We start from the raw sequence: 72,089 nt of genomic DNA, 5'->3' as shown, positions 1-72,089 counted from the left end.
AGTAACCTCCCTAACGTGGGATGGAAACTACTAGATGTGGTCATCACCAACATGGGCAACAGGTGCACCACAGCGGAGGTTAACCGGTCACTGGTTAGATCTAACCATGAACTATTCACTGTTTCCACACCCTAGCATCTCCCCCACCCACGGATACCACAGTGTATACCTTTCCTACAGCTAAATTTACACTACTAGTGAAAGGGGTGGGTGGTTTCACAGCCCCCACGCTAAGGGAAAACACTGCTGAACATACAGAAAGATTTACAAATGTAATCTATAAGCACCTACACAGATGTATGGATCATGCCATCACTGTTAAACAAAGACTCACTCCTCCTAGACAAGGACACTGGTCTGGTGGACCTCTGCAATAAACAGGCTATACTACAGAAGTAGGACAGTGTTCCAGACACACAGCAAATCCCACAAAAGGAAGACATCCACGACCACTATTAGTATGATACGTAGGTCCCTCATGACATCATCCAAAGCTGCTGGTGAAATATACCACAAAATATGCGGACCCAACTGATATCGCCAACATCCTTGCAGATACATTCGGTGCATACATCACCCCCTAAAGAGCACACAACACTACCCGAAAGGTCAAATATCCCAACCATCAGAGACACACAGGTGGAAATGGCCCTCTCTAACAGCAGAACACAGCATCAGTGGAGACAGATGTTGACCCAGACTGCATCTTGCAAACTGTAGAAGACATCCTGCCCCCCACCTAATTAAACATTCCTACCTCAGCCTCTCCACAGGCTACATGCCCATATAATTGCACGTGGCAATGGTTATTCCACTCCATCAAGGTGGAATCACAACTGACCATGGTAACTACCACCCTGTAAGCCTGACTAGCCTGGTCTGCAATGGTATGATTCGCATCTGCATCCCACTCATTAACAATGACTTTGGTAACCTCCGAACACATGACCCAACCCAGGTCAGCTTGGTCGAGTGCAGTTCATGCCTACTGAACCTATATGATGTTTTACTTACAGTCACCAAGATGTTAGATGACGAGGGAGGTGGTTCACACATACTACCTGGACCTCACCAAGGCTTTTGACACCATGCCCCACTCAGGTATTATTGATAAACACACCAGCCTGTACATTCACCTATACATCACATGTTGGGTTGCCAATGGGCTTACACACAGAACCCACATGGTACGACTAGCGGTCTCCAGGTCCAACTCTTGAACAGTCATGACTGGTGTCCCACGGGACTCAGTCTTGGGAGCCCTACTGTTTGGCATATACATCTCAGATGTACAGGGAAACACAGGTGGACTACTGCAGACCATGTTTGGCAATGACTGGAACTGGGAGCCATGATTGATAGTCCAGCTGACATGGACATCCCTCAAGGAGCCTCACAGAGAATGTCACAGGGTGTCAATGACACGACCTCCAGCCAAGTGCCACTAACTACATGGTCATTCCATTGTGGAATTGACACCCACATATTAACACATAAGTGGCAGCCACTTTAATACAGACGAGGTAATGGGGTATCTGGGGACTAAGGTAAATAGTGATATCCCTTTTGACAATCATATCTTCACAGTAGTTAGGACATCCTTCTATGTAGGCCATCTGATTACTAAAGGATTCCCATCTAGACATACTGGGGTTATAGTGTCCCTTTACTCATCACTCATCAGTCCCATCATAGGGTATAATAACCCATGTGGGATGTATCTCAGAGGACACATCCAACAGCTGGGGGGTCCATGAATGTACCTCACCAAGGGAATACTGGCCTCCAACATATGGCCTATTCAGCCAGACTGAATAAACTCCTGATTTACTCAGTGGCATCTCGTTTACCAAGAGATGATGTCCACTGGCCAACACAGCCATGTCAAACTCAGGCTTGATGGATATGCTCCACCTATTGGAATCCATGCCACAGTGAGCCACACACTGTAGTGAGCAGAACCTTGCCACAACAATACCTGCAAGATGCTGGAGAGACAGCTTCCTGTCACAGACACTCCCCATACTCTGGAACAACATCCCTAACTACATTATACAGAGCCCCTCACTAACACTCTGAAAGAGAAACTTGAAGGGTGGATGGAGAATAGTAGATGCACCCCAGGGATCCCGCCATTGGCTCTGCTCCACAGAGGGACAGTTAATGAATAAATGGGGTGGCAAAAGCTGACACATTTTGGCTGGCTTTATGAATGGCCTCTGGCAGTTGGCCAAGTACCTACCTATGAATCTATACATGCAGTATCTGCACATGCTGATAACTTACTTTACTGTTCAGGTGTTGACTTACCTTGTGCCAATAGCTGTTGTGTGTGTAATGGTTGAGGGCTGCCTATATTGGATGCACACAGTAGACTGCCTATACATGACAATTTACAGGTAGTCCTGTGTGTGTACCATCCATTTTTACTGTGTGTGCAGGTGGAGAAAGGTGTCAATCCCTAGGTGCCTACACTCAGTGTGTGTGCTATACATTCCCTCTTTGCCAAGGCATGGGCATACTGGGCACACCTCCATATGCCTATTTGGGCTAGCTCAGGGTGTTCGTGGTCTGAGTACCTCTTTGCCTGTGGGGCCATTGGCAATGGTGGTGGGCTGTTAGGTCCTTCACCATTCTGTCCCTGCTGCAGCTGTTTCCACAAGACCATATTTTGTAGCATGGCACACACTATGAAGATGTGGGCACATGTGCCTGGAGAGTACTGCAAGGCTCCACCAGATATGTCCAAGCAATGGAACCATGATTTCAGCATCCCAAACACACGCTCTATGATGTTTCTGGTTTGTGCATGTGCGTCATTATGGCATTCCTGCATGGGTGTGTGTGCATTTCTGATGGGAATCATCATCCACGGTTCCAGTGCATAACCAGCATCCCCCACCAGGTGGCTATTTGGGATGTCCCCCCTGGCAAATAACCGATACAGCTGTGAGGCATGCCAGATGTGGGAGTCGTGATAGCTTCCAGGGCTGCCAGCACACACATCCATGATAATGCCCTGGGCATTGCACATGACCTGGCAGTTGATGGAGGGGTATCCCTTGCAGTTTATGTAGCGCCTACCCTGCTCACCGGGTGGTGACTTGATGTGTATGTGTGTGCAGTCTATTGCACCCAGTACCTCTGGGTATTCTGCCACATGGTGGAAATGACGCATATTGCTGGCCAACTCCTCCTGCATTCGGGGGAAGTATATGTGCTCATTGGCATGTGGTAACATGGCATCCAGGAACTGGTGTAGTATCCTGGATGCTGATGCCTGTGAGATCCCCATGATATCCCCAGTTGGTCTTTGAAAGGTACCTGTAGCTAGTATTCTCAGGCTTACACATACCTTTGTATCCACTGGGATAGGTTCCCCTCTGTTCGTTCTGGCTCTGAGGCGTGGACGGCACAGCTCCACAAGTTGCTGTAGGGTGTCCCTGTCCACCCTGTAATGATCTACTATCTCCAGATCATGAAGCCCCTGGTAGGTTACCCTGGGTCTGAACACTCTCCTCCTCCTCTGGTGCCAGAGGTGGTCATGTGCATCATCCTTCACACCACCTTCAGTCTCCAACACTTGCTGGTGGATCAAAGCTATGGCAGCCCCTAACATGTACATAATAAAAGCTCCCCGTCTGTATACACCACTGGTGCAGACTGTATGGGAATACACAAATGTGTGTGAGGTGCTTTCACACTTTATAGTATTGTGCTATGGGTGCTGCTGATGTAAGTGGGTGTGTATGAGCTATTCCAACTGCCTTAATTATGGGTTTTGCAATGAGTACTGCAAATGTGGTGCCTTTACTGTGGAGATCTACTTGCCTGCCTTGATTAATCTGTTGCCCTTTAATTCACTTTTAGATCTGGATCCCCTCCCATTATCAGGCAGGCATCCACCTGCCGTCTTTCTTGTTTTGTACTTTCCCTACCCAGTCATGGCAAAATGTGCCTTGTAGCTGATATACTGCATATCGGCTTTGTTCTGCTTTGACACTTTTCTGTTTTTTTTGCAGTACAGCCCCTCCCCTTCCCATTTCTGCAGGTAGCTGCTTGCAACCTTGTTAGCTGTTTTCAATAGCCCACTGTAGGTTCCTAGCTGTTAATTAGTCATTTGTACTCCAATTTCACTGCTGCAGCATTTCCATATTTCTTTCCTATATCCTTCCTGTTTCAGCTGCAGTGCGCGTCACGCATACCCCTTTACCGGGTTTACACATCGTTTTCATCTCTGTTCACATGCATACTCGGTTACCTTGTGTACTCTCAGCTAAGCATAGCTATGGGAAATTTGACACACCCCTATCTTGCAGCTTTGCCTAGCTAGGGGCAGACCAGTTTAGCAATGCTCCAATGTGCTTACAGCAATGGCGACACACCCCTCTCTTGATGTCATCTTTATCTCAAGGGCTCACCTCGGTGTTATAACGCTACGCTGTGAGGTGCATCCTTACACCAGCGGGGAATCTGTGATTCACTATTACTGCTCTCATTTGCATGGCATTGCCTACTAATTCCTAGCTACTGCACATAACACTGTCACTGCCCCTTAGCAACCCTTGTGCCATGAGTATGGTGTAGCATGCCTGCCATTGATTATTATGGGGAAATCGTGATATGTGTTTCATTGCGGTTTTGTTCTATATTTTTATATATTCCTTACAATCCCCTTTGCGCACAGTTGCCCTGCACTTCCACGTCACGATAGTGCGACTATATATATATATATATATATATATATATATATATATATATATATATATATATATTAAAGGTTAATTTTATATTTTGTACATGTTTTTTTATGCCAATGGCTATATATTTAGCCATTGGCATATATTAACAATATAATACATGTGTTTGGTCGACTGTCATGGCTCCGATTTTATGTTTGCAAAAATGTAAACCATTTTCTACGGTTTACATTTCTGCATGCTTACACTACACCTGCACCACTTCCTGAATCGCTACATACCTTCATTTGCATGCTACACTGCTGCACATGGGGTAATTAGCATACAAGGCTCAGGAGTTGTGCAGGCGTAGCGCACACAGGTAGTGCACGTGGGAACATCTCATACCTGAATCGCTCGGTGGCCATCTTTGGTGTTAGAATGCCGATGCTACGCCTGCACCTGGCGCAAGCTTCATGAATCCCGGGGACTATATCATTATATCTTTTATTTAGTTTATCTCTTTTTTTATCATTGGAAAATGTTGTATTCTTTTTGGATTTAATTGTTATTAGTTGCGTTTGTATGTTATGTAATTCAGATTCCCACTCTATTGATTTATTTTTAAACCAAGTGAGGGTTTTACCTTATATATAAGCTTTCAAGGAATCCTATATCATTACTATATTAATCTCTTCAGAATAATTGTTATCCAGAAAAAAATGTAATTCTGATATTAGCCAAGGTTTAAATTCTTTAATTTTTGAGATATATATGCTGGAATTATTGTCACATATGTAAATTTATTGAAATCTATTTATAGTTTAAGAATAAGAGAATTATGGTCAGATAAAGAACAAGGAATTGTTGAAAAGGTAGATATGTTTGTATTTAAATTTTGAGATACATAAATTTTGTCTATTCTAGTTTGAGTACCAACTCTGTGATCTTGATGGGAAAATATTAATGAATTGTTTTCTTTAGCACTAACTGTATCAATTAGGTTAAGGTTTTCTATCCATTTCTTGAAAAAGTTTGCTGTGAGAGTGAGACAAAGAGGTCTCTTACTGGTAGTATCAGAATTATCTAAAATACAGTTAAAGTCCCCACCTAATATCAAATTGCCTTTGTATGTATTACTAATAAAGTCTAAGTGTTTTTTAGCTGTCCCAACCCCCATGCCAGTATAGATTTACAAATTTCCATACTCTATTGTTAAATTTCATTATAACAAGAGCCATAAGACCTTCTTTATCTACATATATAGATTCAATTTACATGCTTGAAATGCTAAAATGTCGAATTTTAGAATTTCAAGCCTGTAAAGTTGAACGGATGGAAACTGCGAACCCAGAAATGTCTAATGGATTATGTCAAACCCACGGTATGGATAGCGCATTAAGTAAGTGTACTGTTTTTGAGGTTTTAGGGAGGGGTTGTGCGTGTTTGAGTGTGTCGGGGTGTTTGAGGTGTGGGTTAGGGTAGGTGTTGTGCAGTGTGAATGTATTAGTGTTGGGAGTGCTGGTGTTTGTGTGTATGCCATGTGTGTTTGTGCGGGGGGGCTGTGGAATGTGTGATGCTGAGTTGAGTGTGGTTTGGAGTGTTGTGCGACCTTGAAGTTAGTATATATAAGTATAGGGGGTGTTGGCGCAAGGGGGCTTGTCCCCTGCATATACTAAGGGTAGGTGTGTGTATGTGTTTGTGTGCATGTGTGTTATGTTTATTGTAGGGAAGTGTTGGGAGGTATGTATGTTGGTTTATGTATGTGTTTTGTTGTGTGTGATGTGTGCTTGATGGGAGTTTGTAGATTTGCGGTTTTGTGTTTCTTGTTTGTGTATGCTCGGTGTTTAGGGGATTTGACTTTATAGTTTTGTGATACTGAATTTCGATAATTCAGTATTTTGATGCTATATAGTGAATCCACATAATTATATATAATTTGGGGATTAGTAATATTTTTCTTCTACAAAATTATTACTCCTCTAGGTTTTGTTTTGTAGATGAGTGAGATAACATTAAGTATTCATTTGGCATCCATGAAGAGTTGTCATTTGTGTTAAAGTGAGTTTCTTGAAGGAAGACCAATTGTACTTTGTTTACTTTTAAATATCTTAACAAGTTTGATCTTTTATTTGGGTTGTTTAAACCATTAGTGTTTAAAGAAAGTAATGTTAAATCCATTTTTTTATTTATTTAGAAATAGAAGTTATTCGTAAGTATTCATTAGTAAAACTCAGAACGTCTCCATAATAGTGATACTGAGTGTGATTTCTATTATTTTTGTATATTCCTATTAAGTTGGATTTCTTTATTAGCATACATATGTTAAATTTTTGTTCAGGCCTATAACAAATAAATAGGTTTATCATAGAAAATATAACGTATAACAAAATAACTCTATAACTTAGCAATGTCCCTATCATACATGGAATGTTAAACATTCCTAATCTGATAGATAATAGAAGATCTATCAGATTGTCCCTCATACCTCAACAAATGGAGTCTCTTTGAGCTCCACATACATTTTAAAGGAGATCATTTGATCATAAATGATGATATATGATATTTATTTATATTTGTTAGACAATTATTTCAATAATTTAAATAAGCTGTATTATGAAAATTTTGTTTATGAAGGGAGGCCACGGTGGTGCAGCGGTTAGCGTTGCCACCTCACAGCAAGAGGTTTCCGGTTCGATTCGCTGCTGGGGTGCTTTATGTGCGGAGTCTGCATGTCATCCCTGTGGTTGCGTGGGTTTCCTCTGGGTGCTCTTCATCCCAAAGACATGCTGTAGGTGGATTGGACACTCTAAATTGGCCCTAGAAATGAGTCTGCATGTGCCTTCTGTGAAAGGTTGGGCGGCGGGCTGGCAACTCAACACCGTAAAACTCCACTGCCAATCATGAGCGGACAGGTGATCTGCTGTGGCGACCCCTAACCGGGAAAATCTGAAAGAAAAAGAAGAATGAAAATTTTGTTTATATATTTTTCTTTATATATCATCATGTCTCATGCAAATGAAAGCAAAAGTAAAAAAATTAAAACAAGAGATTTGTCTTATAAGATTAAAAGGAATACAGATGTAGCTTGACTGGAAAATTATAAGATGTTCTTCAATCATAGCAATATAAATGCTACTTATACTAATCACTGCTGTATAACTCAGTGTTATAATTATCATACACTGTTTATATCAGTTAGATAAAATGAAATTACTTATTAAAATATAATTAGTATGTCAATGTGTTTAAGAAAATGTCATTTTTCTTTAATATATTTAATCTGGTATCATACGAATGATTTTATATTAAAACATTTAAACTCTAATTGATCATTCAAATATATTACCAATATATCACATTCCTTGAGAAAATCACTTGGAACAAAAAAGTAAAATACAGATCTTATTAGTCGTGTCATGTAAAGTGTTTTTTTTTTTTTATTTCTAAGCGTTAATATAATCAGAAAAAAGAAAAAGCATTAGGCTTTAATTTTCATTTCCGGTTATACAATAGCAGATATACATAGTCTTTTAAAACATACTTATGTAACAGAAGATTTGTAGATATCTCCATGTATAATCATTAATCAGAACAAGTATACTGAAGTAGAATGTCACTTAACATATTATTATGAAAAGAGAATTGTTATTATAAAATATAAAATAAAAACAAGTGGAATTACCATAACTCACAACCACATAATAAAAGAGATCTGAACCAATTCAATAAAATAGGAAAATGAGAGTATAAAACATTGATATATTCTAAACACTGTTTTTACAAGCCTAGAAGTCTGCTAGAACCACAATATCAATGTTGACATGCATTTCTCTAAAAACCCAAAGACCAAACTTCATACATGTGTCATCTTTTAGTGACTTTAAATATCAAACCATACAGCAAAATTACCAGGACTCACAAGTCTTCTAATGAATGAATCAAATATGAGTCACAATCTAGACAGCTGAGAAGCATGAGAGAGGCCAACAGTTAGTAGATAAAATATTTTTTTTCTTTCTATGATATGTCTTTGCCATACCTAAAGGACTGCTATACCATATATGAAATATACCATGCTGTAAAATTCTCAAGACAGATTTTATAATGAATGTCTAATAATAAATTTGTTTGTGTATTTCGGCTTTTCCTGGTTAGGGGTTGCCACAGCAGAACTCCGGTCCGCTAATGATTGGCAGTAGATTTTTTATGTGCCGAGTTGCCAGCCTTGATGCACAACCTTCAACAAAGGTACACCCATTCGCGCATGTCTCCACACAGAAGACGCTCTACCTGAGAATCGAACAGGACAGCATCTTACTGTGAGGCAACAACGCTACCGCAGCACCACCACCACAGTCAAATGAATGTCTAATAATAAATATTAGACTGAATTCCTTATTCCTGCTATATAAATATTTTAGAGTTATTCAATTAGTTGGTCTCTCTCTCAACTTATTCATCTTAGTAAAGGTTTTCTTTCCTCTTTTATTATTCTCTCCCCTTCTCATTCCCCAATTTCCACCTCTCCTCCATCCTTTCTCCTTCCTCTTCCTTAATGTCATTTTAATATGAGACTATAAAATAAGTTATTTTAAGATCAGTAAGAGTTTTCTCAATGCATATATTACTCAAAAAAAATAACTAGACTTAAATTTGATCAATCTTTTAATGTATCCTTGGATCTCTAAGTTTATTTATTTATGTTTGTTATCTGGGGTTGTGCAACAGTGTCTATAAACTTTTATCATTATAGTCACTATGTCTAGATAATGGGGATGTGGAAATCAAACCTTACATTTCTGGATCACAATTCATTTACACATCTTTAAAGTTCTGATTTAATTACCATACAGATCTAATATCTCATCACAACTAAATTGATCCATTTCACTCTTGTATATGCTTGGTGTTATATTTAGTAAAAGTATGTACACTGTATACATATACCTTTAAACAACTATTGAGTTAAACACTAAAGTGATGACATTGTGATATGTCTAGTGATCCATGACTTTATTTCTGCAACTACTTTTGAACTAAAAAGTATGTTTGATTATATGATCAAATAGTTACTTTTTCTTCCTTTGCCTTCTCTGTCTCTCCCCCTCTCCCTCCCCTTTCATCATTCATCATTTATCTCCCCCAGTGAATCATTTTTGTAAATATATTTTTACAATTTCCTCTTACATTATAGTGAAGTGTAGTATATCTATAAGTCAGCTGTATGACATTCACAATAGCTTTGATATCATTAATATAAATATATTTTCCAGCATTTATTCTTTATGAATCATTATTTACCATTTATATTTAAGGAACATAGTCCCTGCCCATACAAGGATGTAGAAGTATGATTAACATTAATTTACTTTGATGTGGTTTGAATCAATTTTATTAGAGACTATTTACTTTGTAGCCTATGGAATATATGCTATAGTAACTGTGTGTATCGATAAGCAGTGTTTATTAATCAAACGTCGCCTTTATAATATTGTATATTATACAGTTTCTCTAGGAAGTATGTAAGTGCTATATCATCCTGCTTCCTTTTGCTATTACATTTGTAAACATGCTCCATATCATCAGCTCAGGTGTGTTTCTAAGGAGTGAGTCTCCCCAATCATGTAATGCCACTACTTCGCTTCAATATTGCAAAACAAAAGGTAATTAGAACATCAAAGATATTTCTAAGTTACCTTCTCTGAACATAATAAAACGGTAATGTGTCTATTCATTTTTTTCTTTATCTATCTTGTCCTTTCGGATCCTTTCTAACACCAATGTAATGTATAGAATTTCACTGCCTATATCTTTCTTAGTGGATGTGTATATACATAATGGATGTGTATATACATAATAAGTAATCAGTCAAGAACCTAGAAGCTCAGTTACAGAGCTGCGAGGTGAGTGAAAATTTCTCTAAAGCTCGTGAATCATCTCGCGTATGTAATGTCTTCACCTTGCAGCTCCTTGAAGGTTGTTCCCCCCCTTTTTTTTAACTTGCTGTATACAATGGCAAATTAAATGATGTGAGTATTTCAGTCATCTACATTTGATGCAGAGTCACCAAGATTTCTCTTTCCCAAAGTAACTTGTAGTTAACTGTATAATGACCGAACCTAACAAACTACAGATTTCCTCAATCATTAAAAGAAACGTTCATTACTCTACAGTACAAGCATTTTATCTTTCTCTTTTAGTATGTATACATTGCTTCTCGACACACCAAACTTAACAAAAGAGAGGCAGCATCTGTGCATTTCATAAGCAACTCGCAATTGCAATCATCGCTTCCACATATGTCCAGACTAAAACATTCAACTTCAGTCCCATCAGAGCGTTAGTTTCACTAATAGATTTTAAGCTTTCAAACACGAGAAGGGGAAAACAGAAAGAAAGCATAGAGAAAGAGGGGATTGAAGCATAGTGGCTGCAATTTGAGTATAATGCTTATTCAATAAATTAAAAGCTTCATTAATAAATAGTTTATATGTAGAAAGAAAGAATAATAATAGTTAAATAATAAATGAAACCTACATACATTTAAAGGTTAAGTGACACCTGAATTATATTTTAGTAAATGCTTTGAGAGGTTCGGTAGTTGCTGGAGTTTTAGTTTCTGTGTTTTGTTTCTTATTTTGGCCGGGCATTCTTTTCCGATGATCTCTTCAGAGAGGGTGATGACTAATCCATTTCTTCCGGAATTGTTATTATGTTACTGTTTTTGATAAAAATATATGCTTCTTCTGTGTTGTTGAATGTCCTCATTTCATTTGAATAGAAGATTTTGATTTTTGCAGGATAAATAAGTTGTGCTTTAATATTGTTTTGTTTAAGTAGTTTCACCAATGGCCAGGATTTTTTTCTCAGTTCCAGTACTCTAGTAGAATAGTCATTATCAAATCTGATTTGATTTTGTTTAAATTTTAAAGGACTTTTTCTCCAAGCTGTTTTGAGCACAAGCTCTTTGTCCAGATAAGATAAAAATGTTTTTACAATTGGTCTTGTTGGAGCAGTAGATGAAGAAGAAATTCCCCCATATTCCCCCAGATTTACTAATCTTCCATGCAGGACTAATCTTGTCCTGCATGGAAGTGGCAGTTTAAGAGGAGGACGGCAATGCGCCATGTATATTAATGAAGGTGCACTGCCTGAACTCCTAATGCTACAAGGAGCGTGGAAGAGTGCAGGGGGCGTGTCTGAAAGCAGAGCTCTCAGAATAAACACGCCCCTGCAAAGTAGAACAGAAGAATGTGTAAATAAATGAGCGAGACCGCGCATAGGTGTCCGCATATTCCCACCAACATTCCCCATGTGTGTAACAGCAACAGTACATTTAAAGAAAATGAAGAGACCTTTTATTTAATTTTTTTAAAACCCCGAGTATAGCTAACCGTAGGTGCGTGGGTGTGCCCATCGCTTAGCTGCAGTTAAAGCAGCTGAAAAGGCTGAAGAGGATAACAAGGAATATATATGCAAAGGAAGCAACATAGCAGCAGTGTAGTGATTAGAGCACCCGCCTAACGAACCAACATTACCGGTTCGAGTCCCACTGCAGCACATATCATTTTCTATGTGAAATCTGTATATGAACATATTTTTACATCTTTTTGCCGTATAACCTACATAATAACATTTAAATGTGAACTGGATTACGGCATTAAATGCACACGTGAAGTGTCAGTGTCATAATGAATAAGGCACTAGTAAGCAGGTTTAAGCACAAATAAGCAGTAGTAAGAGTGTTTAACTGCATTTGCATGGGGGTAAGCATTGCCTACACAGATTAAGCAAAGTAGAAGCTAACTGAGTGTAAGAAACTGTAATCAGAGGTTAGTAGTGCTTACCGTAACGCAAACCCGTGCAAACCCTCTTACAACCGCTTTAAAGTGCCTTAACCACTCTGTATCCAACGGCCCATGGTCTGCCCAGCAACAAAATAAACTTCCTCTGCAAAGCTTAAACTCAGGACTCTGTACACTATAGTCACAGTAGTTAACCACTAAGCCATCATAGCAATAGATATGACTGAGTTATCAGCAAACTAATCCTCACCACAGGAAAATCAAACCAAACATGTGAACTGAATCTATGTACAGTGTGAAGTGGTATAACCTGCTACATAACAAATATGTGAACTGGAGTACTGCAGTGAGCATAGATTTGAGGTGTCATTGTAATAAAGTCTAGAAGTCCCGAGGGCCGCATACAGTGTATGTACACATGAATCACGGATACCAGACACATATATAATCTGTAATGAAGAATAAATCATTGCCAAATGGCAAATATAGTGATAATCAACTATGAAGCAAATTATCCACAACACAGCTCATGTTAGTAAGTGTAAGCAATGTGTAGGGGAGCCAATTCAATCTCCCTAGTGGTATACCTCTTTAAGCAGTGCCAACCTTATGTAAGCAGGTGTGCCCCTAGCTTAGCCTTTTCAAAACTGGCCAATCACAGGAAAGTGCGTGAAAATGGCCGTATTTAAACCCCATAGGCGGGAATACGTCTCATAACTGGTTGTAGCTTCCTACTGCAGGCAGAAGGGCTGGTGTGGGTGAAGGTACATGATTCAAAGGGCAGTGCTGGGGCACCCAGGAGTCAAAAATCATGGTATGGCTCCTGGTAAAACACCATGATCAGAGACTACTGCAGGGCCAGTACCAGGGCTTGCAGTACAAAATGGAGGCCTGGGACAGTCTCGTCCGTGATCTCACCAGTGCCACAGGTATCCCCCGGACTGATCAGTAGGTCAGGCACCACCATGCTGACCTGAAGTGGCAGAGGGGGGATGTACTGGAACAGTGGATCCAGGAGTCTTGGCAGATGGCCAATGCCCCAATACTAAGTACACATTCTACTAAGTAGTAAATAATTGCCTAGCTTGTGTATACTATGGATAGGTACGGCTAAATATCAATGCATTTCTCTGACAGCTGCAGATGAGTGGGCTGTGGACCAGCAAGCCCATGATGCTAGGCTGCAAAGGCTGTGTCACGAGGCAGGTTAGTAATCAGTCTGCATGTACTGTCATAACAAAGAATATAAGAGCCTTAGAAAGTGTTGTACCAGTAGAAATAAATGTATTAATAGTCTGTGAATAAAGGTATAACCCCTGGAGTGCTTCTGTTTACTCTTCTCTCATATGTTTGCAATCTGTTCCATACTATAAATAGTACTGTTGTATCTTAAGCAGTGTCACCCACACCGTGGTATGCAGATAAAATGTGTATGAAGTCCTGCATAACAATGTTGGAAGTGCTAAGAGATCAGTCATATCGTACAGGTTAGGGAGACTTAGAAAATGGTTGAAAGTATTACATCAATTCCCTGATAATACAGTGTACTGTGATGTTAGCAATAATATTTTGTCACACACAACAGGGGTTCGACTCCTGGGAGTGCTACTAAGTTGTATGCATAATCATAACCCACAACTGTACAGACTGTGATACAATGTTCAGATAGCAAGCTGTATGCATAATTGCACCCAACAACTGTACAGAATTTGCTTGAATGTTCATATTGTAAGTTGTATGCATATTTATACCCCAGAACTGTTCCAATCTGTCCAGCATGTCCAGATAAATGGCCCATATCACCAGCTTGGTACCCTGTTCCCCTAAAAATTCAGTGTGATGATCCAAGAAATGTAGGCAGCTGTCAATGACATATAACCGATAGTCAAACGTGTACATAGTCAGAGAATGTATATGAAAACAAACCTGTCATTCTAGCACCTCACCCAAAGTGTATGACAGCAATTCTCAACATATGTTGCATTAACACTTTCAGCCTGTCACGCCTGTATGTAAGACACAGGTCATGTATATAATAATCTATAAACATACCAGTGTACAATATAAGGCCATTGTGTAGTGTAATAATACATGTCAGGAAAAGATCACTGCAGTGACTAAGAATGTTGTGAAAACTGCAAGGATATATTAGTTGTTAATTGAACCCTCTCTCACCCCTACCACATCTACATAATAACCCAATGACATTTCTCAACTGGTATGTGTACACTTCAAACTTTTTTGGGACATATGTTCTAATGGCTTATAAATATTCACATTTGTTTCTATGCATGTGCCATGTTAAAATACACCCATATTGGTGGCCTGTTGCCATCAATGAAACCCACATACTCCTGTAATGGCCACTGTTGTTCCATATATGCATGTGTTCTGCTTGCTCTGCAGCTGTGTTAAATCTGGTGTGTCAGGTTAATGGGAATACCTATGCATGCTGTTATAACTAATCCTGAATGCTGTTGACTGTTACTAATCCATATCTGCCATAAACCTGCGACAACACAGCTCATATGGGAAGGCCGGTCCCAGCATCCCACTTGTCCCCACCTCAGCTGGCCATGGCACTGGACACCAGTGCATCTAGGGCCCAGACTGGGACCTCCTCCTCCATGGGCCCTGCACCACCTTTGGGAAGAACTGCTGCAGGGGAAGGGGCTCACCCCCCCCTTGGAGCGGGCACAGAGGGGGACCTGTCACCCATCAACAGGTCCAGGCTGTGGTGCAATAGGGAGCTCGATCTGGAGTATCAAGAGTGGCTATGCTAGCTTGAGGGCTGAGTGGCACTATTAGAGGGTGAGCCTGCCCCTCCTACACAGCCCCCAGCACAGCCACCTTTGGGGCCATGAAGGTGCAGTGGTGACTGCACATGGGTGGGGACCTCAGTCCCACTGTTTCCAGTTGGGGGCTCATGGGCTTGCCACTTCCAAACACCCCTCCACATCCAAGGTGTTTACCCCCTACATGTGTCATATACCGGCCCTGTATGCATCTTGTGTGTCTTGTCTGTTATACTACCCAACCTACCTCCCCAAATATACCTATTACCCCTCCGCAACATCCCACTTCCACCTATATAAATAAAAAAAGGCCAATCTGTTCCCACAAAAAAATCACTCCCCATACATAGCTGTCCATTTTGCACACATGTCCACTGGACACATGTAATCCAGTCTAATTGGCATCACAATGAATTATTGTTGTCCTCACCCCTCTCCCAGGGGTTCAAGTGTCCAAATCCACCTCCAAATACAGTGCATATGCACACCTGTTGCTGTAGAAGAAATGGGCAGCTATGGACCTTCCCTACACCCTTCCTGCACATCCCTAGCTAATTTCCATACTGTCTTTCCGTCTTTGTGCCCTTTTCTTCACCACTTTCCTATCAACCCCTTTTTCTTTTCTTTTAAAGGAATTAGTGCGGGGGTAAGCGGGAGTAAGCACTTTTAAGCAGCAGTAGGCAGGATTAAGCCTGTTTGCGCGAGTGTAAGCAATGCCTACATAGGTTAAGCAATTCAGGAGCTAAATGAGTAAAAGAAACAGTAACCGTAACTTAGCGGCCCTTGTTCTGCCTAGCAACAAAATAAGCAACTTCTGCTAGGATCAAACCCAGGACCCTACACACCATAGCCAAAGGGATTTACCACTAGGCCATCTCACATACACGTATCCTTACTGTATTCACAAACATATCATCCAGCCCAGTCATTCACCAGAACAGAGAATGTATTCCAACATGTAGATGTATGTGTGTGAGTAAACGTATTAATGTCTAAATGGTTACAATATATTGATATATGTATATATATATATATATATATATATATATATATATATATATATATATATTTATGAACATATAAACATGCAAATGCCTACATCTATAGATATATATGTCCACATCAACATGTTTAAATATATACAGCAGGTTATATATTTATGTCAGAATATATATATATATATATATATATATATATATATATATATATATATATATATATATATATAGGTATATATGGACATACATCTGTAGATAATGGGGAAATAACAAAACGTATATGCCCTCATGCAACGTTAATAGGGTTGAGAGGCCCTACACAATATATGTCTGGTACGGATAGGTATACCTCCACCAATCAAACATGACCCCTCTGTAATACAGTACCCAGTTACCCAGTGTTACAGATCCCATAACCAGGACCAGACACGACATGGCCATTAGGATACATATACACCGACACATATATGCATATGCATATATATATATATATATATATATATATATATATATATATATATATATATATATATATATATATATATATATATATATATATATATATATATATATATATATATATATATATATATATATATATATATATATATATATATATATATATATATATATATATATATATTTATTTATATATGTAAATATATATGTATCTACACATACACTCACAGAGATTTGTACAGTAATATACATATGTAGTACGTGCACACAATATGGAGTAGCCAATATTCCTACAGTCACCACCTTACCAACTGGAAACTGCATAAGCCACCCATACGAATGACATTCATAGCCTGCAACATATACCCACAGAGATATCAAAGGGTATAACACCACACACAGGTGTGCATAAATGAATGTGAAAGCTTTATTTGTGTACTATGACAGTTGTATATGCCATGTCATATAACTGTTTAGACACTGACATCCATATGAACAGTGTAATGCAACTTTGAAACAGTTATACTAAGACAGTAGTCTGGAAAGGTTGACATATGTTGCTAACCAGGCCGAGGCCTTCAAGTAGTACATTAGTAATGACAGACTGGCCCACAGCATACCATACAATCAACAGCACGTAATGCAGATGTATAGGTCAGCAGCCTCTATCTACACTCTGTACATAATCCTTAGGGAGTACAGACCCCAGTTGACACAATGCAAAGTATCTGTTACATAACAAGGCATACCTGACACCATCAAATCACACTGACAAACAAAACATCCTGTATGGTAGGAGGCAGTAGGCCTGCATTTACCCAAGGTGGATTGTATGGTAAAGTACATCCAGATACCTTAAAGCAGCTTATCCCAGATACCCACACATGTTGTAACAGCCTAGGTTAGTCATGGTGCACCCCCTACACTCACTAATACTGGGGCGTATACCACTGTTACATACACTGGCCTCTAGAGTGCATTAAGGCACACATGTATTGTGTCGGTGAAACCCACACATATATGGCCCCAACCCCCCAATATGTGTGGGGGACACAACAGCAGTGGAGTGATGGCAGGAATGACAGCATGACATACACACAGCTCACTACATAACAACCCCTGACAGCATGTCATATGTGCAAAGCCTGTTATGCAGGTGGAGTACAGAGGCTGGAACACAGGTACCTATGTGTAAAACTGTTGTCATACAGTAAGCAAGATATGTATATGTGTACATATCTATATGGATATATGTATACTTATTTATAAATATAAGTTCACCATATGTCCTGCACATGGAGTGGAGCCCTACCTCAGCCCCAGTAGTCCCAACCTCTCAGTGCAAAGGGATGTCACGTATGTAGTGCATGTATATTTGTAGACTATTGCTACTGTAATAGGGATTGTCTTCACAGAAATGGTGTGTGTGGGAGGCCACATCTTCTGTTAACATGTGCGCCATTGGTTACTTACAGACATCCTAAGCTCATCATAGTACAGTACTACTGCTAGCACAGTAATGCCCCTGTGGACTACAGCTGTGATATGGCCAATATATGTGGACAGTCTGACACACTCGGGTCAGTCCAGGGGTATACACAGAACCCCTTTATGCAAGACATGTGGACCAGGCCTGTCAATGTGGATGTTAACAGCCATGTAGATGGGTATAACATATACATACTGGTATACATTTGCCCCCATAGGTTATGCATTCATACACCCCTGTCTGTCCTGACACATAATAACCGCTGGTACAGAGGTGCCATGGCCACATACTATCCACTAGTTACTGACATACATCTGAACAGCATCCTGCTGCTTTGTCTGACATACTTGACTGTTATGGTGGCCAGGCAGCAGTACATCTGGCAAGTATCTGGACATGACATCTCACTGGATAAGTACAGTAAGCTGCTAGGCATGTAACAAAGCACAGTGCAGGCTACAGGCAGACTCACTCAACACTGGGCTACATCTCCTATGTGGGAATACACATGTACCTGCACAGATAGCAGGCTCTACAGGCATGTTGCATCACAGAGTAACAGACACCTGTGAGAAAGTGCATAACCACAACCAATGTGAACACAACCACATATGGTAAGCTAGCGTACTATTACAGTATATGGACTATCTGATGTACACTGTCCTCATATGAGACACTCACAACAACCCTACATATACTGGGTCGCTGCACAGTGTGGTCCGATGCCTGTCTGTGGTATGGGACATGTGTGTGTTTGCACCTACAAACATGTAAGCTGATAGGGTGACATACAGTGGAGCAGCATGTAACATCAGAACAGGACCAAGAACAATGACATCTACCACAGTCTCTACACAGGCCAAGGTACATATTCACTATACCCACACTGTCGACAATTACCACACTTACACATACCTCAGTACTGTACACAGAACCACAGAATGTCCAGGCTATGTCCTCAAATATAACACCTACTATACATAATGTGTAGCAGTCTGATATCTCACAGGCTTGTTATCAGATATGCTGTCAATGAATATGGTGTACAGAACATATGCACCCCCTACTGCATGACATATGTACAAAGGTTGACAGGGTTGTGGCTGGAGGCACAAACACAGAGCCAATATTGACATGTCACTGTGAAGACATCATACATTTCCTGTCGTAACAGGGTTTGATGCAACATATGTCCTATGAGGGATATGATGTCAGTAACTCTCCCGGCTGTCACCATCTACTGACTGCAATCCTCACACTACCCTCTGCAGTTGAGAGATAGGTGCTCTGTGGGTAACACAAGGAACACAAGGCACCACACACTGAACAGTCTGCAGCTGACCCTACTGATGGGGATTCCTCATAAACATAGCACTGACATGACAAGTATTAAAACATGTAGGACAGCCATATCCACACACACCCTATTAAACCAATATTACCCCAACTGCAGTATAGCAGCACTTACAGTCTGTAATCAGGACAAGCACATCCCCCTCTTGTGTGTTGGCCTATTTCCACAGTGTATGTTGTCAGAGGTAAGTCCCGAAACCATCTTTGATGTTGTTTGCCAAACAACAGATCTAGTTCCTGCTCACAGTGAACAAAAAGGTCCAACACCCACATGATGTTCCTAGATATTGGAGTGTGTTTCCATGCAATTGGCTATGGGAATGCTACCACAGCTGTTCCACATGCGATCAGCAAGAGGAGGGCTATAATCCATGCAGAGGCTATCAGCTGATCATGAGCATCACTGACAATACACATTCCACTGCCTAAGCAAAGCAGGTGTAAGTCTCCACATCCACCAGAGAGTGAGTGAGAGAGGCAGACAGAGGCAAAGATAAGTCAGGGTGGGTTGGGAGAGTAAAAGGTAAGCATGTTTGGGTCACATCTACTAGCCCAGGTTATTGAACCCCTGACTGACTATGTACTGATATCACATCTGTTTTCACTGCACGGTGGATATTGTGATTTATGCTAGGGGCACCATATAAGAAATTTTAAAAACACACTCAACATTGGGTCTAGTTGTTACACACTCACAACCACCTCCACACAGGACACAAATGACAAACATCAACACATTAAGACACACACACCTATCACATCTGGGATTAGAACCCCTATCAAACTAGTTATTACACTACAGCACTATGCCATTATAGAACACACCACAGATAAAAGGAGTACTCTCACCCCAGAGGTTTATTTCATAGTGATTGACATCAGCAGGAATGCCAAAGTAGGGTGAATGAATTGTAGTGAGTGTGAGTAGCCAAACATGTATTGCTCTCTATACAGGCATAGGAACAGACACAAAAGCATCCACAACTACCATGTGTAAGAACAGAACCCCTACCAATATTCTATGTCGCACTACAGCATTATGCTGTTATAGCACACACCACAGAGATTGCTGGAGTACTCTTTCCCCAAAGGTGTACTTCACAATGATTGACATCAGCAGGATTGCCAAATTAGGGTATTTGAATTGTATTGAGTGTGACTAACCTAAATTGTCCTAATTAGTCTGTATGCATTAACCGCTGTTCTGACCAGAACAAAATTAACCTGCCTTTGTAGGTCATGAACCCAGGACCCTGTACACTATAGTCACAGTAACTAACCACTAAGCCATCACAATAGTACCTGGGACTCAGGTTCCATCAAAGTTATCCCACTATAGGCTAATCAAACTGAACATGTGAAAGGAATGTATCTACAGTTGTCCGTAAAAGACTTCTACAAGGCCAACTTCATGCTACTCAAGGCAGAAGTGACAACGTTTGTGACACCCATGGAGACAGGACCTGACAGTTCAAATGATGACTCCTGCACTAAGGCACTGTATGAGCACAGCCACTTGTGCATGATTCCTGACATCCCACATAGAACCACAATGCTCACCTGCCAAATAATCAAGCCAGTCTGGTGGTCTCCTGCCTTTAACAGAGTATACAACAGACGGTAGACACTGTTGAAGAAAAAAGGATATCCCAAGGATGCAAACAAATTCCTTACCAACCCCAGTAAAACTTTGAGATCCCTCATGGAATCCTCCAAAGCTGATTGTGTAACTAAAATCACTACAGATTCCACAGACAACCACACAGCATTCTATAATTAAGTCCAAATTCTAACTGTCAATGCTCAGAAGTGCTCTGAGCTGCAACAGAATGGCATGGCATGGCCAATCATGTCTTTGCACACAGTGCAGGCTGGAGAAGTTGTTTGACCGCAACTGAGCTACAAAATATAAGTATCTTTTGATTATTTTTACAGATTACTGTTTTTATAATTTAATATATATAAAGCACTTTGTCTATTCAGAATCTTCACAAATCCTTATCTGTTTAAAAACTTTCATTTGACTCTGTAGTGCTTTGCTGTCTTAGGCTATTGTATAAACTGAAACATTTACTCTGTGTAATTATCTCTTGGCTAGTGGGGGCTGGTTCTTTTGTGTTCTTGTAAAAAAAAAGTTGTTGTTCTGGTCTTGCCCTAACTTTGGTAGGCTGTCTTTGCACACAGTACAGGCTGGAGAAGTTGTTTGACCGCAACTGAGCTACAAAATATAAGTATCTTTTGATTATTTTTACAGATTACTGTTTTAATAATTTAATATATATAAAGCACTTTGTCTATTCAGAATCTTCACAAATCCTTATCTGTTTAAAAACTTTCATTTGACTCTGTAGTGCTTTCTTAGGCTATTTTGTCCCTCCCTCCCTGTTGGTGTCTTGCTCTTATACTTGGTGGCTTTGCAGTTGCCCGCCCCTACTGTGACACACCTCCCAGTCTAGTGTCATTAGCTCATTCTTCTTAATACAGAGAACATTTGATAAGGCCTTCTGTTCCTCCTTTTTCCTTTCAAAAGTAAAACAAAACTTTTTTTTTTCGCCTTTTCTTTGAACCTTCTTGTGTTCTGACTGTCCTTCTCAAACATATTGGAAATATACAGTATATTTCAGAGCATTTGTTATAACTGTATTTGCTATAACTGATTTAAGTATTTTTTTTCTGGCTTTTTGAATATTTACTGCTTAGCGACTGCATCTTAGCCTGTTTATACAGCTCTGCATTCTATTTAAACTGTTTTGTGTTGATTAACTGTTTTGCACTCTTAAAAGTTATTTGTTGCTTAATTTTACCTGTAGGCTAACACACTCAAGTGTGCTAGCCGCTTAAAATTTATAGCATTTACTGTCTGTTTTTTTTGTCTCTGTAAAAAAAAAAAAAAAATCTCTTGTTTTCCCACCTTACTGAACTAGAGTAGTCCAGTTTCAGAGTTGCTGATCCCTGGGCTTTGTTTTTAGTTCCTGTTACTGATCCATTGCCTTATTAGGAAGGAGGGAAGTTTCTTTGCTTACCAGTGGGAGTGGGAAGCACTGAGCAGCCTTTTGTCCGAATTGGTGAAGTTTTAGCCAGAAACTAGTAGTCCATTGGTTTTTGGGCCAATTCCTAGCTCCTTCAGCCCCTGCTATAAAATTAAGCTAAAGCGTTAGCATGCTGAGTTGCCACTGTTGCACACAAGAGCAGCGGCGGTTAAACAAGGTTAAACTATTCGGCCATCTAAATTCCACTCTTCAAATTTTCCTTAGAACTACCTTCCTCGAGCTGTACTGCTGATCTAACCAGCATATCCTATAACTGAAAAGTTCATCTCTACTTGATTCCCAAGTAGACTATTCTCTATCTGTAAAGCCTAGCACTTACTCCTACAGTACTTGCACCTTGATAAAGCACTCTTATTATAGATAGTACCCCACCAGCCTAAAACCCACTTCCCGAGTCCTTTGAAAGTCTCTTTATCTACTACTTCTAGTATGTCGAGGGATCAGTTGCTAGTGTCCTCTCCAGCTCAACTGGTGAACCTGGGAATATTGAGGCAATGTTACAATTGCCTCATGTACCTGAACAATCCTCTCCTTCTTCCAGAAAACACAAATACATGCGAGATGCAACTATACGGCCAAACTGGAGGCTGAGCTCTCTCAACATAGGACTGGCAAGACCAGACAGGAGGAGAAGGTAACCACACACAATACATACCCAGTCACACATGGTACCATCACAACTTCAAATCATACACATACTCACACAAAGACATACTGGAGGCTCTGATCAAAAATTTACCAAAACAGCAGAGGCCACCAAAGCAGACACCCAAACAACTACCACCTCACGACCCAATACATGCAACACATAGACCACACAGTCAGAGTGTCAAACAGTCACAGCCCTTAAGGCCAAACAAAATGCCAGACACACTTGTCATTGGTGATTCCATAGTCAGACACACTGGCGCCCCGGCCACCAGACTGAGTAAGGAGAAGGTCACAGTAAGCTGCCTGTCGGCTAGAATCCGCCACATAACGCAAGCACTCAGGTCTCTCAACAGCAGGTACAAGTACGACTCAGTCATTGTCCACGCTGGTGTTAGACCTGAGACGTACTACTCCTTGGACTACATGAAAGGGACATCGAGGAGCTCTCTGATTATGTAGCCCAGGCAGGTATGACCTTGACCTTGAGCGGTATCCTACCTTCACCTAGAATGATGCCACAATACAGTGATAAGATGATCAGCTTTAATAATTGGCTTAAATTCTGGTGTCATTCAAAGGGATCCAATGTCTGTCTGCCTGGGATGACATGCTGGACAAGCCACGCTCGCTCGAAGGGGCGGCTTGCACCTGTCACCCTGGGCTTCGGATATTGGCAAAGGCTCTTGCCACCCCCATAGTGCCTTTTTAGGCAAGGCTCAAATTCTAAACCTACCACCCTAGAACACCAAAAGGAAAAAAAAGGGTAATGCTGCTCAATGCCAGAAGTCTCAATCTCAAGATGCACACACTCGAGGCCCTTCTCAATATGGAGAACATCGATGTCTGTGCTGTGACAGAAACCTGGTTCAAGGCTCCTGAGAGCACCCCAGCACTAACAGGTTTCACCTCATATCATGCGTTCCGGCCCCAAAATCCGGACAACACCAAGAAAGGAGGGGGGTGTCCATATTCATAAAGGACACCCACACCTCAAGGTTGGTGGCAATGCACAATGCATCGGAAACCATCCAGGTGCAATTTACCATAGGCAAGACTGCTCTGCAATTTGTAGCATGTTACAGTCCACCCTCTCAAACTCAGGAACCTCACATGGCCTTCCTGAAAACATTGGAGGGGATAAATGTATCTCCAAACACCATCATACTAGGTGACTTCAACTACCCTAATATAGACTGGGAACACTACTCAAGCCCGAACACTCTAACCCAAAGATTCCTGGAGTTCATAAACTCAAATGCCATGGAACAACTAGTCACCATCCCCACAAGAGGAGAAAACATACTTGATCTCATCATCACGAACATGGGATCAAAATGTTCAACACTGGAAGTATACCCTCACTGGTGAGATCAGATCATAAACTAATCTCGCTGGAGGTCCTCATCCCGCCCCACCTGAAACAAAAGACCACAGTGAAAAACTTCTCAAAAGCCGATTTCACACTTCTAAAACTAGTGTGGTCTCCTTTAAGGCCCCTGAGCCAGTGGTTAACATTACTCAAACCGCTGAATCACTTACAAATGCCTTCTACCAGCACCTACAGGACTGCATGGATCAGGCAATCCCAAACAAAACTAAGACACTCTGTACCAAAGGCAAGGTCCAGTCTGGTGGACCCCAGCCATAAACAAGCTCTACAACAAAGGAGGAAGCTACTACAAGATAGAGCAAAATCCTTGAAAGGTAAGACACCTTTGATCATTATAAGTAAAAACTAAGAGCTCTCATAAAATCATCCAAGGCAAATTTTGAGAGAAAAGCCAAGGACTCTAAAGACAATCATAAGGCCTTCTTTAGCTATGTTAGAAACCTAGGAGGAAATTCCCAGATATGCTCAGAATTAGTTCAAAATGATGTGAAAATTACTGAACCTACACACATTGCTAACATACTGGCTGACAGGTTCAGTGCAAACTTCTCCCCCCTCCCCAAAGGAGAGATATCTATTCCAGAGGATTGTAGCCCCCAAACATCTCCAACGCCCAGGTGAGAACTGCCCTCACTAAGGCAAAAACACAGCATCCATGGGACGGATGGTGTCCCGTGCTTCATGAACTCAACGAGGAATTAAACCCACAGTTAGGACAGCTGTTTAATCTTAGCCTCACCTCAGGACATTACCGCCAAGGAGTGGCGCACGGCGACTGTTGTCCCACTTCATAAGGGTGGTGCCTCCACAGACCCTGGAAATTACCGCCCCATTAGCTTGACAAGCCTTATCTGCAAAGCCATGGAGAGGATCATAATGGAACTCATAAATAAAGACATAGGGAACTTGCAGACTTTGGAAACAAACCCAGTTTGGCTTTGTCAAAGGCAGATCCTGCCTCTTAAACTTGGTTGACTTTTTCGAGACAGTCACCAAGGCCATTGATGAAGGAAAAATAAGTTGACAGAACAGGGTATATCCACGTCACTCGGAGCCAGTTAAAACAGATAATCTTTATTGTAATCCACACGGGTTAAGCGCTTTCATCTGCCTGAAACGCAGATTTCATCAGAACCATTAGTGAGCACAGACAGCAGACTAAGGGAAACTCATTCAGGTTGGGACTATACTACATTTTAAAGATGTAAAATGTATAGTCCCAAAAGTATAGTCTAACTAGTAAAGATTTATCGTTTTTTTTAACTGGCTCCGAGTGACGTGGATATACCCTGTTCTGTCAACTTATTTTACCAGTTGGAGTATTTCACCATTTGTTCTACATTGATGAAGGAAAGGCAGTCCATACAGCCTACCTCGACCTGGCAAAGGCCTTTGACACAATACCCCACTCAGGTATCATCGAAAAACTCATCAGCTTGAATGTAAACCCATACATCACAAGATGGGTTGCAAACTGGCTAAGTGACAGAACCCACAGGGTCAGAGTTGCTGGAGCCATGTCAGACTCAAAGCCTGTCACAAGTGGTGTCCCACAGGGCTCAGTCCTGGGTCCACTCTTGTTCAGCATCTACTTTTCTGAAGTACAAGCAAACACAGGAGGGTTATGGCTGACAAAGTTTGCAGATGACTGCAACTGGGGGCCATAGTTGAAAACACATCTGACACAGATATCCTCCAGAAGGGCCTCACAGCAATGGATAACTGGTGCCAGAGCCATGGCCTGAAGTTAAACGCCAAAAATGCATAATCATACTCTCGGGAAAAACAAGGTTACCCCTAGCTACCATATAGGTGGCAATCCACTGAGCACAGAAAAGTCATCAGGGATCTGGGGACCCAAGTTGACAGTAGCCTTCGTTTGACACTCATGTTGCTAAAATAGTTAGGAAAACCTTCTATATCGCCCACCTGATCATGAAGGAATTCACATCTAGATCAAGGGAGGTCATCGTCCCCCTGTACTCATCACTCATTAGACCTATGATTGAGTACAACGCCCCGTTCGAATGTATCTGACCAGACACCTGCTGCAGCTTGAAAGGCCCCAAAAGTTCCTCACCAAAAGGATAAAGGGTCTCAAAATATGTCTTATGCTGCCCGACTGAAAGAACTCCAGCTCTATTCAGTCTCATACCGCTTGCTCAGAGGTGACCTGTGCCTGACATATAAGGCCATGTCAAACCCAGATTTGATGAATATGCTTCACCTCAAAAATCTAGATCCCTCAAAACCACAAGGGGGAGACTTAAACCTTGACACGGTTATAAATAGAACGTGCTGGAGGGACAGATTCATCACCCAGAGACTCCCTATGCTGTGGAACAAAATCCCGGTACATGTGAGGCAGAGCACTGCTGGCCTTGTTCAAGAGGAATCTTGACCAATGGATGGGAGATCGCAGATATACCCCAGGGATTACTTCAGTGTCACTGCTTGACAGAGGCACAGAAAAATGATAGGCATAGTTTTTATTCAAACTAAAGGGGTGGCGAAAGCCACATAACTATGGGCTAGGCTTATAAATGCCCTTGGGCAGATAGCCTAGTATGAACCTATGAACCTATGAACCTATTACATAGACTGCTCCCATGGACTGTGCCATTATCCTGGCAAATTGATTTAGTGTCACATTCACCCCTCTCACCCCCAAAAGGGCCCATGACAATACAAAAAGGGGTCCATTGCCCAATAATAATGGCCACACAGGCAGAAAACATACTGCCCACAGCTAAGAATACAGCATCCATGGGACCAGATGACATCCTGGGCTGTGTACTACATGAACTACAAAATGGAATGGCAACTCACCTTACTGTCATGTGCAATCATAACCTCACATCAGGCTTGGTGCCCACTGAGTGGTGCACAGCCACAGTTATCCCACTCCACAAGGGGGGCTCCACCTGTGATCCCTGGAACTACCATCACATCAGTCTGGTGAGCCTAATCTGCATGGCCATGGAATGCATTATCAGGGATGCTTTGAATGCAGAAATTGGCAACTCTCAAACACTGGACCCCACACAGATTGGACTCATGGAGAGCCAATCATGTCTCCTGAAACTGATTTACTGCTTTGACTCAGTCTGCATAGCTGTTGAAGAGGATAAAGCAGTCCACAAAGCCTATGTGGACCTTGCCAAGCCCTTCAACACCATCCCCAGTCTGGAAACATAGATTAACATACTAATCCGGCCATACATCCCTATGCCACTCAATGGTTTGCCACATGGCTTAATGACAGATACCAAACTGTAAGCGTAACTGACTACAAATCCATCCCCAGACAAGTGACAAGTGGAGTACCTCAGGGTTCAGTCTTGGGACCACTGTTGTTTGGCATCTACATCTCCGAAGTACAGGCCAACAGTACAGGACTCTGACTAACAAAGGTAACAGATGACTGCAAAATAGGAGTCATTATGTGCCTGACTGTTCTGCATGATATGTTACTGATACCAGTCTGACATCATACAGGTAGGATGGAGTACTGTTAACATCTTGTGCCCTTGCTGTGTAATGTCCTGGTTATGGGATCTGCAACAGTTGGTAGTGTATTGCAGGGCAGACATGTTTGGCTGTGAGGGGTAATACCTATTCATGCATGACGTATGTTTGTGCCTGTCAACCCCATTAATGGTGCATGTGGACATATATGTGTCTGCTATGTTCCCATTTTTTCTACAGATGTATGTCCGTATATACCTATATAGATATAAATATCTGCTTACATATATGTGTGTGTGTGTGTGTGTGTGTGTGTGTGTGTGTGTGTGTACACACACACATATATATATATATATATATATATATATATATATATATATGTATATATACACACATTTATCAATATGTTGTATCTGTTTAGACATTAATATATTTTCACACACACATACATCTACATGTTGGAATACATTCTCTGTACTGTTGAATGACTGGGTTGGATAATATGTTTGTGAATACAGCAGGGTAATGTATATCTGAGATGGCTTAGAAGTAAATCACTTTGGCTATGATGTGCATTGTCCTGGGTTTGAGCCTAGCAGATGTTGTTTATTTTCTTGCTAGGCAGAACAAGGGCTGATTGATACAGAGTGATTAAGGCACTTTAAAGCAGTTGTATGCAGGTTTGCATGGCTTTGCACGGAGGTAAGCACTGCTAAAGTCTGGTTACAGTTTCCTATACTCAGCTGCTGAATTGCTTAACCTGTTTAGGCATTGCTTAGCTCTGAGCAAAATCCATGCAAACCTGCTTACAACTGCTTTAAAGTGCCTTAATCACTGCGTATCCAACAGGCCGTGGTCTGCCCAGCAACAAAATAAACAGCTCTTGCAAGGCTCAAACCAAGAACCCTGCACAGCATAGACAAAGTGATTTACTACTAAGCTATAGCAGATCTAAAGAGATTTGGTATTTTCAGAAACATATCATCCAGTCCAGTCATGCAACATTGCAGAGAATGTATACCAACATCTAGATGTATGTTTGTGTACCTATATTAGTATCTAAACAGATACAACATATCTAGATATGTATATATATATATATATATATATATATATATATATATATATATATATATATATATATATATATATATATATATATATATATATATATATATATATATATATATATATATATATATATATATATAGATTAATTTCTAAAACTATATGCATATATATCAATATATATGCACATATATACATGCATATGCCTAAATTGACACATATATGTCTCTATACCTCTATGTCTGCATATACACAGCATGTTGCATATGTGTGCGCAGATATATATCCATGTAGGTGTATATGGACATAGTTTTATATATATATATATATATATATATATATATATATATATATATATATATGTATTAGCAGATATATAAATCTATATAGGTATATATGGCCATACATCTGTAGATAGCAATGGCAGATTAACAAGTGCACATATGTCCACATGCACCATTAATGGAGTTGAAAGGCCCCACACACTATATGACTTGTAGGAATAGGCATTCCCCCACAGCCAAACATGAGGCTGGCCTTGATTTCACATGTATGGGTATGGCTTTGCACCACAGCCTTTCAGCTAATTTACATCTGTTATCCCTGTATGGTTGACATGGTGATATATAGTAGGGCCACCATAAAAGAAATAAGCAAAACCCCACCCACATTTCCCACAATCACCTCTACACAGGATACAAGTTACAAACATACACCTGTTATGTCTGGGAGTTGAACCCTTACCTAACTAGTTTATTACACTACAGCACTGCACAGTTATAGTACGTGCCCCAGACATTATTGAAGCATTTCTTTCCCAAAGGTGTATTTCACATTGAATGACATCAGCAGGATTACCAAAGAAGGCCATTTCAACTGCACTGCAAGTGACTAGCCTAAAATGCATTGCTCCCTACACAGACATTGAGACACACACAAAACATCCACAACTGACATGTGTGGGTATGGCACCCCTGACTGTGGTCTATATCACACTACAGCATGGAGCTGTTATAGGCTGCACCAATGGGATTACTAGAGACTTTTTTCCAAAAAGCTGTATTTCACAATGAATGACATCAGCAAGATTGCCAAAGTAGGGAATTTGAAATGTACTGTGAGTGAGTAGCCTATAATGTATTCCACTATACACAGACATTGGAACACACACAAAACATCCAGAACTGCCATGGGTGGAGATGGAACTCTACCACAGTTCTAGATCTCACTACAGCAGTACACAGTTACAGGATGCCCTACAGAGATTGCTGAGCTACAACCTTCCCAGAGGTGTATTTCTAGGTGGGTGACATCAGCAGCCTTGCCAAAGTTGAGTATATGAGTTGTACGGAGTGTGAGTAGACTAAAAAACATTGCTGTCTACTTATGCCGATACACACACACAGTTGCAAAGCCTGGGGTTAGAACACCTACATAACCACACTGCAGCAGTACTAGTATTAGGCTATGATTTTCCCAGAGGTGTATTTCTAAGTGGGTGACATCAGCAGCCTTGCCAAAGTTGAGTATATGAATTGTACAGAGTGTGAGTAGCCTAAAAAGGCATTGTTCTCTACACAGTCTGACACATACAGATTCACACACAAACACAGTTGTCAGGTTTGGGATTAGAACTACCTTATCACACTACAGCAGTACATAGCTACAAGACACGCTATGGAGATTACTGGGTTATGACTTTCCCAGAGGTGTATTTCTAGATGAGTGACATCAGCAGCCTTGCCAAAGTTGAGTATATGAATTGTACGAAGTGTGAGTAGCCTAAGAATCATTTCTGTCTACACAGTCAGAGAGAGACAGGCATGCACACAAACACACACTCACACAGTTGCCAAGTCTGGTGTTAGAACTACTACCTAGTTTTAACTACTTTAGCACACACTACAGCTTGGGATGCATCATGGGCATCAGATTACTGACTACAGAGCTCCCAAAGAGTTGTAGTTCACATTGGATGACCTCAGCAGGCTTGTCATAATACTGCTATGTGGAGGGCAGTGTGTGCATGGGCCATAACCTATTCATATAGGGGTTGACATGTTACATGGGGGCAGACATGGGGTCATATGTCAAAGGTACGTGTATATAGCTACTAGATGACTACTTCCTTGTTCAGTCATGTTGCACAGCTGGCACGTGCACCACATAGTCTGTCATGCTGACAGATACTGGTGGCTAGTATCTGCAGTGAGTGATATCTGCTCCTCATGTGCTTGGGGCCCTTTGGCTGTGTGATGGGTGGGACAGGCCCAGATGGCTTCTTGTCACGCCCACCCTCTTCCACACAACTATGTCTGTCTACCTTTGGCTTATTATAGTGTGTTGTCCTTACATATATGTCTGTATTCCTATCCACTGTGTGTGCAAGGCAGGAGTGGTGCATACTGACATGTGTCTGCAATGAGAACTGCAACTGCCAGATATGTCTGGTCCACTGGTGTTTGCAGACATGGCCTTCATGTGTTTAAGTGTGTGAGCATGCCTAGTATGGCCATCTGGATTGCATGTGTGGATCAAGTCCAGGTAGTTTGTACTGTGGTGCTGACCTTTGTGTTGTACACCGACAGGTAGCATGCTGTGTCTGCAGGGTATCCATCAGTCATTTGGCATTGACCGTTGCTACATTTCTGCATAGCGGGGGGGGGAGCACCTGACTGTTTCTATATTTCTACACAGGAGTGGGGGGGCACACCTGACTGTTACTATAAGTGTACGTAGGATGGGGGGCACACCTGACACTTTTACACATTTGCTAGGACTGTACTGATATGTCGGGTACTCCATTTCAGTCTGTAGCCTTACCTATTGTGCTGGCTAGAGCATACCAGTGTACTACAGATCTTAGCTTTAACAACCTACATATTAGTTTCTGCCTTCCTAGCCTTCGCAACTTACATCCAAATGACTGGCCTGCTGTAGTTTGTCTGTGTAGGCCTGGGGGAGGGGTTACCCATAGGGCTCATTCAGAGGCAATAGTACAGCATTTGTTTGTATTTGTCTACACCTGTCTTGCTGGCTGAGACTGTTATTGGGTATGTCAACCTTCCTGACTGGCATGTGTGGGTCTCATGGGCACACATGTCGGTCAGCCCATTTCCTGCAGTAGGTTTTGTCACCGTGTGTAGTACTGGCTACTATGGTGACTCCAGTATGTGTTACAGATGTCATGGTGCCACTATGGGTGTCTACATTCTGCTGCCATAACATTCAGCCATCCAATTCCCTTACATGCTTACATCCATACTATAGCTACAGGTAACAACACATTCTACTCCATTTAGCAAATGGTAGGTTGATTGACTTACCTTGAGGGTGTGCTAGACTTGAGGATGGTGCTGGAGGGCTGCTTATGTCAGATGCACATAGTACACTCCCTATACATGGTTCAGCACAGGTAGTGTCATGTTTGGCATCTCATTTGCTGTCTGTGCGAGTCAGAGAGAGGTGTCATTCCCTGGGTCCTTACTGTGTCAATGCATATGCTATGCATTGCCTCTTTGCCAAGGCCAGGGCATACTGGGCACACCTCTTTCTGCCTACTGGGGCAGGCTTGGGATGTTCCTCCTCCAAGTCACTGTGTGCCTGTACAGGCCTTGACATTGGTGGAGGGCTGTGTGGCCCTGCCCCATGCTGTTCCTGCTGCAGCTGTTTCCACAGGATCATATTATGTAGTATAGCACATACCATAACAATTTGGGTACATGTAGCTGGTGAATACTGCAAGGTTCCACCGGATGTGTCCTGACACAGGAACAGTGACCTGAGTATCCCAAACACACACTCTATTATATGTCTTGCCTGTGCGTGTGCCTCATTATGGCATTGTTTTTCAGGTGTGTATGCATTTCTGAAGGGTGACATCAGCCATGACTCCAGTGGTACCTAGCATCCCCCACTAGATGACCGTAGGGGATGTCCACACTGGCAAATCTGTGGTACAGCAGCGTCAGATGCCATATGTGTGAATTGTCATAGCTTCCAGGGCAGCCAGCACACACATTCATTATAATGCCTTCGGCATCACATACGACCTGGCAGTTGATGGAGGAGATGCCCCTGCGGTTGCTGTAGGCCCTACCCTGCTCACCGGGTGGTGCTTTGATGCATATGTGCATGCAGTCTTTAGCACCCACTATTCCACAGTATTCTGCTATTTGGTGGGAGAGACGCATATTGCTGGTCAACACCTCACATGTGTTGAGGGAATGTACGTGCTCACTGGCATGTGCTGCCATGGCGTCCAGGAACTGGTGGAATACTCTTGATACTGATGCCTGTGAGATCCCCATGATATCCCCAGTTGTGTTTTGGGAGGGACCTGTGGCTAGTATACTTAGGCCTACACATAACTTGGTATCCACTGGGTTGGGTTCCCCTCTGCCAGTTTGGTGTGTCAGGTGTGGCCGGCACAGCTCAACAATTTGCTGTAGGAGGCCTCTGTCCACCCTATAGCGCTCCATTATCTTCAACTCATGTAGCCCTTAGTAGGTTACCCTGGGTCTGTACAATCTTCTCCGTCTCCTCACTGTGGGTTGTTTGGCAGCAGTCACATCCTCACCACCCTCAACCTCTTGCACATGTTGTTCTATATTGCCTGCTGCAGTCCTTCTCATTTTGTAGGTATGTTTGTTAAAATGTCCCTGCTTGTATACACCGGTGGTATAGAGTGTGGGAAGAACCAGAGGGGAAGGTGTTTGCTTAGTTTATAGTCGTGTTCTGGGTGGTGCTGGTCTGCTGTCTGTTTAATTGGCTGATTCTGATACATTTTACCAGCCAGCTAAGCTAGTTCTCCTTGATTGCCTTCCTACTGCTGTTTTCCCTTGCCATTGCCTTCCTGTTTAAGCCCGTGTGTGCACCGGGCAAACAGAGTGCTCAAATGTGCCCACTACTGCTATTTCCTGGTTTAACGTCTTATTTCTTCCTGTAAAACCCGGTACACCCACTTACACTTTGTAAAGAGTGCTAGGCAGGTTTAGACATACCTCCTAGCTTAGCTGTGCTAAGCTAGGAGCAAACCAGAGCCACAGGGCTCCAATTTGCTTACAGTATGCCTGACACCCCCCCCCCCCCCATGATGTCACCTACCTCCTAGTCTTGCACCCAGCTATTCATACTCTTACACTGTTAGGATCTGCCTCACATGTTGGGGAAAACTGGGATTCATTATCCTTGCCCTCATTTGCATAAGATTGCCTGCTAATGCATAGTTACATTTCTCACACTGGGCCTCCCCCCCCTTATCAACCACTACTCACTGGCCAGGTTGTTTTCTGCCTGCCATTGACTTGCATGGCAGAATACTGATTTTAGTTAGAATGCTCATTTTAGGTTTATTTTATTATTTTCCCCGAATCCCGTTTGCACGCAGTTGCCCTATGCGTAGACAGCCAAGATCGGAGAAAAAAAAATAAAAGTTGTTTTTTTCATTTTTTTTATTGTTTGCAATGCCAGTGGCCTTATACTTGGTCATTGGCATGCTTACTCAGTGATATGCAGCCTTTATTTGGAGCTGTCATAGCTCCGTTTCTGAATTTGCAGAAATGTACTCGGTTACTAACCGAGTACATTTCTGCAGATAGCATTAGTCTTGCACGGACTATTGCAAGCTTCCTGGATTGCAAAATCACCTCATTTGCATGGATTTCTCCTGCAAATGAGGTGATTTGCATACCAGGGCTTAGTCCGTGCAAGATTAGTGCTGGAGCTCTCGTGCACAGCCCTGTCGGCTGTTCCTGGATCGCACGGCAGACATATTGCCTGCGTGAGCTCTTTCACTCATCTTGCACTCCGTGCAAGCTTTTGAGAATCTGGGGGATTGTCTTTCCTATGGCTCTATGTGCTCTTTCTATTCCATAGCAGAGACCTTCCTTTAGATCTAGAAATTCAAGTAGCCATGTGTTTAAAAACTGAATAATATCCTCACCTTCAGTCCTCTCATGTAGATCAGAGATTATTATATTAGTTTTTTCTTTCTCTATTTTCCAAATCATCTATTTTGTCAGCCAGATGTTTTGTTGTAGAAGTTCATCTTTATTTTACTCATCTCTGAGTCTCCCCTCTATATCATTCAGAGAAGTTTCAATGTCAGTTATCTTAGTGTGATGTTATTGAAAGCTCTTTGAAGTTATCAGTTTGTTTTTGTTTTTTTTTCCTTAAGGTTTTCTAGATTTTCTTTGAACCCAGCTATTTTCAAGGAAAGTTCTTGTAATGTATTAGGTTTCAACTGTATTTCTTTCTTCAAGGCAGTATCAGTGTGTGATTTCCTTTAATTTCTGGTGTGTTTTTTTTATGTTGTTGTGGATATGGAGGTCAAATGTTAGATTTTCGTCAATGGTGACTCCTAGCAGTTTAGTACTTGGAACAACTTCTATGATAGTATTACTTTGGGATTGGATAGAGAATTCATTCTTGTTGAGAGGGGTGTTTTTTGGGGATGAATATTAATAGTTTAGTTTTAATGGGGTTAGAGTGAGATGGCTGTTTGACATTCAAGTTTCGGTTGCTGTAAAGGCATCCTGGGTAAGACATTGCAGCTAAGAAATGGAATTGGCAGTGCAGATGTATGTGGAATCATCAGCATATTGGATAACAGTGCTATGGGTAAGAGTGGTATGGAAGTTATTAATGAATATACTAAATAGGAGGGGACCTAGTATTGATCCCTGGGGTACACCTGTAGCTGTGTTGAGAAACGGTGAGAAGGATTGTTGCCATTTCATGGATTGTTGCCTGCCCATGAAATAGTCAGAGAACTAGTTTAGGATAGGGGGTGAGATACCTAAGCTGGAGAGTTTGGTAAGTAGAAGGGGATGGGAAACTGTATTGAAGGCCTTTGAGAGATCTAGGAAGAGTGAGAAAACTAATGTATTACTGCTTGCTCAGCCCCTACTACCTCTGATCCTGATATTGTCCTGATCCATGCTGAGCTGTCTGACTTGGGCTTCTTATATCTAGTGCATAGTAGTAAGCAGGCCAAGTATGTTTTTGGCCAGTACCTTTTTTCTTTCCACTGTTGGACCACAACTCCTAATTTTTGTTTTACTTGCTTATCTTTTCATTTGTATTTATACGATTCTGTAAGTATGCTTAATCACCTATCCATGCAGAGGATGCTGTCATTGTCCTACCCCTTCTGGATTTGCTTGACATGGGGCTGCTTTGGCTTGATGCACAGGAAAAATAATACATATGTAAAAAAATGTGATAATTTTGCTCCATTTAGAAGTTTCGTATTTGCTTTCTTCTGTATATGTTGCATGTTATAGTTATTTATATATATATGTATATATATATATATATATATATATATATATATCTACACACACACACACACACTCACACACACACTCTCACACACACACACACACACACACATATATATATTTATATACACATATATATATATATATATATATATATATATATATATATATATATATATATATATATATATATATATATATATATATATATATATTACTTTTGACATTCCTGTATAGTTGATCAATAGTTAGATTTTACTGAAGTACAGTACATAAACATAGGTAGGCATTATCTGTTCATTACATGTTCGTCACTAATCTTTGACAATGTTGCAGTCTGGCATTGTTTATGTCTGAAGCTCCCATTATCTAGCCAGAACATGGGTAAGTAAATCCTTTTCTTTTTTAATTAAGCTATGAGTATGTGTGCTATTCACTGCCTTTTTGCCAGTGCCATGGCATATTGTGCAGGTTTCTTTCTGCCACATTCATTCCCAACTGCAGGCTCATCATATAACCCCTCATCTGTGTCAGCTGGCTCTGCCTGTGTTCCTGTAAACTGTGGCCCCTGTTGTAGGGTACTCTATTGCAACTATTTTCTGAGCATGATGTTATGTAAGATAGCATAGACAGTCAATATTTTGGCAGTGTTCGAGGTCATATTGCATGGCACCGCCAGATAATTCTAGACATTGGAAACCTGACTTAATCAAGCCAAATATATGATCTATGATATTTTTAGCTGTTCAAGTGCATTGTTGCAGCTTTGTTCAGTATGGCTGTGTGGGATTCTCATTGGGAGTCATGAGCTAAGGTCCCAGTGCATATCTTGCATCCCCCACTCTATCTCCTTGTGGAAAGTCACCCCTTGAAAACTTTTGGTATGAGTCTCACATGTGCCATATGTGGAAGTGACTGAAACTGCCACGGTTCCTTGTACATACATTATACGTGATACCTTGTGCATTACAGACTACTTGACAGTTGCTGTATGATATCCTTTTTTGTTTATGGACCTCATTCCCAGTTCACCAGGTAGAGTTTTTATTTAAATATGGATGCAGTCCGTGGCTCAGAATACCTTAGGGAAATGGGATACAGCACAGAAATTTTGCATGGGGATAGCTCGCTCCTCTGGAGTACATAGGAACCAGATATGCTTTGCCACATTCTGCAGCATTACATTGACAAGTAGGTAGAGTATTCTTGAAGTCATAGGATTCTGATGCCCCCACTATGACCACTCTGTGAGTCACAGAAAAGCCCCTGTAACTACTATATGTAATTCTACATATACCTTAGTTTCTACTGAGATGGAATCTCTGTGATTCCTGTGGGGGCCTCAGGTGAGGATGGCAGATGTTCATTATTTGATCTATAATATCCCTGTCCACTCAGTAGCATTCTGTTATTTCTATTTCAAGTAGTTCACGATAGGGCAAACGTGGTCCCTAAATTTTTTCTAAGTTTCCCAGTAGCTGTATTCCAACATGCCTTGGAATTCCAAGCTCTAGAGAGAGTGACATCTCAATGCTCATTTTAAACATTTCTGAATCACTCCACCATGATTATTTGCTTCACTTGGGTTTTTCATAATGGTTAGGGTGCTTACCTTACAGACACAAGGTGCAAGATTTGATTTTTACTGCTGAGTGAAGCTGGCTAAGATTGAAGTCGACCTAAAAGGCAGCTAGCTTAGTACTTAACTCTGAATATGTATTAACATTTACTTCAGCTATTTATTCACTCACTAGCATATTCATCTGCTAATGCTTGCTTTGCAGCAATGTACCATGTATACTGCTGTTTGTTGAGTTGCAAACAGTTTACTCATTGCTGCTTGCATGCAAATGAGCTAAGCGCAACATTAAGATGCAAATGAATCGTGGCCACTTCACATCTGATAACTGAACCCACTAATGGTAACATTATCTTGGACCTAACCAGAACAGATACTTATATAATTTCCATTATCATTATTAAATCACCTGTGGTGGGTTTTTCAATCAATATTCTGTCATATTTTATTTACCATCTTTCTGGACATTAGTTATCACTACTAAACATTATAATCATGAATCTATTAATTATCAAAACTTACTGAAATTTTATAATCAATTGACTGGGAATTCCTTTTTAAACAAGTAAATGGAGGCTATAATACTTTACAAGATGCATTGTATGATAGTATTTAAAGGACTTCAATGTACAGAATAATTAATTCTAGAAATAAATTGCCTTTTGGATGGAACTTTAAAGTAATTCAATTGCATAAAAGAAAGTAGAGATCTTTACAAATGTATAGAGATACCCAAGTCAGTATTACAAAGATAAACCAAACTTAGTTTCACAGAAGATTAAAAGTGAGAAAACTAAATATGAAAATAAACTGATTAGCAACTTTTAAATAGGAATTATCCCTACATCAATGATAAAATGACTTCTACTTAAACTCAAACCCTGCTCCACTGTAGCTGGTAACATCCCACATTAATACATAAAAATAGCTGCCAGTACCATAGCATAGCCAGTCTCCATCCTTATTAATAGATAAATAGTTGAATCCTATGTACTCTCACTATGGAAAAATCCTGAATTATTCATCTACATAAAGGTGGCATCTCTGCTGATATTTCTAACAACAAGCCTATAGCAATATTATCACATATCTCAAAAATTGTTAAAAGATGTATTCATAAACAACTTCCTCACCATCTCCTACAAAAACACATCTTAACATCCACCCAGCATGGTTTTACCCAAATCACAGTACAACTACTGCTCTCCTATCATTCACTGACATCACAGATAAATACGGGGACTTGGACAAATATGCCTCCTCATGTATTTTGACCTGTCTGAAGCTGTTGACATAGTTTCGCCCCCTAAACTCATCTACAGATTATTTCAACTTGGAATATCTCCTTCACCATTACTGTGGTTTAATTTGTTATTAAACTGAAAAGTTCCAGTCTGTAAAATTGCAGAGCACTTTCCATACCTGCACATCTCCACTGGTGTACCCAAGGGTCTTTTCTTGGTCACCTCTTCATCAACATCTGTATTAATGACCACTATACTTCCATAGATCCAGCCTCTCTCATACAAGATGCTGATGATTCTATGCTTGTATATTTAAGAACATGCCTCAACTTCTCCATAATACATAAGAAGCTTCTTCCTTAGTTGAGGAAGTTGAGTTGATGGCTCCATAATCCACAGTGACTACTCAACCCTAAAAAAAACAAAGTTACTGCTATTTTTCCTCAAATCACACATGACTAACACAGTGAATTTTAAAATGTTTCCACTAAATAAAATTGAAATTGAAGTAGTCTTCCATACAAATGTCTTGGAGTGATTATAGATGATAATTTTAAATTTGACCTGCATGATCAAATAACATAAAAATAACTTACAAAAAATTAGGAATGTTCTACAAGCAGAAATAAATAATCTTGCCACTATATACCTTCTCCCATCCCTCTTATATGGTACATCCACCTCAACCAACCTTCAAGCTGCAGTTAAAAATAAGCTGGGGATATGTATTAATAAGTTTACAAAATTTGCCAGTAAAAAGACAATACCACACCTTCCAGTGTATTGTCCTTAAGGCACTGAATTGTTCACCACTTAGATTACATGCAGCTTATCTCCACACATAAGATTATTCACAAAGCAGGTTATTGCCTTGCTTTTCTCCTATTCTCCATTCCTTCCACCCTAATAGACTACTTTGATCTAATAAACAACATTTTCCCAGCATATATAAACCCCACAAATCCTCTCACCCGAATATGTACTCATTCTGTCACTAAGAAATGGAATTCTGTCTCACTGAAAAACAGATCTACCTCTAACCTCTCCAACTTCAAGCATCTACTAAAAGACTACATAAATAAGACTTAGCTCTGCTCCTGCACTATCCCTGGCTGAACTAGCTCCTACCTCCTTCCCCGACGCCCCCAGTATACTTCTTACTAATTCCTTCTCTTCAAACATAGTTCAGTCTATTTCTTATATAAGGAAAACATAATTTTGCCTAGGCTACGTTATCTAGTCATCTCTGTTCCAAAGAGTGTACTCAGTGTGTTTAATGTCATCTCTATGGACTGCAACTTCCGAATTCCTACTACTCAGATTACCACATATTAGCAGATGTTAGCTGTATTGAAAATCTTCTTTTTTCAATTTTTTTATACCTGTCCAAATATGTACACTGTATGCATACCTCTCAGCTGTCCAGATTTTCACAGAATGCCCAGAATTTTGTCTCACATTTTTTGTCTGTTTCTCATAAAATTTGTGATTTGCTGGCATATCACTGAAGATTAAAGTCACTAAATAATGACATACATTTGAGTTTCAGAATTCATATCCTTCAGAAAATGCATGATGACACAAATCTAGTTATTCTAGCAACTAAGTTTATAAGAGCAATATTTAAAATGCGTCCCTATTTTTGGACATTTGTCCCCCCATTATTTTAGACTTTGTCCACATTTCTTGCATTGAGAGGTATGCATATATGTATACATTCACACTTATGATAATAGAAAAATATACCAGCATTCCTGATAGTCCTTACTATATTGAGTGTTTTAGTGCATTTTGCACACATGGTGTGAGAGAACTTCATAGTTTAGAATCAGTGCAAATATGTTTCATCAAGAGAATGTTTTTAATTAAGGATTTGAAATACAAACATGTGCTCACAACTCTACAGATACACTCAGAGCATACTTATATTATCATATAAAGTATTTAATGACAACTATTCCGGTCATATTTGGGATTAGATGTGCTTAATAGTTTGAGAACATATAAACACCATCATTTAAGAATTTCTACTGAGCTAAGTTAAGTATTAGCTATGTCTATGTTTCTCACAGATTGGCACAGCTATGGAATAATTTACATATGTATCCCTGAAGTGCTTACACTTTACAACATTTTCAGAAATGTCTTTATAAATGGGAAGGAAATATATATTTGATCCATATATTACAGATACCATGTTATTCAATGGCCATCAGCCCTCAACACTTCATACTTATGAACTTACTAATATCTGTTAACCAGTAGCAACTCTGTGTTACACATTGGTATACACTGCTCAATAGTGTACACACATATAGTCATACAACTCAGACTACCACATGTTGGCATATATTAGCTGTATATATATCCAGGTATACCTATACTATGATATACTCCAACTGTTTGCAATATTCAATACATATCTGAAAAGATCAGACATTTCCTTAACTCTGCTCATTTGTAATATTGCCTGCATCATACACATGTTCATCTGCAGGGCATTTATTTTGTAAATCTGGGGGTTCTACAGGATGTGGTGATGTTGTGCAGGATGCGGTGACATCTGAGGAACTGTGTCTCTCTTGAGTCCTTTTCTTCATGTTACCACAGTTACACAGTTTTACCCAAGTATTTACCCTCCCCCCACCAGCCAGGGAACAGTGGCTGGTATGGACTGATGAAGACTGAGATTGGAAGGCAACATTGTTGCTCACAAGCGATGGCATAACACAGTACTTGCAGACTTGAGCCCTTCATGCAAAAGACCACTGTGAGCTGTTATGCATGAGCATCTCTTTAGGTGAGTCCACACCCCACCTAAAGTTGTGACTGCACATGTCATATACTCTGGCCACTGTTCATCACTCTGGGATATACTGAGGCTTCAAAAAGGGCAAGTTTCAGGCCAGCATGTCATCTTTATGCCTCATGTGATGAGGGATGAGTGGGCATAGCCTCATTATTCCTCCTTTTCCCTCACCTGTTCTTACAGACCAGGCTGACTGAGCCATAGCAAAGGCACTTTCCCTCTACGCTAAGAGAGCTGTTTTCCTCTGCAAGACTTTGGATTTTGACACATACTTTTGTACAAAGCAAGGCTTGGCAGACATGGGGACTGTGTGCTTTCAGTCCCCAAAATTCTGAAACAGTGCATGTAATGAGGTCTTTTATTGATAAGTGGAGATAAATAGCAAACTAATAGCAGCCAGTATGTCATATAAATTTGTAGTATTCTGAAATGGTCAGATAGATGGGATCAGTAGTCTTGGGAGCTCAACATGTAGCTCATTTGCCTTTATAGGTTTATAGGTTGATAGGTAAGTACTGGGCCTGCTGCCCTTGCATCCTATTTCAAGCCTAGCCAATTTCCCCTTTTTAGGTTCATAGGTTCATAGGTGTTTACTGGGCTAATAATCACAAGAGACTTTTTAAGCCTAGCCATGCATCCCAAATCTCTAACAAGTTCTAGTACTCTTGATAAGTGTAAGAAAGGGCTTTGGAGGTGAAACATTTATAAGCAGGGGCCTGGGAGATGAACCATTTACAGGCTGCCTAATTTTTGCTGTAATAACCTATCCCATTTGGTTATAGATTGGCCTTACCCATCCCATGGTCAATAATTAAATATTACCCTTAATAAGAATAACTGGAATTAAACCATAGACAGTTTAAAGGGGTCCATGCATGAGATAAAGTATTTAGGAGCTGCCTCTATCCATTAGTAGTATAGTGGGTAGTCCTGGAATGCCATTTGGAATGCCTCTTTTCTTTTAGAAAAGGGAAAACAATGGCTGGCTGGTTTATTCATTATAAAATGATTTACAACATGGGTAAGGAGAAATACCAGTCTAGCTTGGCTGGACAAAGAGTAGTGGGCTGTTATCCTTGTGGACACTGTAATTTTTGTAGATTTGTTAATAAGGATAAATGTTTCACTTTGAAAACTAGTACTACGGTATTTGACATTTTAATATATGGGAATTGCAACACTGATTGGGTGGTATATCTCGCAACTTGTTCTTTCTCAACATTCTATGTGGGACAAACCTCACGTCCTTTTAAATTAAGAATGTCTGAACATCTGAGTGAAATCCAGTGTGCACAATCCATGAATGCTTTATATAGACATACTTTGAAACATGCTTCAGCATGATTTATGTTTACTATTGTTGACAGAGTTTGTTTCAAAACTAGTAATAAAGTGGGATGGCATTCATTGTTAAATCGTAAGGACCAGATGTGGATCATAAAGCTATGGGTTTTATTTGGACCAGGTCTTAATGAGCAGTTGTGATAGCCATTAAGTGTTTAGGGAACTGTACTTAAGTTTTGTTGAGTAGCAGTGTTATATTGCACTACTGAAGGCTTCTAGCTGAAATCAGTATGCTTAACACTAATTCCAGTTTTTGGATGTATTTATCATAATATCATGTATATGTGATATTAAGGCTTTTTGTTGGATAGCTGACATTGGGTTCTGGCCTTTTTTTTTGTTTGTATTATTCAGTTTATTTGGCCTGTGCACCATTCTGTACATGCATAGGATTGTGTAAGCATTTAGGCATCTCATGGCCCCTGTGATCATTTGCCCAGCATTGCCCCTATATTCTTATCTTCCTTGAGAATCCTTCAACTACTAAAGCAGTAACTTCTTTACTTTGTAAATTAGCAGTCAGACATTCTATTTATAATTCCAAAAACAGCATTTCTTGGGCATTCTTTATGATTTTTAGATGTTCTTTCATTTTCATAGTTACTTATGTATGTGGAAGTGAGATTCTCAACACGCTACTGTCCAAGTATGGCATCATCAACATGTGACATTGCCAGAATGTCCAAGCAGCAGATGTTGCAAGAGGAACAAGTTTGCACTGTCAGAAGCAAGACTTAGTTTCTCTTTTAAACTGTGGTATATTTTTACAGTTCAACATGCAATGTTATTCTATTTTACAAATGTTTCTATTTCATACTACAGTTCAGTAAAATGGCAAGTATAATGCAGCATGTTTTGTCATTTGTGAGCATTTACAATTTTTAAATCTGATACATCTTCAACATAGCTAGTACTCTTTTTATGTGTTCCTTTTGAAAAACAAAAAACAGTAACATTTTACCAGCTTATTTTACTTCTCCTTACAGAGCACTGTCATTTCTAGACTCATCCAAGTTTTGCTGACAAATGCCGAAGAGTGAGTGTGAGATAAAAGATGCATCTGATGTTATAATCTCTCATTTTCTTGCTTTGAAAGATCTTCAGTTTTTTGGTGACAAAATAGAGCACTTGCTATTTTTACTTGGCATCCCTGTGCCCTCAAAGATATGTTTGCTTTTCCTGTTCTAACTTACAGCTTTGATGTGTTTGACTGTTCCCACAAATCACTGAAACAGTTAAGCAACAAAACAATAAACATTTGTTCTGATTATCAAATGATATATAAAAACAATGGGTTCCATACACTAGATTGAATTTTCACTAATTAGAAATAGTGCATGGAATGCTCACTGCAGCGAAAGTGCACTTAATCGAAAGTGCACTTATGCGAAGTTCAGTACAATGAACGGGTGTTGTACTGAACTTCCGTGCAGTATTCACGGACCTTAGGGTTAGGGCACAGGTCATGGTAAGGGGATAGCCCATAGGGCTATCCCCTTACCATGACCCATGCCCTAACACTAAGGTCCGTGACGACTGCAGCGCAGTGAAGGACATAGCAATGTCCTCCACTATGGTGCGATAGTCACGAACCTTAGGGTTAGGACATGAGTTAGTGTAAGGGGATAGCTTTACTAACTATCCACTTACCCTAACCCGTGCCCTAACCCTAAATTCCGTGACTATTGCACCATAGTGGAGGACATAGCTTGTTTTTTATGTCCTCCACTGTGCTGCGGTGTTTTCGGTGAAGTGCACTTATGCAAAAGTTCACTTTCCTTAAAGTGAACTTTCGCAGAAGTGAGGCTTCCTATTACAAGTTTGAAGTCGTGAACTTCTGTTCTTGTAATAGGAATCCAAAAACAATGCATACCAAAATGATATATCCCTCATTCTGAAGGAGGTTTGGACCTCCTCAAAAGTGACTACACATTAATTTTCAGTTGTGGGATTGGATATATATTTATTGATTTCATCAGATCCAAACATAGCAAAAGTTCTAAAACATGAAGAGAAGAAGTATAACATGACATCTTTGATTAATTTAGCAGAAATATTTTGGGAAGGATTGAGAATGGAAATCAAACCAGAAGTAGGGCAAAATCAGTCAGAAATTGAGAGTACCAAAAATAAAAAGAAATAATATAAAGGAAAAGACCAGAAGAAAAGGAAAGAAAGTTGACTATGTTTGCAGATGACTGCAAGCTAGGAGCAGTAACTGAATTCCAAAATAACTTAGCCATCCTGCAAGAAATCTTGTGCCAAATAAATAACTTTTGCCAAAATCATGGACTGAAACAAACTGACAAAAATTGTATTATTGCATCTTTTCAGAGGTCGTTTTCCCCAGTGGACTATAGCTTTGATAATATTCCCATACGAATTGATCCATTTGTTCAGGATTTGGACATTTATTAGACAGCGACCTAACTTTCCACCAACATGTCCATCGTCATAAGAATTTTCTTCTGTATTGCACAGATTATAAACAAAGGGAATGTGTGTAGATCTAGGGATGTCATTTTCCCCCTTTACTCAGCCCTCATTAGGCCAATTATTGCATATAATGCCCCTTTTTTGCAAGACAACTAGATATAACAGTCCAAGACAAAAGTAGCATTGATCCTTAAATTTGACAGTCCTACTTATTTGCCACCAATATATATAATACCATAGAACTGGAGAATAAAGTAATTCTCAGTACATTGAATGTGCAGAGAAGAGAATTCTTAGATAACATCAAAAAATGAAGCAATAGTAGTTTTGTGATCTCTAACTGTACCCTGAATTAGAAAAGAAGTCCATTCCTGTCATTCTTATAGAAACCCAAAAACATTTGGAAAAGTTAAAAAAAGAGAATAACCTTGCCATTTGAATTGTTTGTTAGGTCCTTGTGACTGATTTTGAGATTGAGATCCTGACTCACACTGTCTCCTCTTGAATGATCACTTTAAAGTCTAAATTACTAGATTCCTCTTGCTTTCTTTCTCTCTCTTAAGAACTCTTCTTAACAAATTTGTTAGTCCTGGCAACAAATCACTACCTTTGCTATGTTATGTTTTATGACTGTACTTGAAAATAATCTGTTCTTAAGTATATTTTAAATGTAATTTGAGTTTTATTAGTCTAAGAGTCACTAAAATTTGTTTAGACAATTGCTTAATATTGTATGTTCATAGGTTCATAGGTTCATAGGTTCATTCTAGGCTATCTGCCCTAGGGCATTTATAAGCCTAGCCAGAGTGTGTTTGGCTTTTGCCACCCATTTTAAATTAATTTTGCTATGCCCTTTTTTGAGGTTAGTATACTGTGCCTCTGTCTAACGGTGACACAGAAGTGATACCCGGGGTAAACCTATGATCTCCCATCCACTCATCAAGATTCCTCTTGAAGAGAGTCAATGAGGGACTCTGCCTAACCTGGACTGGGATTTTATTCCAGAGTGAAGGGAGCCTCTGGGTTATGAATCTGTCCCTCCAGCATGTCCTATTTATTTCAGTGCTGAGGTTCAAGTCTCTCGAGCGTGTAGCTCGATGGGATATGGATTTTCTGAGGTGCAGCATGTCCATTAATTCCGGGTTGGACATGGCTTTATACGTCAGGCACAGATCGCCTCTGAGCAGGCGGTATGCCACTGAGTAGAGCTGGGGTTTCTTTAACTGGGCAGCATATGGCATCTGTTTGAGCCCTTTGATCCTCTTGGTGAGGTACTTTTGGGGTCTTTCCAGTTGCTGCAGGTGTCTGGCAAGGTACATCCCAAAAGGGGCATTGTACTCAATTATGGGCCTGATGAGGGATGAGTAAAGAGGCACGATGACCTTCCCTGATCTAGATGTGAATCCCTTCATGATTAGGTGGGCTATATAAAATGTTTTTCTAACCACTTTGGCCATGCTGTTGTCAAATGAGAGATTGCTATCAACTTGGGTCCCCAGGTCCCTAATTACTTCTTCTGTACTTAACGGATTACCACCTATGTGGTAATTTGGGAGCACTTTGTTTTTGCCAAAGGGGATGACTATACACTTTTTGGCATTTAGCTTGAGGCCATGGCTCTGGCACCAGTTGACTGTTTCATGTAGAGCTTTTCTCCCCGGGCCTCCGCTGAAAATGGACATATATCCAGTTGGACTTTCCCGGTCAACAAATGGAAAATAAATAAATAAAATAAAATAAATTGTGTCTTGAAATTGTTCTCTCAGCTGGGTACACTCTAGCTTTATTTCCTGTCTCAACAATTGTTTGGCACTGTTCACAAGCTTTGTAGTATCCATTCATAAATTCCTGGCTAATAAAAAGTTTGCATAAGCCCCCTTTTGTACTCTTTATGCTTATATGCCCTGTAAAAAGAATATTATTAATTATGAATAAAAGTGCCTGGTGATAAGTCATTGTGAGTAAAAAACTGCACTATCAGTGCCACTCCATCATCTCTTTAGGTGTCATTTTTTGTGCATCCGCCAAGTTAATACCAAAACAGAGACTCCTTTTGACCTTGATGGTTGAGTTCCATTGATTATTTCCCTCACCTTTTGTAAACTGAGGACTGCAAACTGCACCTGTCTCTCTCATTGCCATCATCCCCAATTCTCATGGTTTATCTTCATAAGTCTGACAGCCACATCCTCGAAACTGCTACCATGAACTGCAAACTGTAAATTCACAAAACCGTGAAAATGAAGTTCCGAATAACAAACTACTGCCCCCTTTTTAACCCATGGTAGCACTTGTTTCAGCTGTGGAGTGATCGGAAATGTTGACTTTCACATTTTTTTCGACCTTTAGGGAAATCGGTGGGACGGAATTCGTGGAAACGGTTTGCATATCTGCGCATTTGAAGAATGTGCTTTCAACTATATGAAGGTAAACCATTCTCATTCTAGTGAATGCCCAGTAATTTTTGATAATAGTATCTCAGATTTAAACTTACTGCTAGCAACCATTTGTTCCCCTGAAGTAACTCCTTCCAGAAGACATTTAGTACATCTGGCAGCTGCTGGTTTAGTTAAGGTTCCTTTTTACTATCTGCTGACGCTTCTTCTCAAGTGGCCACATTATTAGTTTCTATTGGAGGTGTGAACCCTAACTGAGTCTCATCCCTACTACCATTCCCAGGTAATTGTCTCCATACTCATTTCCACGCTACTGCATGTGCTCAGGATATTGGGTTATCAGTCATTACTTAATACAGTAGGTGTTGGGACATCGTCAAGCACTGTTACCTATTTGTCTTTCTGACAGTTTTCTCATTTTAAATGAACTCTGAACAATAACACCTGAAAAGGTGTCCCATTGATGGTTCTAAATGAAAGAGACTACTCAGGCAGGTAATATTTCTCTCTAACAACCTAAATGCTTAACAATAATAAATCTGATGCAGTATCCCTATATCAATGGTTTCTCTACCCTTTGTTGGGATAAGATTTAAGTTCTTGTGATAATCTATAGGAGTTGCACATTTAAGACAGCCTACCTCAACCAAGATGCAACATTTGTTCCCAATTTGTCACTGAGGATATTTGGACCATACATGCTCATTTGGTAACACTGATATTAACATTTTACTCCAGGACATTTTCCTACAGTTAAGCCATTGTTTTCCTCTTTTGTTTATGCACCCTGCTGTGACAGGTTAGACCTCCCCATGCATCACTGTATACACAACTGAAGTGCTGGATAACCCCTTCATATGCGATTGCACTCTGTTAGCTTGAAAGATGTTATCCTTTTTTTCTACTCCCTCAGCAACTTTGCGTTCCTAATCTGCTAACCAGATTCTCATATCCTGAGACAAAATACTTGCTGCCTTATCATAAGGTCTTTTAGTATTTCAACAGATATCCACTGACCTACCTATAAAAAAGTATTTATTTCTCCAATATAGGTACTCACTCTGTCACTGGACTTTCTTCTATGCTGTCTGATTTTTATTCTATAGGCTTCTGTTGTCAGTTTAAAACACTTATATATGCAGTGTAGAACTTTATCATAATTCAGACAGTCACATCTGGCATTTTACACAATGCATCAGTAAAATACATAAACCATTATGATAATAAGCAAGTCATCAGCCATAAGCATTCAACGTTAGATAATAATTTTTGGCATGAAATAAATAAACCACTGTACTTTTAACATAAATTTGCAAAAAGTAAAGAATTTGTAAAAGGGAATGAAAACAGACAGAACATTTTCAGAACAAATCTATCATCTAACCTAGAAACTATCTGCCTCTGGCTAAAATATATTCTTTGTCCTTACTCTTTCTATTTTAAGTCCAAAATATAATTTTCACATTCCTACAAGCAGTATAATGCAGTTTTAACATTGTATCCAAGGGTATCTTGCAACAACCAAATTAGTATGTCATGTAACATCTGAAGAATTTTAAACAATATTGTTCATGTTTCCATGCTTACATACTTTAGTGGGGTGGGATAGATAGTCACAACAAGCTACTGTCAAATTAAGGCATCATCATCATCATCATGTGAACTGCACAGAATCTATAAGCAACAGTCTCTGCAATAGTCAAACATGTGTGCAGTCAAGAAGAAAAGCTTTGTTTGACTTTCAAAATGTAGTATATGTTGCAGTGGCAAATGCATATTACATTTCACTGAAACGGCAATTTCAACTTAACTTAATTTGTCTTTTAAACATTTATTTGTATGCATTGTTTTTTTTTTATTTCATACTGCTCCTACATAGCTCATACCCTTTTCATATATATTTTCTTCTGAAAAGGAAAAAAAAGGCAGTAACATTTTTAAGTTTATTACATTTTCTCACATGCAATCATCCCTATATCCTTGATGGTACAGATTGCACTAACATCTGTATTGTTATAGTCAGAAATAAATAACATTAAGAATCTGCCTTATATGCCTTCAGTCAGGAACAACACTTCGGGATGTAAAAAAAGAAATTTTATTCTTACAGCGCTGGGAGACAATCTTCATAGCAGTTGTTGAATCAGTCTCTCTGATGAAGAGAGACAAACTACATATTTTATATATTTTTTCTTATCAAAACTGGTCATGCAATTTTATTACGTTACAATGATTCTGACTAATAGAAAACTTTGCAAATGTCCTCATCCATCATGATTTTCGCCTCAGCCTACATGTGAACACCTTCCTCTACATGACCCTCCTGCTTTCAAGGGGTCTTGTTTCTGACCTTGGATGTTTCAAACTTTCTTTAGCAACAATGGACTCCTAGCCTGGAGGAGTCAGACTAACAAATTTCCTATTGTAGTAAGAAACATGCCTCAACTTCATGCAACACTTACTTTTAGCTTATTACATATTAAAAGAATGCAGTTGAGACACAGCAATAATTCTAGCTCATGAAGCTGTATTTTTCAATAACTCTGCATACAAATTATATTTGCTTTTTAACAATCATATTATAGCATCATTAATGAAACTGAAATTAATGTACATTTTAATAAGCTGATCTTATGCCATAACAGTATCCAGACCCTTCGATGTGATTACAATTGCAAGGGTTGGATATTGCTTATCAAGATGTGTGCTCAACACAATGGGTTGATAGGTAAACACTAGATTAGCTGCCTTTGTGAATCATTTTAAGCCTAGCCAATTTCCTTCAAAGGTAAGAATCTAACCCATGCATCTTGGGTCTGTTAGGTAAACACTTTAACCATTATGCTAACCCTCCCAACCCTAAAAAACTCATCTTCTTATTTTTTCACAACATATCCTGGTAGTATAGTCAATGCACGTATATGGAAAGCTGTCAGATTGTGGTGCAAGTTTTTAGACTCAGAAACACCTAAGGTACCTGCATACACATATAGTAGTGAATATGAATGTCTAAGTATAATATCTTGCCTAAATAATATATCATTAATTCTATTTCCAAGGCAGGTTAAAGTAGTTATCCTTTGGAGCCATTGTTAGTGATGTGCATCCATCATATTTCAACACCAGCATAGTAAGATTATAATAAGGTGCACAACTTGATAAAGAGCATTATAATGCATGTTTTGTGTGCTGAAAGCTCAAATCAGTTGTCAGAACATATTAGCTGGTGGGGCAGACCTCTAATTTATACAGTCAAGAAATTATCAGAAATAATAATCATGTAGTTTGGCATAACATTATCAGAGAAGAAGATTGTGGCTTGTCAGTCTAGGGTATAGTTTTGTAACTGCAACTCTAGACTATCACAAAGACTCATAACGTATTATGGAAGAGATTAGAGGAACTATTACTAAGATGAATACTACATTGGGTGTAATTATTGTTAAGTCTGCACTTGCTAGACTGGGGCATTACTTGCTTGAGCAGTCCACTCCACAGATGGCCATGGGAGGGACATCTTTTCAGGTGCCATTCCCTTGTTCTTTTGAAATGGAAGGGAAGGCAATTAGACAAGCATGTGTCAGGTCATATTGATATTCCAGCAATTATCCTGATAGGAGATAACTTTCCTTGTACAGTACCTTGTTGTCATGTAGCTACACCTGGTTAACCATGGAGGCAAGCTCACGATGAAGTAAGGTGAGAGAATCAGCTAGTGCTCAAACCTGCAACAGAGGCCAGTGACATGGTTTGTTTAGTATAGGGGCTGGCTAATAGCAGGAATCTTGAATTGGAGCCACATATGCCAAAAGTACTTTACTTTTTCTGGACTGGGCAACTTAGGGGAAGAGATAGTACACCTAAATCTGAGCCAAAGTTGACAAAGTATACTATATTTCTTATGGAAGGGGAATATGGGGAAAGAGAGATTTGAAACAGACCTAGTTTTCTCATCCTGTCTTATAAACATTGAGGGAGGTAGAAAATCAGGATTCAGGTTTTCAAAAGTAGACAGAATCTATCTACTGGACAAGTTTTTTTTTAATTTTTTTGTACAAGATATGGAAATCTGAGTGAATATTGGCTGGTTGTGCAAAGGGTAGAGAATAAGGCAGCTCTGGACATAGTCCATGGTATTCTTATTTTCAAACAATCTAGAGAAAAAGAGTAGAAAGAGGATACTTATGCAGAAATTCTATTTGTCAAATATGAAAGACATGGCAGGGTACTGTAAGACATGGGTAATGAAAAATGATTGGCAAAGCAGAATAAAAAACAATGGCTGATTTAGTGCTTTTACTTGTTGCCAAAGAACCATTTCTGACAGTATCCATGGATCTTAGTATCCCAAGCATCATAGGCAAGAGTTATACCTTGGTGATATTGGATTATACTGTGAGGTACCTTTAGGAAGTGGTTACAGACACAGAAAAAGTGGCAAATGCTATGTTACAAATTTAGAGCACAACAGGTTTTCTCCACAAAATGCAAACGGAAGTAGGATATAAATTTATGTTAGATATGCTGACGTCTTTGCAGGACTGTAGTAAAGTAAAGCAGGTAAAATTAACCCCAGTTATCCACAACCAAATGGCTGGGTGCAGATATTTAACTCTAAACATATGATTATGCAGAGACTATTCACAGTTAACCCCAGTTATCCACAACCAAATGGCTGGGTGCAGATATTTAACTCTAAACATATGATTATGCAGAGAGTATTCACAGTTTACTTTCAGCTAGAGGGGGACAAATATTTAAGTAGCATCTACAGCCACATTTTTTTACCATTTGAGTTAATTTATTGTCATAGGTTGTTGAGGCCATTAGACTTAATTCTAAGGATTGGCAGGAAGAAGGTGATCCCCACAGGGTCTGTTGTGGAATATGCACAAAATTTCAGGAATAAACTTAAGCAGACCATGATGTTGGCACAGAGTTACCTAATTCAGGCATAACAGCAACAAACTGGACAAAAGCACAAGACTATACTGCTGAACAGACAGTAACAATGTTTATTCCTGTTCACCAAAATAAGCTTATTGAATTTGGAAGGGTCTTCTTTCACTATTGTAAGTAAGGAAGGCAATGCTGCATATGTGGTGTTGCTATCAATCTCGAGACAGAAACACAAACTTTACTAGGTAAATATGATGAAACCCTGCTATGAGAGAGAGAGAGTTGTAGAGACATCTAACCCCCAGCAGCAAATCAACTAAAAAACTTCTCCAAAGTAGATTATAACCTCTTATAGGATGGTATAAATAGCGTCACTGCACCTCCTCCTTCAAATGGACCTGGCAGCTATGCCAAGCTCTATACCAATGCTTTATACAAACATCTGTGTAACTGCAGTGACTCGGCCTTACCTGAAAGGACCAAAACAAGCTCCACAAAGAAAAGCAAACCTGCCTGGTGGACAACTGCCATTAACAGACTTTAAAATAATAAGAAGAAATTGCTCTCTAAGAGTAAGAGGGAGTGAGGCCTCCTAAACTGGAAACACTCCCTCCTCAGCTTAAACATGCAAATAAGACTTCTTGTGAAATCCTCCCAAGCAAACTACTAGTCCATATTAGCTTCCTCAACAATGGAAAACAACAAGGCATTCTATAGTTACATCTGTAACCTAAAAAGAAAGGCCCAGATTTGTGCAGAACTGGTAGTTAATGGTACCACATATACTGAGCCTGCGGACATTGCTAACCTGTTGGCCCACAGTTTCTGTGAAAATGTCACACCCCTATTGCCACTACACGTACCCCATGACATCCCTACCACCTGTCCCTACCTTGTATCTCTAAAGAGCAGGTCATAAATGCCCTCTCTAAGGCCAAAAACACAGCATCTATGGGACCTGATAACATCCCAGGCTGCGTCCTACATCCAACATGAATAAGTAACACTATTGGGTACTCTTTTCAATCATAGTCTAAGCACCGGCTTTGTATCAGCTGAATGGAAACAGCCACTGTTATTCCCTTGAACAAAGGTGGTGTTTTCACTGATTTCAGGAACTATAGACCTATTAGCCTGACTAGCCTTATCTGCAAGCCATGGGGAGAATCATCATGGACTTTATCAACAAAGATATAGGTAATCTCCAAACACTTGACCCTACTCAGTTTGGATTTGTCACATGGATGGTGATTCATTATTGGGGCCAAGCAGAAATTCCTTAAGATTCCAAGAGCAGAATAAGTTATTTCTTACACTTATTTCATTGAATTGCACTTCTGTATCACTTATAATTGTGCTATACAGTTAATCTACTACATATTGCACTGTTATAAAGCTTTTTTACTCTTTTACTGCATTTATGTACTGTTTTATAATGTTTTAACTGCATTTCGCATTGCTTGATACTGTTTCATTACTCTAATTGCATGTTTACTGAATTAATTAACTGTAAACTGCTTTTCATACTGAGAGCTGTATTTTCTGTTTGTGAGTGCTCTATCTGTGCCTTTCTGTACATTTTTCTTTGAAGTTTCAGTGTTCTGGTCAGGTATCATATAACTGATTTGTTTGCAGTTAAAAACATTCTCTAGAATTTAAGTAAAAAACGACTATCATGAACAGTCCAAGAAAAGGCAGGCTATGACTTCTCTTATAATAAGACTGCAACAGAATTATGGCAGAATTCGAGCTAGCAAAAAGTTATTTTATTACAGATAGGTAAGCACTTTCACTTAGAGCTTCATCAGACCACTGACAAAATAATGGTCATGAAATCATTTAAATAACATTCACTATCCAATCAAATACAACCAATTAACTCATGACTAACATTTTTAAAAAGATACTCATCAAATGTATTGTCGACATAGAAATAAACTAAATAAAATAGGCATATACATAATCTACTGTTTCAGGCATATAACTGAGAATCTTGTATGCTCATACAACAATATATACCTCATCTATAAAAGTGTGCACTACATCTATATATATTACATAGAAATATCTCATAAAAATACATACAAGAACACAAAACCTAAATCCTGCATGTCAGAATAAAACATATTTAAAAATCATTATAACAAGCAGAAGAGTAGGACAAATCACCCAAAAACCTCACATAAGTTGTAAAAACATGTATACTCATAAACGGAACTTTCACCATACCTATGAGCAATGTATACTGCACATACAAAATCCATGAAAAATGTATACAAATGCACAAATTAAGACCCTACTTCTGAAAAGAAAAGCAAATACAAATTATATACCTTGGCAGCCTTATGTTATTGTTAATAAAGGGAGGGCACACATAACAATATATATATATATATATATATATATATATATATATATATATATATATATATATATATATATATATAGATGTTAGAGGTAATATAAGTGATATAGTAGTTATTCAAAGACCTCCTATAGATAGGCGTACCTAAATTATATTATAATCTACCTCACTTTAAGTCACCTAGATTTCAAGGCAGGTCTTATTGAAGCCCTTTCATTAAGGCCTTTCCATTTATCCTCTCTCATTCTTAATATCCATTTAACTTCCCTGCTTTCAGTAAAGTTCCTTATATCCCCCTCATGCACTGTAGGTTCAACCTTATCATTCACCATAAATTTAAATGTATGGTCTTGTCCTGATGATATAACATGTTTAGCTAAAGCATTATTCATTGACTTGATTCGAATATTATATATATGTTCTCTTATCCTATCTTTAAACATGCGGTCTGTTTTACCTATATAATAAGAGTGACAGACAGAACAATAGGCCAGGTAAACTACATGCATATCCTTACAATTAGCATGGACAAGGAAGGTGAAACTATGACCAGTATCAGGATGGATAAATGTATTAGTAATGTCAATATATTTACAATAGTTACAGTCACCACAAGGAAATGTACCTAAATTAAATACTTCTTGTTGGTTAATAACCCTTGGATAACATAGCATTCTTTTTAAATTGCGTTTATTCTTATGTAGGTATCTAGGATGATCACCTACCACATCCCTCACTCCAGGATCTGTAGTAGGAATCTACCAATGTTTCTCTATAATACAAACTCAAGAAAGAACGTTAAACTTCTGTAAACTCACACACATGGAATCCGCTCCGGCAAGCCGACCAGTAGTACACCAACACCATACACAAGTCGAATAAATCCAAAGTACATTTAATATACTATAACACAGAATTTAAGCACATAAAAAATCTTTTCATTGAATTGAATAAATCAACTTACTCAGAAAAAAAGCCTACACAGGAAACAGGGGTTTAAATTTCCCTCCACCTAGTCACATGATTGCTAGACAAACATGACACATTAAAAATTGGTAAACCCATAAGAGTCATGTGTATGTATATGTTTAAACAATATTACATAGTCCAATTTTTAATGTGTCATTTGATTTTTTAGTTTTGTGATAAATTTTGCTATGTCCACAAAGCAACGGGTTAAGTAAATTAGGCACATCGCTTTGTTTATTTATTTACTTATTCATTTTTTTGATGCTTAAATGTTTTTAAAGTAGGATATATTTACTGAGTGGTTTGCTGTTGATATCTGGCACTATGAAATTGTAACATAAAGAATGCATCACTTTAAAAGTTTGTAAAGCTGGGGAGTGGCTTGCGAGTGTTCCACTATGCAGGCAACCTTTCAATGTTTGTCTAGCAATCATGTGACTAGGTGGAGGGAAATTTAAACCCCTGTTAACTGTGTAGACTTTCTTTCTGAGGAAGTTGATTTATTCAATTCAATGAAAAGCTTTTTTATGTGCTTAAATTCTATGTTATAGTATATTAAATGCACTTTGGATTTATTCGACTTGTGTATGGCGTTGGTGTACAACTGGTCGGCTTGCCTGAGCGGATTCCAAATGTTTCTCTATAATGTCAGTAATAAATTTGACATCTGCAGTATAAAATAATGGCACCTTTAGAGAGTGGGTAGGAGTATCTGCAACAGAGTTATTCTCATCAGTACCTCTTAAAGAATAATAGGGTTTGGCTCTATTCTGTCTAAGTAAATCAATATCAATTAGGTCCCTTTCGACCTCATGCTCACTATAACCTCTGGTCAACAATCTACCTTTTAAGTCATCCATCTCTCTATAGAAACCCATATCTGAAGGATTGTCTAGACGCTCTCATTCCCTGTCCCCTGGTTACGTTCTTAAAAATATGCTGAGGGTGCATGCTAGTACGGTGTAATAGGGTATTCCTATAACAGGGCTTGCGATACACACCTGTATTAAAATATCTACACTCTAACCTTTCAACATATATATCCAAGTATTCTAGTTTAGTTCTGGAATAATTTGTGGTAAATTTTAAGTACTCAAACCTCCTATTTAAAATAGAAAGGAAACTCATCAATTCCTCTAAGTTACCTGCCCACATCATAAAAAGGTCGTCCACGAAACGTCTATAAAAAGTAATATATTTAATATACAAATCCATCTGGAATTAAGTTTCTGGTTCCCAAAGTGCTATAATGCAGCAACTGCCTCATGTACACTGACTACCTTCTCCCTCTTCCCTCCAACTTCACGGCACCAATGCACTGTACGAACATGTACACAAATGCATGGATCTTGCCATACCCAATAAAATGAAGACACTCTCCTCCAAAAAAGGAAGCCAATCTGGTGGTCCCCTGTCATAAAGAAACTCTACAACAGAAGGAGGAAACTGATGCAGAATAAGATGAAGTCCCAAGACTGGAAAACCTCCCTTATCAACCTCAACAAAAAATTGAGATATCTCATCAAATCCTCTAAAGCTAGCTATGAAAACAGAATTGCAGCAGATAGTTAAGACAACCACAAGGCCTTCTATAGTTATGTAAAGAATATCCATGGCAATACCCAGATTAGCTCTGTGCTACTGCACAATGGTACCTCCTATACCGAGCCAACAGATATTGTCAGTATACTGGCCAACAGATTTAGTGCCAACTTTACCCCCCCAAAGGACCAATCATAATGCCAGTAGATTACCAAGCACCCAGTATTACTGCTGCACAGGTTAAAACAGCACTGTCCAAGACCAAGAATACAGCTTCTATGGGACTTGACAATATCCCTGGTTGTGTTCTACATGAACTACAGAGTGAACTGGCACCACATCCGTGTGCCCTGTTCAATCACAGCTTCACCTCAGGCTTTGTCTCTACAGAATGGCATACTGCTACAGTCATCCCTCTCCATAAAGGATGAATGACTACAGACCCTCGGAACTATCACCCCATTAGCTTGACAAGTCTGATATGCAAAGCTATGGAACATGTCATCATGGACCTAATAAACAAGGATATAGGGAATCTTCAAACTCTGGATCCCACACAGTTTGGTTTTGTGAAAGGTAGATCATGCCTGCTCAACTTGGTTGACTTCTTTGAGTCAGTCATCAGAGCTGCGGATAAAGGTAAGGTGGTTCATACAGCCTACCTTGATCTGCCCAAGGCTTTTGATACCATTCCCCACTCAGGAATCATAGAAAAACTCACTAAGCTTGGCATTAACCCCTATATCACTAGGTGGGTTGCAATCTGGCTCACAGATAGAACCCACAGTATGAAAGTAGCTGACTCCAAGTCAGACTGCCAACTAGTCACAAGTGGAGTCCCACAGGGTTCGGTCCTGGGTCCTCTCCTGTTTGGTATCTACTTCTCTGAAGTCCAGGCCAACACGAAGGGACTCAGGCTAACAAAGTTCACAGACGATTGCAAGTTGGGAGCTATTATTAACTCCCCAAATGATGTTGACATCCTACAGAATGGCATCACTGAGACCAACGACTGGTGTCAGAACCATGGCCTTAAGCTCAATTTCAAAAAATGTGTCGTCATCCCCTTTGGGAAAAAACCCAGTTCCCATGAATTACTACATTGATGGTACTGAACAAAGAAGGTGTCATAAGAGCTCTGGGGACATAGGTTGACAGCAACCTCTCTTTTGATTACCACATTGCCACTGTGGTCAGGAAGTCCTTCTATGTGGCACATCTCATTACTAAGGGTTTTGTATCCAGGAAGAAAGAGGTCATTGTCTCCCTCTACTTTTCCCTCATTAGGCCAATCATCAAGTACAATGCCCCATTTGGCATGTACCTCACTAGACACCTGCAGAAACTGGAGAGGCCACAAAAGAACCTCACAAAGAGGATCCTAGGCCTTAAACACTTGTTCTATATGAACAGACTCAAAAAGCTCCAACTATTCTCTGTCTCATATTGCCCACTTAGAGGCAATCTCTGCTTGACTTACAAAGCCATGTCTGACCCAGCTCTGTTAGAAATTCTACATCTAAAGAAATCCCAATCCCTCCTCACCACATGCTCCAGAGACCTCAACCTCATTACCACAATTAACAGAACATGCTGGAGAGGCAGGTTCATAACCCAGAGATTGCCCATGCTATGGAACAGACTTCCCATACATGTCAAGCAGAGCACCTCGCTGACCCTCCTCAAGACAAATCTTAATGAGTGGATGGGAAACAGAAAATTCACCCCAAGGATAACTCCAGTGGCTCTACTCAACATAGGCACTGGGAACTATGGTTGGGTGGCACTATGCCAGGGTAATCCTATGGCTAGGCTTGTAAAGGCCCCAGGGCCATTAGCCTAGTACACACCTATGAACCTATGAAAGGGAGATCCTGCCTGTTAAACCTGGTGGACTTCTTTGAGACAGTCATCAAGGCCCAGGATGAGAAGAAATCTGTGCATACATCCTACCTGGACGTAGCTAAGGCTTTTGACACTATCCCCCACTCTGGCATCATTGACAAACTCACCAACTAAGCATCACCCCTTATATTGTTAGATGGGTCACTAAGTGGGTCACTGATACAGCTCATATAGACAAAATAGGGGAATCCACCTCCAACAGCAGACCTGTAACCAGTGGTGTTCCACTGGGATCAGTCCTGGGACCTCTACTGTTTGTAATCTATTTCTCCAAAGTACAAGCAAAAGCTAAAGGTCTGTGGCCGATAAAGTTTGCTGATGACTGCAAACTGGGAGTCATCATAGAATCTCCAAATGATGTGAACATCCTACAAGAGGGTCTTACACAAACAAATGATTGGTGCCAAAGTCATGGCCTTAAACTTAATGCAAACAAATGTACTATCATTCCTTTCAGTAAAAGTGATGTTCTTGCTAACTACCACATAAATAGCAACACCTTAAGTGCACACTCAGTGGTGAAACACCTGGGCACACAGGTTGACAGCAACCTTACCTTTGACCACCATGTCTCCACAGTGGTAAAAAGGGAATTCTATATTGCTCATCTCATACGTAAGGGCATTACCTCCGGAAAAAAAAAAAGTTAAAACCTCCCTGTACTCTTCCCTCATCAGGCCAATAATTGAGTATGACACCCCTTTTGCTATGTACCTTTCTAAGCACCTGCAGCAATTGGAGAAACCACAAAGGTTCCTCACAAGGAAAATTCAAGGTCCTCACCATCTGTCCTATGGGGATCATCTGAAATCACTGTCACTTTACTCTGTTTCATACAGACTACTCAGAGGCAATCTCTGCCTTGCATATAAGGCAATCTCTGACCCTGTGTTATTGCAAAAAGCTTCATATCCGAAAGTCAAATGGTACATGGGTTACTTGCTCTAAAGACCTTACCTGGTATGTGACAGTAATAAACCCTGCTGGAGGGATAGATTTGTCTCCCAGAGATTCCAACACCTTTGGAACAGACTCCTACTTCATGTCAAACAGAGCACCTCATTGGCCGTCTTCAAACGCTGTCTGGACGATTGGATGGGTGGCCATAAATTCACCCCAGGGGTTCCACCTGTGTTCGTCTTGGACAAGGACAATAGGTGCTCATGCAAATCAGGGTAAAATCTTGGCTAGGCTTGTAAGGGTCATAGTGCCATTAGGCTAGTAACTTCCTATGATCCAATGACCCTATGAAAGACAGTATTTGCTGTGGCTTGTGAGATGAATTAGAGGCAAATCTCATAGCAGATGTTCTCAGACAAGTTCAGTTGGATATTTCAATGAATGAGGTAGTTATTTGCTATTCCAGTTCAGGAAACTGAACAATATTATGAGTTTGGAGCCATGTTCACTGCTGATCCAGGGTATACCCAAGTATTGGAGAAGCGTGCAAATAAATGGTCCCTATGGCAAATGAAAACATCAGAGCTAACTACTAAGGGAAAATATGCCAGACTGGGATAGTAACCCTATGGCAAATGAAAACATCAGAGCTAACTACTAAGGGAAAATATGCCAGACTGGGATAGTAACCCTATGGCAAATGAAAACATCAGAGCTAACTACTAAGGGAAAATATGCCAGACTGGGATAGTAACCCTATGGCAAATGAAAACATCAGAGCTAACTACTAAGGGAAAATATGCCAGACTGGGATAGTAACCCTATGGCAAATGAAAACATCAGAGCTAACTACTAAGGGAAAATATGCCAGACTGGGATAGTAACCCTATGGCAAATGAAAACATCAGAGCTAACTACTAAGGGAAAATATGCCAGACTGGGATAGTAACCCTATGGCAAATGAAAACATCAGAGCTAACTACTAAGGGAAAATATGCCAGACTGGGATAGTAACCCTATGGCAAATGAAAACATCAGAGCTAACTACTAAGGGAAAATATGCCAGACTGGGATAGTAACCCTATGGCAAATGAAAAGATCAGAGCTAACTACTAAGGGAAAATATGCCAGACTGGGATAGTAACCCTATGGCAAATGAAAACATCAGAGCTAACTACTAAGGGAAAATATGCCAGACTGGGATAGTAACCCTATGGCAAATGAAAACATCAGAGCTAACTACTAAGGGAAAATATGCCAGACTGGGATAGTAACCCTATGGCAAATGAAAACATCAGAGCTAACTACTAAGGGAAAATATGCCAGACTGGGATAGTAACCCTATGGCAAATGAAAAGATCAGAGCTAACTACTAAGGGAAAATATGCCAGACTGGGATAGTAACCCTATGGCAAATGAAAAGATCAGAGCTAACTACTAAGGAAAATATGCCAGACTGGGATAGTAACCCTATGGCAAATGAAAACATCAGAGCTAACTACTAAGGGAAAATATGCCAGACTGGGATAGTAACCCTATGGCAAATGAAAACATCAGAGCTAACTACTAAGGGAAATATGCCAGACTGGGATAGTAACCCTACGGCAAATGAAAAGATCAGAGCTAACTACTAAGGGAAAATATGCCAGACTGGGATAGTAACCCTATGGCAAATGAAAACATCAGAGCTAACTACTAAGGGAAAATATGCCAGACTGGGATAGTAACCCTATGGCAAATGAAAACATCAGAGCTAACTACTAAGGGAAAATATGCCAGACTGGGATAGTAACCCTATGGCAAATGAAAAGATCAGAGCTAACTACTAAGGGAAAATATGCCAGACTGGGATAGTAACCCTATGGCAAATGAAAAGATCAGAGCTAACTACTAAGGGAAAATATGCCAGACTGGGATAGTAAACCTATGGCAAATGAAAACATCAGAGCTAACTGCTAAGGGAAAATATGCCATACTGGGATAGTAACCCTATGGCAAATGAAAACATCAGAGCTAACTACTAAGGGAAAATATGCCAGACTGGGATAGTAACCCTATGGCAAATGAAAACATCAGAGCTAACTACTAAGGAAAATATGCCAGACTGGGATAGTAACCCTATGGCAAATGAAAACATCAGAGCTAACTACTAAGGGAAAATATGCCAGACTGGGATAGTAACCCTATGGCAAATGAAAACATCAGAGCTAACTACTAAGGGAAAATATGCCAGACTGGGATAGTAACCCTATGGCAAATGAAAAGATCAGAGCTAACTACTAAGGGAAAATATGCCAGACTGGGATAGTAAAAGTGCCCTACTCTGATGTTCTTTCAAGATGAATAATTTGATGATTTAACTGTGAAAATAGTCCTCACCAAGTTATGTTTCTTGGGAGTCTCTCAAACAAACTTGCATGTATTCTAGAAAGGGAAAGAAATATAAGATGATACATTTTCTTACATGATTGTAAATTTCATTAGGTGTGTCGAATTTAGAACTGCTTTAATTTAATCATTTTCTGTTGCCATGTTAACTATTTTCTTCACAATGTGCATTACTTCATCATGGAAAAGAAGAGAGAGGAGCTGCCTTAAAAGTAAGAACAGATCCTGTTTGTGTTTTCAAAACTCTCCAGTCTCTGTGGAGGGTACTCAACCACAGCAGCTGCAGTGTTTTTCTTTTTTCTGGGACTGTTACTTACAACTGAGGAATTCTAACTTACAGAGAATGTTAAAATCAGGGTTTGTATTTTCATCCTAAGGCTTCAGTCATCCACAATATATAACTGCAAATATTAAAAAGAGATGCAATTACAGTTTATTTTGTGCAACCTAGTCTTAGGAAATATTTTTTTCATTTCTTTATGCAACTGCAATACTCTCTTGTATGCATAATTAGGAACATTTTAAAGTTAAGAGTTTTCATTTGTTCACTCATAAACAGCTTGTAGATGATCTCTTATTTTACTGATGAATGGTCTCTTTATAGCTTTGGTGTGACTGTTAGTATCTACATTTTGAAGGGCAGTGTGAAGAAAGTTAGTAACTAAGATTTTGGTATTAGATTAGTAATCTAATTGGTGACAGTTTACCATGAGTGCCGGAAGGGTGTGCTGTCACTAGAATTGAATGGAATCAGAAGCCTCCCTAACATTGTGAGGATGTACTTATGAAAAATAGCCCATCTAAGTCTCATTTATGTTTGATAAGCTTGAACTGAAGGCAATGGGTTCAGACTGAAATTGGCGAAACCTTAATGAGTCACTGATATAAACCTGTCCTGTAGATGATAGTGCAAAACTTACAGGTGTGTTATTGTCATAAGCTCTTAAGGTCAGTGCAAACATATTTGGTGTCAGAGTGCATATTTAGGCTGCATAACCTCTACACCTCATATTGTTTAGTAATGAATCTCCAGGATTAGATGGTATTCCTGTGCACGCCTGGAAGCTAGAAGGGAAGAAAGTGATAAAGATCTGGAAGGTTTTGTTTAACAGTATTTTAAAAGCAGGGGACGCACTAACATCCTGGAAGAAAGATGTGGTGGCTGTAATATCTAAAGATGGTAAGTACTCATCAGACCCAGCTTCATATAGGCCCATTTCACTTTTAAATCCCAATTATAAAGTATTTATGTATATAACTATTGCTACAATGCCAAAGAAGTTGAAAGAATTGATAGATATTAATCAATGTGGTTTTGTGGATGGGAGACAAACATTTGGCAACATCAATAGAACAGTGATGGTCCAGAAGGAAGAAGAATGTAAGAAAATACCACTGTTGTTTGTGGGTCTTGTTGCAGAGAAAACCTTTGACAGAGTAAGCTGGGATTTTATGAGTAGGGCAATGGAGGCATTTGCATTTGCATGCTCTGGTACAATGATAAGGCTAATTAAGGGGATATATAAAGGATTGAAGGCAGATATTAATGTGGAAGAGTTCCTGACCTAGACGTTGTGTCTGAAAAGAGGAACCAAGCAGGGCTGCCTTGTTTTCCCTTTGTTATTTGCTATATATTAGTGCCACTGGCTGAAATGCCCATATTTATTGGGACATGGATAAAATGAAATATTTAGGAGTATGGATTAAAAAAGATTCTGTTATGGCAGTTACAGATATGTGAGAAAAGACTAAACAAACGATAATATAAAAACTGAGAAACTGGAAGCTCTTGTTTCTGGATATGTATAGCAAGATAAAAGCAGTGAAAATGTTTAGGTTCCTTTAGTTTCATATGCAGGCTGGGCATATTTTTATCATAGGATTATAGAATCATAGGAAATTACTAGGTTATCCACCAGGAGGTAATTTTAAGCCTAGCCATTTCAACCCAATGTAATACCATAGAGGTACTAGTCAATTCTTGAGATTGCATTTAGTGATGACTGCCCATGTCCAGGAGGGTTGTGGGCACTATTCCCAGTAAGACTTTTTCGTTCCCCATCCACTCGTCCAGGTTCCTCTTGAACAGTGTCACAGAGATGCTCTGTATCACATGAATTGGTAGCCTGTTACAAAGATGTAACAATCACTGGGAGATAAATCTATCCCTCCAGCATGTCCTGTTTAAGTCACAGGCCATATTTAAGTCCCTGGAACAGGTAGCCCAAGACCCATTTATTTTATGGATATGCAGTAAGTTCATTAGGTTTGGGTCTTGGGTTTCTCTGTAGATTTGGGTCTTGGGTTGCTCTGTAGGAGATAAGTTGTAGACAACAATTAATAAAGAGTTGGAGGAATTTATCTTGGAGGGGAAGATGACAAGGGTCAAGTGGGATAAGCTCATCCTTGAAATTGAACAAAGTGGCTTAAGATTACCTGATTTGAAGGGATATAATACATCTCACAGTTTAAGCTCGTATATATAACAGAAGGGAAATCTATAATTCAAAGTAGAAAGAGATGATGATAAAGCAAGGGGGGAATTCAAGAAATAAGCAAAGAGTGGGATTTTGGATGCAGATCCTTAAGGAGAATAACAACAGACATATAGAATATTGCATTCATAAAGTAGCAGAAAGTATTTTAAGAGCTAAGCCAGCTTGAGAATGGACAAAGGGCATTTTGCCAATATGGAAGACTGCAAATAGGAGTACAGAGAATAAGCAAGAGGGGGCTGGAATTTACCGGAGAAAACTGGCAAAAAAGACAATGTGTTGGGAACAAATAGCTATAGAGGCAAAGGTAAAAGAATGGGAAGAGGCCAAAAAGACATTTGGACTGCCGGCTAGAGACTGCCTTCCCTATCAGGGATTGAGGCCATAGTACAGGCAAAGAATAGAGAGGAGAATCCTAAGTGAAAGACCTAGTCTGCTAGATTTTTTAGTTGAATCTAGAACAGAAGCTGCTGTTAAAAAAGGATAATTAGTAGGACATATATAATACTGCACAATAATTATGGAAACCAATCAGAGAAGGTTAGAAAAGAAACAATGGCAGGGCATAGGTATGGCTTCCAAATATTACAACAAAGACTAGAAGATTTATTTATTTATTTATTTAAATTTGTTTACTGTTGTAGTTCACCAATCAGAATTGACAAATTTCACACTCAGCCCAGGTGAAATGCAAAACATTTCACAAACAAAAATACAAAAATGCAAGCAATAATGGAGTAGTTCAGACCTAACTACATAGAAATAACATTCTACTGAACAGGCACAGCACAATATACAATTAAGCAGAGTGTAATGTACAATAAATACATTGGTTTCTAAAACTGGTAAATCTTCAGTGAATCTTGAAAGAGGAAAAGATACCTGGAAGGTAGATATGTTAGGAGATGTGTCCTATGTTGAAGCAAGAGCATTTAGTTTTGATGAAGGAATGCTTTTGAGTTGCATTTAAATTTGGAATAAGTGTTGATTTCCTTAATGTTGATGGGGAGAGCTTGCCAAAGAGCAGGTGCCTCAGAGGAGAAAACATGTGCAGTGCTGTGGAGTTTGGTTCTAGGAGTAATGAGAGTTGGTGTGGCTTGTGAGTAGTGTCTATGGTTGTATGAGGAGGTTTATTTGTGAAGTCTAGCTGCAAGGAGAGTGAATGTATGGAGTTAAAGTAGTTTGTAGAGTTGGGATCCTAAAAGTGGGTTAGAACTTTGTCTTATGAGTACCCATTTGGCTTTTTCTAGGGTGATTCAATGATGCTCACAGAGAGTTGACTTTGTCATGAATTGTTAGATGCTGTTAGATATAGTCTTGGGTGTGGTAATGTTTTTGTTGAAGGCAAAAGCAAAAACTGGGAGCCCATATTCAAGTTGAGAAAGCAAAGCTCATTTGCCCATGCTGCTCTATCTGCTTGAGATAGGAAGGGGGAGATCTTTTTGGCTCAGAAGAGGAGATAGTTTGTTTTGATTCTCACCTTCTCTGTGTGGAAATGGAAGTTTAGTGTCTGACTCAGCCATAGTCCTAGGCATTTGAAGGTAGAGGTTGTCTCTATGGAATGGTTGTGTAGGTCAAAGATAGTTAAAGAGTCAGATGCTTGGTAAATTTTCTGTGAAGTTCCTAAAATCATAGCTTTGATCTTGGAGGGTTGAGAAGTAGTTTATTGTTTATAAGCCGTCAGTGGACCTCATGTAGGTCTGATTGGAGTTGACATTGAATATTAGCGTGAGAGTGACCTGATCACCATAGAGGACAAGTGAGAGATGGAAGAAGTACAAGGAAGTTTGTTAATGAATACAGAGAATAGGAGGTGGGCAAGAATGGATCCCTGGTACACTTTTGGTAATAGGTGCTGATTCTGACTGGGAGGGACCTATTTTAACTCTGAATTGTCAATTGGTGAGGATGTTTTTAAATGAAGGAGCAGTGTTTGGACTGATACCAAATTCAATTAATTTGTTTTGAAGAAGATAGCGGGCAGTGATGTTAACTACCTTTGTCAGATATATAAACAAGACACCTATAAGGAGACTGCTATTAATAAGGAGGCCGCTATCAAAGTTTAGCAGGATGTCATCAGTTAGGGTCCAAAGTGCTGTCATAGTACTCCCTCCAGGCCAGAATCTGTGTTATTTGGAGGAGAGCAGGTAGGACTGATGGATACCGAGAGGGAGAGTTTGATGCAGACTATCTTTTCAAGATGCTTGCCCAGAACTGGGAGAATGGATGCTGGACAGAAGTGAGAGGTATCTTTTGGTTTGTTTTGTTTTGGGAGGGGTTTATTAAGAGCAGTTTTCCAAATCTGTGGCATGATGTTTTGTGTCAGACATAGATTATATAAGTGCAACAGAGGAAGACTCAAATGCTCTTTGCAGTGATATATGAACCAGGGGTTTATGTTGTCAGATCCAGGAGGGGTGTCAGTGGAAATATTTTCAAGTAAAATAGTGACTTTTTTGGAATGTATGCATTTGAAGTTTAACAGGGTGATTGATGATGGTGGGTGGGCAATGCATTTTTTCTCTAGGAGGTGTGGAGTTTATTGAAAAGAGATTTCTAAATTCTTTAAGGCAATCATCTGGAGAAAGTTTTGCTGTACCACGTTGAATGGTATTTATAGACAGGGTATCACAAGGAGGTTTTCTTTCAGTAGGTAGGTTAACCTCTTTTCAAAAATATTTGGGAGAATGTAACAGGGTAATTTGTCTCTTTGGTTGGAGATTTCTCTTATGCATTTTGGTGGACTTCTTGGCTAGGTTATGCAAGATTATAAAGGATATTCAGCTGTCATTAGTGTGGTTCAGTTTCCGTTTTTGCTGTGCTTTATCCCTTAGAGTTAAATGATGTTTGAGTTCAGTGGATAGCCATTAAGTTTTGCTGGGTTTATAAAGTCTGTGAAAAAGTGGGAACAATTTTTCATGCAGTTGGCATAAAAGGTTTGTTAGGCTTATGGCTACTGTATTAGGGTCATGTAAGGAGAGTATATGGTTCCAATTGTGGGCTGTGAGAAAGGTTCGAAGTTTGTCGATATTTGTGCTACTCTGGTTTCTGAAGGCTTTTAATATTGGTAGCAATTTTATAGGATGGATGAGAATTGTAAAGGTGACTAGGCAGTGGTCACTTTGTGATGGTGGCATAATGTTTATGTTGGTGATGGAATTTGGCAATGCAGTTTGGCATGTTTGTAATAATCAGGTGGAGTGTGGAGGACTTGAGGTTAGGTTTTGTTGTGCATTTTATCATTTGAATGAGACCAAGGTCTGCTAGCAAAGTACCCATGTCAGATGAAAGGAGAACAAGATAATTAAGACTGAAGTCGCCAAGAATGATTATGTTATTATTTCTCGGACAGTTATTAAGGATGTTAGTGATGAGTGATTTAAATGTATTTAGAGAAGTAGGGTTTGGTAGACAGGCTGTAGCAATCTGTACTGCTTAGCCTTTAGGAACTGGAAATTTTAGGAGAATTAAGTCAGGACCAGTGTGTGAAGAGGAGTTTCATTGGGCAATGACTTTTGGGGTTAGGTTATTTCTGTACCAAATTATAGACCCTCCACCTGATCTTTTGCCTGGACTGGCATTATTGACATACTTGTAGGAAATCAGAAAGTGTTGGATGTTGGGGTAGTCTTTTTTGACCCAGGTTCTGTGATTGCCTGTATGTCTTGTCTACGTTGTGCTGGAAAATAAAAGCTATTATGTGGTCTAACTTGTTCCTGATGTGATGTATCATGAGGAGGGAACAGGCCAGTATAGGAAGATAGCTGTTCTGATGCTGACGAAATGGAGTTGTTGGGCCTGGGTTTGGTTCAATGTTACTCTTAAGAAGGAGTATAAACATTATTGAGGATAATCTGAGGGAGGTTGTCTGCATTTTTGGGCAGGGGGAAAAATGTTTCTGAATCTTAGCAATCATATAAAAAAGTGACCCTTACACTGGTGAGTTGGGGAATAGTTCTGGTCTGATTCCTGGGGGATTGCACTGATGGTTTGTTGGTGAGGAAATTATGGAAGGGGTAATACATAGTGATATGATGATTGGTTGAGTAAGTGTTTTATGAAGATATTAGTTATTGGTTGTATGGGGTGAGGAACATGAAGAGAAAAGAAGAAGAGGTAGAACAGGGTAAGTTGTGGAAAGGAACATTTTACTAACTGGATGTGTGTCGTGTTTGTACAGGAAGTTATAAGCGGGAGTTAAGACATTCAGTAATAGTGTAGATATGACTATGAAGGCAGTGTGGTTCTATGGTGGTGTCTTTTTAAGAAGAGTGCCTTAAGGTTGTGACAGTGAGTAGAAAATAGAGCTCATATAATGGGTGGTCTTTGGGTGACAGGGAATAGAGAGTGGGAGGGGAGAAAAGTGGGACACAACTACCAATGTCTTGGGGGTTAATCAGTCAAAGGCTCAGACTAGCAGTGAGTTTAAGAAGAGCAGGCACAAATGCTTGAATTGTTCAGAAATGAGGGCTTAGATAAAAGAGGCAAGGCAAATAATTGAATTATAATGAAGCAGTGTATGTTGTTCCACCACTTAATGTGGCACGCTAACCATGAAGAGAATGTACTTATTTAGATGGGGGTATTTTGAAATGAAATGTCAAGCAAAGAGTAGCCATAGAGATACCTCCTGCTTTATTATAGTTATAAGCAAGCAGTAATTTTATATATTTATATATACTAACATGGATATTAAGATTTGGCTAGACTTGATAATACCCTTTAGCTCTACAAAGAATTTCTTCGATAAAATTCATAATGTTATTTTAACTAGATGGGATGGGAAAAACTTCATTTGTTGGCAACATTGTAAAGAGAATCAAGTAGTATTAGACATTCAACAAATTCAGAATAAATATGACACTCCATCAGCAGATTGGTTGATACTACAAAGCATATCATATGTTAGGGATCTTAATTGTAAAATTATTAATTATCCTTATAAAACTAGTCCAAATTTTATAAGTCTAATATCTGAAGTTGTTTACAACAATTATAATTGGATGAATCTAATTTCAAAATTATACAAAATATTGATAACATATAAAACTAATCCTAATGCAAGATATTGGAATTTCATAGCAAAAGGATGTCACACTAATCTATCAATTGAGAGCAAAACAAATCTTTTATGTTCTGTTAACTTAACATTTCATTTACAAGTATGGAACATATTTACATGGAAATATATTAACAGGGCATTTATTACACCTGATAAACTAGCCAGATTCAATTCACTTGATAAATCCATTTGTTGGAGATGTTCTTTAAACTGTAAAGCAGATTGGTCTCATATATTTTTTGATTGTATTAATATAAAAAAATTCTGAGAAGAAATTACTATTTTTCTCCAAGCTATATTCACTGATACCTTTATTTTAACCAAATCTTTAGCCCTCTTAAATGTTAATGATACTATTGGAATGAATAAAAAAGATCTATACCTACTTTGGTCCATACTAGCTGTGGCAAGGAAATGTATAACTAGAAAGTGAAAGTCTTCACAAGAACCTACTCTGGAAGAATTCTTGAGATTGATGGAAGAAACAACATTAGAAATCAAGGTGAAGGAATCGAGAATTTCACCTAAAACATGGACAAACAATCCTTGGGAAAAAAATTTAACTCTCACTGGGACATTAAAAATGAACCCTAAATAATTAATGTATGTGTAATTTTATACTTTATTAATTAAATATTATACATTTGTGTTACTAATTTCATATATTTTATTAATTTTTTCCCTCCTTTATTCAGGTCAATTGTACATAGTATAGATAAAGGTTTATAATACTTGTTTATTGATGATTGTATTGTTAAACATTATATTATCTGGAAAATAAAAAAAATTATTTGAGAGGTATGTAGGCCTCTTTACTACTGTTGCAAGTGGTCAATCTCTCATATGCAGGCACACATACACACACCTCTGCTTCAAAAAATGCAAGCTGACACAAATCCTAATGTTGAAGCAATGCTGTGATTTTATATTAGGATTGTGTAAAAATATATTGTTATTTTGAGCTTTTGTCCTGTTTGTTTTATGCTTATCCAGATATGTTGAGGTAAGAGGTTGAGGCCTCTTAACTGCTGCTCCTGCCAGGGGATCATTCTCTCTCTTTACTCTCTATCACACACACAGTCTCTTCTGCTTTCATACACACATACATTCGTACTCATAGGCATACACACATGCACTTTATTATTTTGTTTTCTTTTCTTACTTTACATTTGCTAAACAATAAAACTGCTGCTTAGCAAGAATAAAATGAGTCAATCAATCTAACTGTTCATGCTCTCTCTCTCTCTCAAGCATAAAGAGTC

Source organism: Protopterus annectens, chromosome 1.part1 (assembly GCF_019279795.1).
Source record: "Protopterus annectens isolate FY-2018-M chromosome 1.part1, PAN1.0, whole genome shotgun sequence".
NCBI lineage: Eukaryota > Metazoa > Chordata > Ceratodontiformes > Protopteridae > Protopterus > Protopterus annectens.
Note: the sequence above shows the minus strand (reverse complement) of the source record.